Source organism: Mytilus californianus, unplaced genomic scaffold, assembly GCF_021869535.1.
Source record: "Mytilus californianus isolate M0D057914Y unplaced genomic scaffold, xbMytCali1.0.p SCAF_7, whole genome shotgun sequence".
Lineage (NCBI taxonomy): Eukaryota > Metazoa > Mollusca > Bivalvia > Mytilida > Mytilidae > Mytilus > Mytilus californianus.
This window is the reverse complement of record NW_026262723.1, coordinates 34,175,457-34,247,545: the sequence shown is the minus strand read 5'-3', so window position 1 is coordinate 34,247,545 and position 72,089 is coordinate 34,175,457. Positions and strand designations below refer to the sequence as shown.

General features: G+C 33.5%; 1 protein-coding gene and 1 long non-coding RNA gene across 2 annotated transcripts; one reads left to right on the top strand and one right to left on the bottom strand.

Moving 5' to 3' along the window:
- Positions 1 to 29,971: 29,971 nt before the first annotated feature.
- On the bottom strand, positions 29,972 to 36,031 carry LOC127709499 (fibrinogen C domain-containing protein 1-like). The gene is made up of 6 exons (XM_052215102.1): positions 35,866 to 36,031; positions 34,763 to 34,837; positions 32,838 to 32,965; positions 32,124 to 32,220; positions 31,338 to 31,502; positions 29,972 to 30,259 (listed from the first exon to the last, which is right to left on the bottom strand). The coding sequence occupies exons 1-6, from the start codon at positions 35,966 to 35,968 to the stop codon at positions 30,009 to 30,011; spliced, it is 819 nt and encodes a 272-aa protein (XP_052071062.1). The 5' UTR covers positions 35,969 to 36,031; the 3' UTR covers positions 29,972 to 30,008.
- A 20,887-nt stretch (positions 36,032 to 56,918) lies between these two features.
- On the top strand, positions 56,919 to 58,866 carry LOC127709501 (uncharacterized). Its single transcript, XR_007985690.1, has 2 exons — positions 56,919 to 57,616; positions 58,327 to 58,866. It is a non-coding gene; the product is annotated as an uncharacterized LOC127709501 (long non-coding RNA).
- The last annotated feature ends 13,223 nt before the right edge of the window (positions 58,867 to 72,089 follow it).

The window sequence follows — 72,089 nt, the reverse complement described above, 5'->3', positions numbered from 1 at the left end:
CTTCATCATCTTCATAACATGCTGTGTTAGATTGTCTTTCATGAACCGTAACGGATATTTCACACGCATGTGAATCTGCTGGGCAGTATTCCTGAAGCGGTTTCCGAAATTCTGTATTATCTTGACTAACAACCTTTGAGTTGAAAGAACTACCTGAAAGGCTTTCCTTTCGCAATGCATGATTTTCTACTTGATGATCGACGTCTTCTTCCATAGCGAAATAAAGATCAAAATATCCAGCTTCATCATCTTCAATACAATCTGTATTAGATTGCCTTTCACGATGAACAACGAAGTTAATAGTTTCATTGTTAGATAACTGGGGTGTCACAAAAGGTCCCGTCGTGACACATGTTAATGGCTTCTTGTCGACTTCAGTATAGTCGCCCATATATGGAGTTAAAGGTTCAGAGACAGCTTTTTCATTGATGGTTCTCACTTTAAATGATCGTCGCTTTCTGTATGTACGAAACCAATGTCCAAAACCAGTAAGAAAGAAACAACCAGTTATACAAAGTGTATAAATTATCCAGTCAGTTTTTGAAGTTCCTGCAACAATGAGTAGCTATAACTAGAAATTATATGATTATCTAAAAAAAGGAAAATGTACCTTATATCACACGCCAATAAAAAATCAAACACATTTACTTTTCTCTTGTTAACAATTGAACCTCGGGATAATGTTAGAATTGATGCACGATGTTAATCTATACCAAATGATATTACCATTGTAAGATTCCAATGAGAGATTTCAACAGCAAGAACATGGAACCGTGTATTTTTCGTTAGCTATGTCGAACGAATTCGGGAGGGCTTTAGACGAGGGTCAGGAAATTCGGGTTATATTTTGTGATACTTGGAATTTGATTCATTATCTGGTATCTTTCTCCCTAGTTGTAAGTAAAACAAATCTGTTTTGTATTGCCCCTTTTGTCAAGAAACGACACTATACTACTACAAAATTAAAAACTTACTTACTCAATATAATCATTATCAGTTACTGTAATTGAAGAAGAAACCTATTTTACTGAAAAGAGCTAGTCAATTTTAGATTTAATCATGGTGAGCAATCTAACTAGTATTATTTACTGTGATGTCGGTCCACCACTGCTTGATCAAACGCGTTATCATTTGCCAGTTTTAGGTATAATTAATAGTATAAAAGCCAATGATCATCCCATAAAGCGAAACATTTACGTGTACGACCGTGGATGCTATGAATCATATAGAAAACGCCTTTCAGATATAATTTGGGACTCTTTGTTCGTCACAGATGATTTGGAAAAAAACACCAATAACATTACAAAAGTTATTTTCGGAATCGCGGAGCAAGTTATCTCAAAACGATTTATAAATGTAAACAAAGGCGCCCCCTCTTCCACATGGGTAACTTCAAAGTTAAAAACATTAATAGAGAAAATAATAGGTCCCAAAAGAAAGCCAAACGAATGATCACCCCTATCAGTGGAAGAAATTTATAAAAGTAAGAAATGAATATAATACAGATGTCGAATACGCCAAAGCTGATTACTTTAAGAATTATCTGATACAACTATGACTGAACCCGTTAATATAAAAAAACTGGTTTTAAATGATTTTTAACATTACCATTTAAGCGGGAGGTTTGGCTAGCCATACAAACAGGTTCAACCCACCATTTCTTAAAATTTCCTTTACCAAGTCAAGCATATGGCAGTAGTTATCATACAATTTGTTTCTATGTATGTTGGCGTTTGCTTTTGTTGTAGTTCAGTGTTTCTGTTGTTCCGTTGTTTTCCTCTCATAGTTGACGTGTTCCCCCGATTTTAGTTTGTTACCAGGATTTGTTTTTGCTTAATCGAATTATGAATATTGAACAGCAGTATATTACTGTTGCCTTTATTTATACATGTACACCAATTTTAATTCATAAAATAGAAAGCCTTCAAATAGAGGCAGCAAGGATTGTGACTGGAGGATCACGGTTTATGTCAATTTATTTACTATATAAGAAAATGGGATTGGAAAAACTAAAGGATGGACGAATGTGACTGGTGGAACACTGTTTAGTATACATCAATTAATTTTCTATAGAAGGAAACGGGATGGGAAAAACTGAAGGATAGACGAGAGGCCCACAGACTTACACATTGGAACCTATTGCAAAAAGAACAACATTATACACTAACTATTTATAAAAGTAAGAAATAATTGTAATAAAGATTCAATATCCTTATCAAAGACACCTACATATTCTAAGAATTCCTATCACAATTTCCGCTAAGCTTTTACTTTTTGGCTTCGATAGCTTTACAGTAGATCAAAATAAATTCATATTCAAAGCTGTGCAAAACATTATTCACTCCTCCCTTAAAAAGAAATATTGTCCCTTTCTATAATATATAACACTCTCATTTTCAAAACACCTTTAACCCCTCCCTTTGCTATTTTTGTTCATATATAACAACTCATAATGAACTTTCTTTATAGTATTGTATTTATTAACTGTATTTTGTTAAATACACATTTCTTTGCTATGGAGCATGTAAATATAGTTTCGTAAATTTATTTTTGAATTTAAGGAGACGAATTTATAATTTGCTGTTACAAAATGTTAGAAATTATTTTTAATTAAGGAATGTATCTCCCTCATGCAAAGCTCTGATTCCTTGTCCGGCTTTGGCTATACTTTTTGTACCTTTTTAAATTATACCTCTTCATCTTTTTAATAAGCTTAAGATTTTCAAATATTTTGGCCTCGAGCATCACTGAAGATACATTTATTGTCGAAATGCGCATCTGGTGCAGAAAAAAAATCGTACCGTTAATGTTATTATACAAGAGCACTGCTCTTGTTTCCTAATCCCAATTATTGAATTACCTGATATTTCGTATTTATTTACTCTTGTAGCTATATGTAACAACTCCTTTAATAAAATATGTTTACACCATACTACTACATAAGTGTAAAACGACCTGACTTCCCATAATGGTCGCACATGGTGTGTGAATTATCTTACTAAATATTTTAAATCAGAAGCCATATTGTTAACTGTGAATATATCAATAATCTGCTATTGCTAAATCTTTTATACTTTTTTCATATACAGTTAACAAATAAGGGCAGTCACTCTTAAGTCCGGAATTGGTTTGACGTCTGACCTCTTATACGTTCGTTTGTAATACACGATAGTAGTTGGTAAAAACTAGACAAATAGCACTTGATTGATTTCGTGTATCCGAAACGCTTTTCTTGAGAAACCTTCATCCGTATCGCTCAAACCAAAACATGTGAAAGCCAAGAATCTATAAATATGTACATACTAGAGGTGGAAAAGGAATAAGGAAGCGAATGTTTTATGGTTCATCTGCTTCCCAACGGATTTTTTTTAAGGTTTTGAGATAGTAATTTGCCACCTTAAATCTGGGTAGCAACTTCACTATTTTCTTTATGCACTTTGTTTTGTCGTCATACGACTCCAGCAAGACGAAGAGATGTATGTTAGTCTTCTCTGCAGTTTCGGACTATCATTCATTTATTTCATGATGGTTCACTTTAAATGACATTGGTTCATTTAACACTTTGAATGTTTTTCTGTCTTTCAAGAAATCGCTGGGGTATATTTATACAGCGCTGATTACCTATTTATCTATAAATATTATGACCGTGTGCTGTCAACAAATATTAGGCTTGTATTCTATAATATGCAAGTTTGATTGCAGTATTTTACTTACCATTCCTTATAACTGTTGATTCGTTTGCAGTGACTTTTTCAGTTGGAAGTAGAGATTGTTCAGTGGGTCATGATAAAATATTATCTTATGCTTAAGAACATTTTATATTTTGCTTTTAGAGTTCATAATAAAAGGATTCCACATAACTTGCGCTCTCATTTGTCATTTTACTATCATCGGGTTTGTACCACTATAATTGAATAGATGCAAAGAATGGCCGGTATTATCGTTTGTCGTATAAGTCTGGCCACCTGACGTAACATTAACAATATTAAAAGATTTATCAGAAAGATGTAATAATCGGGCTAAATTGAAGTCTTTGGGTGTTCCTTTTTTCCAGAAGCCAGTGTTTCAGTCAAGACGAAAAATATAGACGACAAATCCGAAATCAACCATCAATACACTACAAACTGCTCAGATTCTGAAAAGACCATATTTTGTGCTCCACCAGTAAGGTGGAGCACAGATTTTACTTGATAAGACTCGACAAAATCTCGACAGTACTTAAATGTACTTAAATGTACTCAACTTTGGTCTCGACTTTACTTAATAAGTCTAATTGAGTACTTGATAATCTTGGTAAAGTCTAAAATTGTCTCGATAAATGCTCGACCAGTCTCGACCAGTTTCGACCTGTCTCGACCAGTTTTGACTCAGTCTCGACCAGTCTTGACCTGTCTCGACCAGTCTCGACCTGTCTAGACTCAGTCTTGACCTGTCTCGACCAGACTCGACCTGTCTAGACTCAGTCTTGACCTTTAAATTTAGTCCCGACTGGTCTGAATCAGCCGATCTAACTCAATTTTATATTGATCTTACAAAATTCCAGGTTATTTGCAAGTTTGGTTCATTGCTGTCAAATTAAAAGATTTAATCAATAGGTAAAAAAAATGCTAGAATTTTCAGTTTTGATTAAATTCAGATAGTCAACTTTATTTATTTCTGTAACTTTTTGAAATCATATTGGATTTTCATAAAAGTCTACAGCTATCTCAATTATATATTGATCTTACAGAATGCCCGATTGTTTGTTAGTTTGGTGTCTTGCTGTCAAATTTAAGGATTTAAATAATAGGTAAAAAAAGCTAGAATTTTTAGTTTGGACTGAATTCAGATAGTTACCATTAAATTTTTTTATAACTTTTTCAAATCAACTTGGATTTTCATAAAACTATACAGCTATCTCAATTATATATTGATCTTACAGAATGTCAGGTTGTTTCGAAGTTTTTGATTATTTCTTTAAAATTCTATGATATAGTTTGTAGGTGAAAAAAAGCTAGAATTTTCAGTTTGGACTACATGCAGGTAGTCACCTTTAAACTTTACTATAACCATTCCAAATCACCTTGGATTTTCATAAAACTATACAGCTATCTCAATTATATATTGATCTTACAGAATGCCAGATTGTTTGGAAGTTTGGTCTATTTCTTTCAAAATCTATGATTAAATTTCAAGGTGAAAAAAGCTAGAATTTTCAGTTTGGACTAAATTCAGATAGTCACCTTTAAACATTTCTATAATTTTTCAAACCAACTTGGATTTCATCAAAATCTACAGCTATCTCAATTATATATTGATCTTACAAAATAGCAGGTTATTTGGTAATTTGGATTATTCCTGTAAAATTAAAATATTTATTTTATAGGTATCTATCTAAATTTAGGTATAATATGCAAGTTTGAATGCAGTATTTTACTTACCATTCCTTATAACTGTTGATTCGTTTGCAGTGACTTTTTCATTTGGAAGTAGAGTTTGTTCAGTGGGTCCTGATAAAATATTAGCTTATGCTTAAGAACATTTTATATTTTGCATTTAGAGTTCATAATAAAAGGATTCCGCATAACTTGCACTCTCATTTGTCATTTTACTATCACCGGGTTTGAGCCACTAAAATTGAATAGATGCAGAGAATGTGTGGTATTATCGTTTTTCGTATAAGTCTGTCCACCTGACGTAACATTAACAATATTAAAAGATTTATGAGAAAGACGTAATAATCGTGCTAAATTGAAGTCTTTGGGTGTTTCTTTTTTTCCAGCAGCCAGTGTGTCAGTCAAGACGAAAAAGATAGACGACAAATCCGAAATCATCCATCAATACACTACAAACTGCTCAGATTCTGAAAAGACCATATTTTGTGCTCGAGCACAGATTTTACTTGATAAGACTCGACAAAATCTCGACAGTACTTAAATGTACTTAACTGTACTCAACTTTGGTCTCGACTATACTTAATAAGTCTGATTGAGTACTTGATAATCTTGGTATAGTCTAAAATGGTCTCGATAAATTCTCGACTAGTGTCGACCCGTCTCGACCTGTCTCTACCTGTTTTGACTCAGTCTCGACCAGTCTTGATCTGTCTCGACCAGTCTCTACCTGTCTAGACTCAGTGTTGACCTTTAAATTTAGTCTCGACTGGTATGAATCAGCTCATCTAACTCAATTTTATATGGATCTTACAAAATTCCAGGTTATTTGGAAGTTTGGTTCATTGCTGTCAAATTAAAAGATTTAATCAATAGGTTAACAAAATGCTAGAATATTCAGTTTTGATTAAATTCAGATAGTCACCTTTAAGTATTTCTATAACTTTTTCAAATCAACTTGGATTTTCATAAAACTATACAGCTATCTCAGTTATATTATATTGATCTTACAGAATGCCAGGTTGTTTGGTAGTTTTGTGTATGGCTGTCAAATTTAAGGATTGAATTAATAGGTTAAACAAGCTAGAATTTTCAGTTCAGACTAATTTCAGATAGTCACCTTTAAATATTTTTAAAACATTTTCAAATCAGCTTGGATTTTCATAAAACTATACAGCTATCTCAATTATATATTGATCTTATAGAATGTCTGGTTGTTTGGTAGTTTGGTTTATTGCTGTCAAATATAAGAATTTAATTAATAGGTAAAAAAAGCTAGAATTTTTAGTTTGGACTGAATTCAGATAGTTACCATGAAATTTTTTTATAACTTTTTCAAATCAACTTGGATTTTCATAAAACTATACAGCTATCTCAATTATATATTGATCTTACAGAATGTCAGGTTGTTTCGAAGTTTTTGATTATTTCTTTAAAGTTCTATGATATAGTTTGTAGGTGAAAAAAAAGCTAGAATTTTTAGTTTGGACTACATGTAGGTAGTCACCTTTAAACATTACTATAACTATTCCAAATCACCTTGAATTTTCATAAAACTATACAGCTATCTTAATTATATATTGATCTTACAGAATGTCAGGTTGTTTGGAAGTATGGTTTATTTCTTTCAAATTCTATGATTTAATTTGAAGGTGAAAAAAAGCTAGAATCTTCAGTTTGGACTAAATTCAAATAGTCACCTCTAAACATTTCTATAACTTTTCCAAATCAGCTTGGATTTTCATAAAACTATACAGCTATCTCAATTATATATTGATCTTACAGAATGCCAGATTGTTTGGAAGTTTGGTCTATTTCTTTCAAAATCTATGATTAAATTTCAAGGTGAAAAAAGCTAGAATTTTCAGTTGCGACTAAATTCAGATAGTCACCTTTAAACATTTCTATAATTTTTCAAACCAACTTGGATTTCATCAAAATCTACAGCTATCTCAATTATATATTGATCTTACAAAATAGCAGGTTATTTGGTAATTTGGATTATTCCTGTAAAATTAAAATATTTATTTTATAGGTATCTATCTAAATTTAGGTATAATATGCAAGTTTGAATGCAGTATTTTACTTACCATTCCTTATAACTGTTGATTCGTTTGCAGTGACTTTTTCATTTGGAAGTAGAGTTTGTTCAGTGGGTCCTGATAAAATATTAACTTATGCTTAAGAACATTTTATATTTTGCATTTAGAGTTCATAATAAAAGGATTCCGCATAACTTGCACTCTCATTTGTCATTTTACTATCACCGGGTTTGAGCCACTAAAATTGAATAGATGCAGAGAATGTGTGGTATTATCGTTTTTCGTATAAGTCTGTCCACCTGACGTAACATTAACAATATTAAAAGATTTATGAGAAAGACGTAATAATCGTGCTAAATTGAAGTCTTTGGGTGTTTCTTTTTTTCCAGCAGCCAGTGTGTCAGTCAAGACGAAAAAGATAGACGACAAATCCGAAATCATCCATCAATACACTACAAACTGCTCAGATTCTGAAAAGACCATATTTTGTGCTCGAGCACAGATTTTACTTGATAAGACTCGACAAAATCTCGACAGTACTTAAATGTACTTAACTGTACTCAACTTTGGTCTCGACTATACTTAATAAGTCTGATTGAGTACTTGATAATCTTGGTATAGTCTAAAATGGTCTCGATAAATTCTCGACTAGTGTCGACCCGTCTCGACCTGTCTCTACCTGTTTTGACTCAGTCTCGACCAGTCTTGATCTGTCTCGACCAGTCTCTACCTGTCTAGACTCAGTGTTGACCTTTAAATTTAGTCTCGACTGGTATGAATCAGCTCATCTAACTCAATTTTATATGGATCTTACAAAATTCCAGGTTATTTGGAAGTTTGGTTCATTGCTGTCAAATTAAAAGATTTAATCAATAGGTTAAAAAAATGCTAGAATATTCAGTTTTGATTAAATTCAGATAGTCACCTTTAAGTATTTCTATAACTTTTTCAAATCAACTTGGATTTTCATAAAACTATACAGCTATCTCAGTTATATTACATTGATCTTACAGAATGCCAGGTTGTTTGGTAGTTTTGTGTATGGCTGTCACACCTTTAAATATTTTTAAAACATTTTCAAATCAGCTTGGATTTTCATAAAACTATACAGCTATCTCAATTATATATTGATCTTATAGAATGTCTGGTTGTTTGGTAGTTTGGTTTATTGCTGTCAAATATAAGAATTTAATTAATAGGTAAAAAAAGCTAGAATTTTCAGTTCGGACTAAATTCAGATAGTCACCTTTAAATTTTTGTACTACTATTCCAAATCAACTTGGATTTTTATAAAACTATACAGCTATCTCAATTATATATTGATCTTACAGAATGTCAGGTAGTTTCGAAGTTTGGTTTATTTCTTTCAAATTCTATGATTTAATTTGTAGGTGAAAAAAAGCTAGAATTTTCAGTTAAGTACAGTTAAGTTCTGTCGAGATTATTTCGAGTAAAATCTGTGCTCGACCTTATTGGTCGTGTCCTATTTGTTCGGTATCCTTCCTACAGAATCGACTGCCACCCTTGAGGCTTATGTCGACGAAATTTGCGTTTGGCATACTAAATTCTGAACCTAAATATGTAGTCTATCTGAATCTGATGATTTTTTTAAACGGATACAACTAAGTCGTCTATATTTATAGAAGATAAGCTGACATTCAATGCGGTCTTCTATAAATACCAGCATTCAACACATATTTTTGTTATGTGTTTTGCTTATAGTCCTAACTGTTTAAACTATATAAATAAAGGATTGTATGTAGAGTATACGATGAACATAATTGTGTAAAAAAAATAGATAGCTAAATATTCATTTCAGGACTGTTTGATTTTATTTTGAGTATTTGTTATCAAATCAGCCATTCCCTCTAAAAATCAGAACTTGAAAAACATTGCTATAGACAAAAATAGTGAAATTCGTGAACTTGCAGTGAGGTGAGAGTTCTTATTCCAAGACCTTACTTTGACTTTGAGATGAAGAACAGCAAAACACGCGTTGTCCTTTGCTTTTTGATGTTTTTTCTTTATGTTCGTGATTTACATTTTAATTGAAGCCACCTCTTCAAACGGTTTAGGAACGCTTTTATGCTTTTGTCATGTTTGTTGACCTTTTTGCAATATACTTGTCAAAAGTAACTATAATAGTTTCAAAATGTCCTTATTACCGTCATGTCCTTGTTTATGACATCACCCAATGTGACATCGTCTAAATTGTAGTTGTTTTTCACAATATATGTAAGATGTAGATGAGTGTCCCATGAGCATCAACTGCTAAGCACATGATTACCCAACCGGAATTATGTTCGCAAATTGTTTCGTAATCTATTTTGTTAGCGGAGTAGAATTTAACGACTGTTGTCTGTCTGTTTGTTCTGTTTTTTTTTTTTTTTCGTTATGTTATCTGTCCTTCGTTGACCTGTAATATCCGATTGCTTCCTTGGTGTCATCTTTTATTTTAACAAAGACAGAACAACGTCTTGGCTTGATGAAGGTGTCAAAGACATAACTGAGTTGTAATATGGGATTTTCCAGTAGTAGTTTAACGTATTTTAGGCTTTCATTCGGGTTATCGAGTTTGTTTGTTCCATTTGAATAATGTAACAACATATATTAATCTGTTGCAGTAATTTTGACGTGGAATTCTTACACAATACAATTTGAACTTACATTTTACTTCATGCTCGTTTGTATAATTGTCTACTAGCAAATGTAAAAAATAGTACTGGTAAACTGCTTCAAGACAGTTTAGTATTTGCAGGTTTCGAAGAGAAACATGTGTTTTAGAATGCATTTAAGTTTAAAAGTATACCAAAACATTATTTTATAATCATATCAAGATATTTTATTGCACTAATAGTTGTTACCAATACCCCTAAGTGCTACAACAATGCCAATAAGGTTCCCCATCTGTGGTGTAATTGCTTCTAACAACAGAGTATTAAATAAGCAAACGTCTTATACATTTATAAATCCTGTTTTGTTTACAATTTTATATTATATTAATTTTAAAAACATGTTAATACTAAACACTATTGGTATCACATTAAAGATACAAGACAAAAACAGATCTTTGTCCGCCATTTGTTTTCATTTTAATTTCATGTATCAAAATCGAAAGTAAAATTAATCAAGCCAGCATGGCATCTATTATTTTTTGTTTTTTGTTTTGAAAAGTCGAGTTCAATTTTATTGAATTTATTAAGATTGTCTCTTAAATAATATTTAAGCATTCAATGACTTCAAAAGCAAATGAAAAGTATGAAGTTTGTAAAATTAATATAGTACTCAATTTCTGGTATCAAACAAACTATTATTATAAGCTTTTATTTTCTTGAAATTCTTCAACTATGGTATCCATCCCAAACAAAAGAGAATAAAAATCAAATTTCTAAAATTTTCTTCTGAATTTTTCACAAAATTATTGATATAAAATTTGTGTTTAAATTTCATTTTTTGATGTCTGAAAGCATTTTTAAAAATTTAGTTCTCTTTTCTGATCAATAAAAGCATTTATAAATCTTAAAAAAACCAGTGTTATAGTATGATTAATTAATATATATATATATATATATATATATATATATATATATATCTATTATACATAAAAAGAAACTAGAGAGAAATTTTGAAATATAGAAAACGGATAGCAAATGTATAGACATGCCACTCCAAAATAAAAATTAGCCAATATCAATATAATAACATATACGGATCAGAGTCTCGATAAACTGAATCAGTGTAGTGTTTACCTGAATAAGTAGTATGCATCGTTGAATTGCTTGTCTTTAGAATACAACCCACTTCAGTATCACACCTGTATGTAATTATTAATTGATAACTTGATAGTTCCTTTGCTTATTATACAGTGGTATATAAAAGATACATCATATTAAATTATAAAAAAGTATATAAGTATGCAAACAAATAATCAGAGAAATGAACGAAAAATATGGCTTCCATTTAATAGAAGGACTCCCATGTTATGTTTAAATATTTTAATTTGTTTTCGCAGTTCTCCTCTAAAAAAATTTATCATTTTAACGATAAAGCAATAATCTAACTGTAAGGTGTCTTAATATCAATTTTTCGAATAATTAATCTTTGATATACTGATGAACAGATATAATAGTATATACAAGATAACATATGTAAGTAGAAAACTTATATGGACGTCCAAATTGTAAACAGTTGAAATTTAATACATCAAAAGCTTTGTTTTCGGTAATACATGCTTATTTGAACTTTTTTGGCTTCGTCAGTTCATTTAAAGGCTTCTATAAACTGAAATTTGTAAATGTTCATTGTTTACCACTGAAAAACACTTGCTACATTTAATGGCATCAGTTTATCGTTTATACATTAAAGTTGACACGTTGGATGCAAGACTCAAAGTTCGTTAACATAATAGTTGTGTTTCGTTCTTGATTACCAAACACTGATTATACCGTTCCATATTGAAGGAACGACTCAAAGCATATCAGCCGAATATATATCTTGAACATGTACAACTCGAGAAATTTGTTTAGCATCTACCGTGTACGAATATACAAATATGTACTAAAAGATAACAACCGAAGGACCATTTAACACTTAACAAAGATATGACGATGCATTCCAACCTGAAAGTATGAAACTTTTTTTCAAGAATTATTTTTAAATGACGAGTATCATTAACGTTGTTGTTTTTTGTAGATGAGTCATGATTTGTTCATAAATAGTAAAACGAATGACGAACAGTCGACTGAAAAATGTTCAAATGCCCGTTTTTGTTATGTTTGGTTTGAGTTTTGTTTAGTTTATTTTATCTGGAATTAGTCAAATATGTTAATGCTAATTGAAAAAAGAGGTTGCGATTTTTCACCAAATCATATTATTTTGAGATCTCATTCTTACTATATCAAATTTGCGAAACAATACACTGTATATATAATTATACTTTTAAAGACGACATACTGTTCTATCTATTGTGAACATCTTAATTGTACCTACAATTTATTCCTATGTTTCACTTTGCCGAGATAGGGAAACTGACGAACGCAAGTACATTGTAGATTGTATTAGATATTTCCCCAAATAGAGTAGATCCACGAAGACAAGGGTCTGATTTCAATAGAAAAGACAATAGAATAGATATTATTTCCATTTATGATTTTCAATGCTCTTCAACTTTGCAAAGATTTGGTTTTCCAACAGCTTTGATTCGAGTTCAACTTATGAGTTGATGATGTATGATAAGCTTGGTATCTTTAATGATTTTTTTTTCATAGTTATGGTATGTAAGCTCGATCCGTACAATTTGCGAAGTTCCACAGTTTTCCAATCAATAGTAGTTAACTGAAACGAATATAAAGAAGGCGTCTGACAATAAAAAGCATGAGAGACTCATTGAAAGTGAGGTTTTCATTCAACAAGTTATCAACATTTGATACACGTCTCGACAAATAAGGGCAACAGTAGTATACCGCTGCTCAATAGTCATAAATCTATTAAGCGAAAACAAATCCGGGTTACAAACTAACATTGAGGGAAAAAATTATCTATAAGAGGAAACCAACGGAACAACAGAAACACTGAACTGCAACATACATAGAAACGGACTATTTGATAACATTCATAGAAACGTACTATTTGATAACTATTCGATGTCATTATCTGCATTATCAATATTAAATAGGTAAATACCTCTGTGATTGATTGCATACACACTTCTCAATACACTTGTACCCAAATGTGTTATTTGTACACGACATACATTGACCTCCAGCATTTGTAGTCGTACCAATTTTGCATTCTAATAATGAAAAACAGACAATTTGTCAGCCAACATTTCCACAGTTATTATACCATAAAGAAGTTAACGTAATGTACATGTACAATGTATATTATTTACAAAATTGAACTCGTAAATTAAACCGAAAGAAAATGTCAGAAGTTGTTTATATGCAAATTATGAGATACGATGTCATTTCTAATTAAACAAACATGAAAACAATCGTTAGTTTTCTGTTCAGTATTTTGTGGATTTTTTTGTCGAACAATTGAATGGCTGTCATGTGATTTTGACCCTATCAAAGCACCTTGGTTCGGCCTCGAGCATCCATTCCGTGCATGCAATCTTATTGACGACTGTTTGCTTGTTCGCGTTGTATTTTAGATTAGTCATATATTTAATGTATTTTCTCTGATTTATGTTTTCTATTGCCCCTTTTTCCTTCTCTCCTATTTATGAAATTATATGTACAAAACGTAGATATTTTCTGTTGCGAGCTGCATATTCTGAGATTTATAAGAATATTAGATGGGTTTTTATAAGATTTTATCAATAATTAAAAAAATTGACAAAAAGCCATATCATTTGTTCCCGCTAGTGACAAACGTTACTCCTTTAAATTGTGGGCATAAGGTTTAACCAATGATAAGTCATTTTATATTAAGCGAATTTTCAAATATTTATTGTCTACTACTAAAACATTGCCAAATGTATACTCATTCTACATCGATCTTCATTGGTAAGCACCTGCCCTACGTGCATGACAAACATGTTGTTGTCCTCGCTGATAAAACCCGACACAACATCGTTTTTGTGTGTAAATCACATTACATTAACTGCTTGGCTAATGAATTAGGTACTAACAATTCACTTGGAAACTCAACATATACCCCCACGACACTAACCAAGGACTAAATCCAAACAAAAAATAGGGCTTTTCTATTAGCCTTTGGAATTTCAACCAAACATAAAGAACTGGATCTTCCTGCACTGACTGTAGTGCATACCCTTATTAAATAAGTGTCGTTATAGTCGGGTTTCAAAGTTATTGTAAAACTACCTACTCTAGGGGTGAAGTCAATCAGATGTGGAGACTTAATAATTTTAAAGATCTGTTAGTATATATACAATCTAAGTCTATTCTCCTATTTTATACAGAAACTTCTTAAGAAGAATGAAATGAAGCTAACATTATCCTTTAACTTCACTTTCCGCTATATAGATGATGTTCTCTCACTGAATGATTCAAAGTTTGGTGACTAAGTTGAACGTGTCTATCCCATCGAACTTGAAATAAGGATACAAAAGATACAGTTAAGTTAGCTTATATCTTGACTTACATGTAACTGTGTAAATATTGACAATTAGGGTTAGCTGAGAAGAAAACTTTACGAAAAAAGAGAAATATTTAGCTTCTCAATTGTGAACTTTTTATTTATATGTAGCAACATTCCAGCAGTGCCTTCATATGGAGTATATATCACCCAGATACGATATTCCAGAGATTGCATTTCCTATTACAATTTCCTTGATAGAGGGTTGCTGCTTACAAGAAAGCTATTGAACCAAGAGTTGCAAATTGCAAAGTTGAAATCACCCCTTTATAAACGACCGCCATCATAAGCTGGTTGACCGTTATGGAATATCTGTGTCACAGATCACGACGATATGTTCCAATTGTTGTAACCACAATTCCGTCCTCATTTCATCGAATGTGACCTACCTAATTAGACGTATAACCGAGTTTTTTTACTAATATGAGCAACATAATGGGGTGCCACATGTGGAACAGAATCTGCTTACCTCTCCAGAGCACCTGAGATCCCGTTCTTATTCTGGTTCGTGTTGCTCAGTCTTTAGTTTTCATACTTGTGTTTTGTGTACTGTTGTTTGTCTTTTGCCATTGCATTGTCAGTTTGTTTTCGATTAATGAGTTTGAATATCTTTTGGTATCTTTCGCATCTCTTTTATTTCATTTATAGACACTTAAACAAATCATATTATCAAATAAATAATTAAACTGAAATTTAAATTCTTTTAAAAGGTACAAAAGCTATTATTTTGTTATGATTTATTGATAATTATTGAAACACATGGAGAATATCATTAAAGCATCATACATATAATTATATTTTATTGGCACCATGAAGTTCTTCCGTTCGTATTCAATGTTCACATCAAGTATCCGGAATACAAAGTACTTCATTTTTTTGAATGACTATCATTGCGACTTTCCGGAAGAGAGTGCATTTTTTTTAGATAAAGTCGAAACAATTTCATACACATGAACATAAAACGGAACTGTGAAAATGGTTCTATTAAGGGATTATTCCTTTCATTTTTTTTTTAAACTTTGGAAGCAATCTAATCAAATTTGTAATGTAAAGCCATTAAAACATTAACGATTTAAATAATATTCACAAATCTCGCACGTTGGTGTCAACCTTGAAGTTATACGTTAATTTCGAGATTTTAATGACGTCATAGTGATATCAAAAGGGACCTTTATACACTAAAGTGTCCAGATTATGTTAACCTGTTCATTTATCAATACAATTTACATGGGTATGAAAGGCGTGAATAAGATTTAAGATATTTTGCAATTTCAGGGCCAAATTATGGCTCTTATTATATCTCATTTTTTTACCGCATATTATTAAAAGCATGGACCACAATATTAAAAACTATATGCACATAGGAAGTAATAATATATAAATTGTTAAAAGATGTTTATTGTGAATTGGAGCTAGTATTTAAAATAATATGTCATGAACATATTAAACTGTTGCTTTTGAATTAAATTCTATTACATAATTTATACTTTTGAGCTAATACATTTTGTGTGAATATGGATATACAGAATCATAGTACTAAAGGTAAGTTAACAGGTTGAAAATAAACAATAAGCAATATATATAACATGCTGAGCTGAAGCCCGCCTACGGCTGCGGGTTTTTCTCGCTGTGTTGAAGACCCATTGGTAGCCTTGTGCTGTTTTCTGCTCTTTTGTCGGGTTGTTATCTCTTTGACACATTCCCGAATTCCATTTTCAATGTTATCAACGTAAAACTTGGCTTTGTTTCAAAACAAGTTGAGGAAAATAACCGGTCGAAAACGTGATATAGTCTTAGAATGTCAAAAGGTTAAAAGCAACTATTTCAAAATGATTTACAGGCGAACCTCCCTGCAGATCAAATGATAATTTTAAATATTTATAGTCAGTATATTTTATTATTGATATAACCCGTAACTTTGGCGTTTGCTTATTCTGAACCTCAATATGACTATTTCAGATGGAGAACAAAAATAAAAGCACCGTTGTTATGATGTTGTTTCTATGGAAGTGTAGTTATTTGTGTTATGAATTGATACCCCATTTCATTTGATCAATGGTATAGAAAAAATATATATATATATAGATACGGAGATGTGGCATACTGACAATAAAACAACTATCCATCTATCAAGACATAAGGAAAAAGATTTGAACATTGACAGGTAAACTTAGCCAATTCAACAATTGGCAGAACCCATACCACAACATAAGCTATAATAGTCACCGGTTTGACAATTTTGGCACAATTTATCTTCAAGGGAAAACAAACGGCCTGATCTATACACCAACAATGAATGAAAAACAAAGATAACAGACAGTTTTCAACGAAAACCACTGTACTAACAAATTCTTGTTTATGTTAGACACAACAAGAACGTAGCGTAGTACAACATTTTGGCACAATGTATGTAAAGGGAGAACAAATGGCCTAATATATATATACCAACAATGAACGAATAACAAATACTACAAACAGTTCCCTATGAAAACTACTGGACCAAAGTTTTCTTGTTTAGGACAGGCACAACAAGAACATCACAGAGTTCAACATGTGTGGGAGTGCTAAAATCTTTCACTACTCTTGGACAGTGGTGAACGACACACCATAAGTACAAACTGTGAACATCAATTGGAAAGGGCTATGCTCCTCAGATCGGTGCTTATAGCATATATTTCATTTTGTTTTTTTTTTATATGATATTTTATATATTCAAAAATAATTTAGAACTAAGGGTCCATGTCGAACAAAGATTCTTCATTTGTTAAAATCTAATTTATTTGTGTTGTAAATTTCGTTATTTGTCCTACATGACGTATTTTGAAATAAGATATACAGGTATGTTATAACCATGTAAGTGCGCACGACTCAAAGTGTAATTTTATAACATGTAATAACGTTGTTAAAATGGTGCAACTTTAATTTCATTGAGCATTTTGTGCAAAGTAATTGCAAAAACATTAATTATATGTTAATGTAGTTGACCCAATCTCTGACAAACTAACATCTAGGTTTGAGATACAATGTATTATCATATACTGTAGAATTGCTCTTGATTGACCTTTTCATCATTTAGTGTAAGCACTTTGCTTAAATGTTTCCTGTTTCAGAATTTTTTAACACTAAAGTTGTGAATATCCGGATAAATGTCATTATTTACATTTCATGAACAAAATACAAATTTTTTGGTCAATTCATAATTCAATAGATAAAAACACCCATTGATTACAATCAATGAAAATGCACACCACCTGAGTGTCAAGGGGTTTGCAAGTCTCAATATTATGCTTGAGATTTAGACTGTGAAGAGGATTAAAATGGTAATCAATGATTTGATTATCCTCTATAGTACCAAAAATTTTAAGACATCAGTTGTTGAAATTTCTTAAGATAAACAATGTAAAAAGAAATGAACTGACTTAAAATTAAAAAGTCGAGTATGTGACTATAAAGTGTTCATGAGTTAGGTTAACATGGTTAACAGTTTTATGCTAGAAATACATAATATTTATTTTATCTCATTATTTTCAGAAATTGCTGTTTTAATATAATAATGCTATTTCCATTTTTATTCAGATTGAGAAAATCTACCTGACATATCAGAATATATTTTTGTATGTATTATTGATTGTTTTAGTATAATAAACAATTGGTTTATTGAAATGTAATTGGAATTACACTCTTTTTCCCGAATGAAGTTAAATGAATTACAAAATGGTTCAATTACAATTATACTTAAATAGATGGACTGATTGATAGATAGTTGGTTGCTTACCTCCAGTGGCAAATATTTCATTTATGTTCAGGACGAGTTAAATACATGGGGGATTGTAATTAATTAAGTTCAATTATTTGTGACATTTTTACCTATTATTTTTGTTTGTTTTGTTCACACATCGTTGTCAATATAATGGAATTTGATGTGACTGTCATACAAGTGAGAGGTTTAGCTAGCTTTAAAACCAGGTTCAATCCACCATTTTCTACATAAGAAAATGCCTGTACCAAGTCAGGAATATGACAGTTGTTATCCATTCGTTTGATGTGTTTGAACTTTTGATTTTGCCATTTGATTGGGGACTTTCCTTTTTGAATTTTCCTCGGAGTTCAGTTCTTTTGTGATTTTACTTTTTACCATTACCTTTTTCAAGTACCCAATCCATGTGTGGTAATTGAAAACAATAGCAATTGCAACTGTCTGATTGTACTTTAATTTCCTTTAAAGCTTGGTGTTGCATGATTGTCTTCAAATTCTATTTTTTAATTGCAATCTTGCAAACTTATTCCTTTTAAAAAAAATCCATGAAAGTATTTATTCGCTGATAATATATCCATGACATTGTTTCAAGTTAAGATGATCATACTGATGGGCAGATTGCAAATGCATGATACCAGTGTAGAAATAATTTAAACAAAACATACCTTTGCACACTCCGTCGGTCCATTCGTAGTTATAGCAGCATACGTCACGACGCCTAAAATGTTCAAAAATTTATTAATTGACCAAAGAATGTAATTCCTGAACTGTAATAAGACATAACAAATTCCACATGTATTGCCTTTGTATATATATATCATACCAATCAAAATCCATTGATTAAGGGTTATAATCATTCTCTAAAACTTCCTCTGAAACAATTGGAACTTGATTTGTTTATCATCCTTAAGCTGAAAACAATCCTATCGTCCGTTTATTCGATAGAAAACTAGTACCAGAAAACGTCTCAAACGCAGAGTGCATCACAAATAACGGGAAGTTCTGTTAATTCAGTACATCAAAAAAGGGACAGTATGTGAGATAAAACTATAAGATATTCTATCTCTATTCTCAATTTGTTCAGAAAAAAATGTATTACCAGGCAAGATAGAGAAAACTTTTATTCTGAATAAGTTCTGTTTAAACTATTGAAAACATAATTTGCTTTTTGCGGTATAAATGTCATGACACCATGAAAAAAAAACAACCAAAGTACTCCTTTTATAATCTAATATCATCATAACATACATACCAAGTGACTCGTATTTTTCATATACCGAACAATTGTTTTGTTCTTGCTTCATGTAGTAACAGTAAAATTTTAATTTAACTGGTCAGTGATAAGTAACGATTTTATCTAGAGTAGTGAGTTTATTTCACCTGTTGATTGAGCCATTATTCATTGTTATACCTAAACACACGAGAAAAGAATATCCACTTTAACATGTTTAATGTGATCGATAAAATGAGATACAATTTCCGGCAAATCTTTGCAGAAAATAACATTTTTGTTACGGTTTATAAATCAGATAATGTATATTTTAAGGGTTTCCTTGTCGATTAACACACCTTAGGGTGTTCTGATTGCCACAAAGAACAATCATGACACCCCTTGGTGTGTTTTTCCACAAATAAAAGCTTAAAACATTAAAGCCGTAGACAATATAGCTGATTTTTAAAAAATAAGCTTTAAATAAGAAGCAAAAAGAATTTTGTCCACCTCATGTGTGAATTGATTTTACATATATCAAAGTATGTGTGTTTTGTTGGGATTTAAAAAAAATCCTTTGTTACATATTCTGCATCGACATATAGTGATGTGTATAATTGTTAATTGTGATAGGTACGGTTGAACATCTTGCACATTAACATACAAAAAAATGAACTCGGAAAATATTTTATTGTTCGATAAATCTAAATGATAATTTCTCAACCCTTAACTTGAATGTTGTACATCTTTTCTTGCGTTTTATCACGTTTCAATACGAATGAATATAAAGATTTTAAATCATGCTAAATTTGTATACTTATACAACATCGCCATGTACATGTATCTAATGTCCTTTTGTAATTATCAGTAAATGAAATTTTAAAAATTTCTCGTTAAAACACAGTTGTTTTTGCAAAAGTTATGTCGATTATTTTTTTTTAAAAGGCAACATGAAAAACCTTGTTCGTGTCATTATTCAATTGTAGGTTTACAACAAATGCTTTAAATAAGAATATGAAATTTATTTTCATCCCTTACAGAATAGTGACAAACTTGGTGAACCACGATTTACCAGGTCCCCGTCTTTTTGAGTTCATGCGATTCCTTCAGTGTCTGTTTGTTACCGTGTCTATTTCGTATTGATATACGATAGTTGAATATCGATAATCTATTGTCGCCTTATTTTACTGCTTTAAAGACTGTCCTTGTAAGATTTTTATCGAAATGATTTCGAAGCGCGCACATTATGTATCTTAAATAGTTTTTTTCAAGAATATAAACGCTGTTAGCCAGAAATCAATTTTTATATTTTTTTAATTTGCCTAATACGTTTAACCTTTCACTGCATATATAAATGATTTCCTTTTATAACGAAATTGTTAAAACGGAAAAAAATACCCTCGTTTTAATTTCTTCGTTGGTTATAATGTATACGCCTTCATTATACCCAAATTCACGATGCCTGGTACAAAGATGTTGAGCATGTTGCATTTTACAACAATCTTTCATGAAATGGTAATTATACTTTAATTTTGACATGTTCATGACGTCAAAGTGACATCACAAAACTAATTTCGACACTTCCAAGTTGAATAACACAAATGGTAAACAGAATTTGCCCGCTCCAACCAAATGATTGCAATATAATTATGTTATTGTACGTACGTTTGACCAGCTTGATATAAACCTAAATATTAAATGATGAAGGTGTATGAATTAAAACTTGCACCTGGCGTACTTTTAATTTTAATAATGGGTGATACTATTCAAATACACATGCATATCATTAAATCACAGTTCATTTCGTCCAGGCAATGTTGATTTCTTTTAATAAAGGGACAATGGCAACGACAGAAGATAACCATTTTGATCGTCATTAGTCAATGGAAGAATTACACAAATATAGGCCGACGTTGGTTGTGTATTCGCAAAAAAAAAAACAACGAGGATACATGCTAGGAGAGCCACCATTAGACTCCTTATTAGTTATCATTGTCAAATTATTTCCACACGTGTTCAAATTGTCGACAGTGTTCGCAGATAGTGTTAATTATATGACGAGCATTTGTTGAGGGGTTATTTTATATATCAACAATGTGAAGTTAGATTTTTATTCTCTTGTTTTGATTGATCTATTAATTTGTTGTCCTTGTAATTAAACATAATGTCTGGTAACAACATTTGGATATGTTCTCATTTGCCTGATCATGTTATTTTTATAATTACTTTACATGGTATTGCAAATACCATTGTGAAAGCTTATTTAACTCTACATATAATATCCTTACCCATCGAGTGGTTATTTGTACTATGTTTTATCACTTTTTGAATTGTCAAATATTTACCAAGTACTACGTGATATAATAATTGCATAGCTAAGTATTTGTACTAACACGACTAACTGAATGTCGAATAAAAAAGCCTCTTAAAATTATAAACACTTACCTTGTAATTGTATCAAAACAAGTATTATTATATATATCATATATTTGATAGGAACTTCTTATTCCACAAATAAGTAAAAAGATCACTTGATACTTCATTTTTAAATCGATATGATAAACAATGATTTCCGAGAGTGCACGTAAACAAATGTTTACACAATTGAGGAAGAATTCTTCGAACAATGTTAATCAACAATAATGTACAATTACTCATACAAATCAGCGTAGGAACATTTAGGACTGGACAAAACGGATGCTGCCACTTTCATCTTTTACATATTGCAATATAGTACACGCGTGTTCCTGATATACATTCAGGTGTTAAAAGATGTATGTAAAAAGTAAAATAACAATAATACCGAACTCCAAGGAAAATTCAAAACGGAAAGCCCTTTATCAAACGGCAAAATCAAAAGCTCAAACACATCAAACGAATGGAAAACAACTGTCATATTCCTGACTTGGTACAGGCATTTCCTCATGTAGAAAATTGTGGATTAAACCTTGTTTTATAGCTAGAAGGAAAAAAAACAGATCTATCTTAGATGATCTATAGTTAGAGCTCATGGGCCGATTAAGGAGATAGGATCACCTGATGTGTCTCTTCTTGACATATTCCTAGCATTCTATTCTGGATCTCCGATTTGGTGTATTATATTCACAACTAAATCAGAGAAAGAGACAGATACTGTTTAATATTTCACAAAACCTAAATTTTCCGTTTTTTTCCCAGTATAAATAGTTGCTATGTTGTCGTTTTTACTTAAAGCTTGCTATACAATGTGGACTATATAACGTTCATATCTTTAAAACTCTATTTGACTTGATGTTGACGACCATATCTTTGTTTGCTGGCTGTTGTCTAGTGGACATTTATCTTATATCTAAGTACTAGTATCTAAACCATAGCTCTGTGTGTGTGTGTGTGTGTGTTAATCGGTCGCTTAAAGTGTCACAGGATTTCACATGTTCGCTCGTGTTAACATCTCCTAACTGATCGGTCTACAATTATAAGATGGTTTTTAACCAATTTACGACGTTTAAAAGACTGAGACCAAATCAGTTGTGCAACTATCATTAAGTGTGGAAAACAGACCATTAAATCATTTTGGGAATACTAAGATAAGGACCATTTAACTTACAGAAGGGGTATAGTTTTTTTTTCCGTTTCACATTTATTTCATGCGATTGCTATCGATTTTGTTCACATTTATCCTTTAAATTAACGGAAAAAACTTCATCACAGAATCCTTTTTTTTTTCGTTTCCCAGAATTGTTTTTTCATAATTTTTTCCGTACCATGTTAATTGTTAAAACATTGGCTTGAACAATTACCGCGCATATTTGTGTGTAATCGTGATTGACATAAGCAACATAGCGGACGTTACTGTATTTCAAACTATTCTTCCTAATTTTCAGAAATTAAAGGTGTGTTTGATATGCAATATGTTCAAAATTTTAAATATATATCATATGATTCAGAAAAAAATGCCGTTTTACAGGATAAAACATTGACTCTTAGTTTTATTGTGGGAATGTAATACATGCTCCCTTTATGTTCGATCGTACTTTTTGACAACATGTAAGATAGCTGTATCAAACTTCATGATGAAACATCGTGTGCATACATATGTAGAAGTCAAAACGTATTTTAAGATGGGTCCAAAATGGACCTCCGTTAAAAAAATATATCTTTCTATTATCAGATCGGAACAATACGCACAAATACCAACATTTCTGGGTTCCTTCTTGTACTTCCTTTTATTAAATGAAACAGAATATCATTCAGAAATTAAATTACCATCGTCATAGTGTACAAAGCCGAGTTGACTGTAACATTTGCCACTGGACATAAACAAAGAAGCAGTAAATAGAATAGAATATGTTATGGATTTTTGTCCAAAATAAAATATAAACCACGATATTGTTTTATACCCTTTTTTTCCACGTTATGAAAAAACAATGTTTCCCTCTACGTAATGGACATACAACACTTCCTTTTGCAAAGAGGTGCAATGATACCCTAAACGGTTCTATTAAAAACAGTTCTGAAAATTAGGCATAAATTTGCGCTTAATTTCATTACTAAAAAATGCAATGCGTAAAGAGATGTGTTCAATATTTAAAAAAAATGCAATTGAATGATTACAGTTTGTTTTGTGTAGGTGAACAGAGGAAGAAAGGTACAAAGGGCATAACGTTGTTGGTCTAATGTAAGTTTATGACGATCTCACGTTGTTAAATTCAAACGATCACTGTAGTATTAGAATTGATACCAGACGTAAAAACTACTGCGATATCTCTAAAAAAATGATTTATAAAAATAAGAGGAAGTGGTATGAGTGTCAATGAGACAACTTTCTCTTTGTTATCGATCGCCTCTCTTTTTCAACCAGAGACCAAATGACGTCGAAGTTAGAAACTATAGGTCGCCGTACGGCCTTCAAAATGAGCAAAACTCCATACCGCATAGAAAGCTATAAAAAGCCCCGACATGGCGGATGTTTAACTTTTCAAACAAGAAACCTGACAGCGTGATGTATGTAAGACACATTAAACCAATAATATATATGATATACAACAGCAAACAAAAACCACTGGATTACAGGCTCCTGTCTTGGGACGTGCACTTACTAATTCCGTTTTAAATTTTTCTTGGAGTTCAGTATTTTTGTTATTTTACTTTTTACAGAATGCTACAGGGTATAACATCTTTGCCATTGTCCAACCAACACGAGAACAAACTATTAAGATCAATTGATAACGGCTGAACTCATCCATCGTCACAACAGCACATGTTCTATAATGCATACCTGCTAGCGCTTGTTTTCTATAATGCATACCTTGTAACGCTCAACAGATTAATATATGCTTTATCATTAAAATTGAGAATGGAAATGGGGAATGTGTCAAAGAGACAACAACCCGACCACAGAACAGACAACAGCAGAAGGTCACCAACAGGTCTTCAATGCAGCGAGAAATTCCCGCACCCGTTGTATGTTGTAGTTTTTTTTTCGCTTTTTCTTAATAATAGTTTCGTAGTAAGTTTTTCGTGGACTGTCGCTGTCCTTTAGTATTTGTTGCTATGGTCATGATATGTTCTGTCTTTATCCGTATAATATGATTTTGTATTGCCTCATAGTAACAGAACCTTTCCATAGGGGAAAAAGTGTTAGTGTTCTATCACGTGTTTTGAAAGACATGTCTGTATGAATATCTTTGTTGTACCTGTGTATTGCAAATTCATGCTACAATGCCTTTAAATTGTCCGTTTATAAATTTAAAAGTTATCGTGAAACTAAGGTTTGAACTGCCTCCGGAAAAGTTGTCCTTAGATAGATTTGGCTAATATTTTTATGATACTTTGGGTAATATAGGCCTTCAATTGCTTCGGTTCTTCTACGTCCTTTCAAATATTTGGCTTTGTGCGTTCTTGGTGAAGTTCATCCAGAAAAGACCTTCGGACGCATAAAATATAAAAAGTGTTTCTTCTTTCAATTTTCTTATTCGGTTTATCAATTTCGAGAGTTCCATTGAAAAAAGATAACGCCATTGATAAGCCCGATACAAGTGCTTATATTTATAACACTGGGAAAAAAATACAATATACTGTTACAAGGGTTATCACTTCATATTCTAGAATTAAAATGATTTCATGCAAAAAAAGGTAACTAATATTCCGCATCACAAAATGTTTATCATTTACAGAAAATATTTTTAAATCTGTTACAAAATAACACAAGCCATCTCAGTACGCCTATGACAAAAGAATCAGGTTTCAATAGGATTGCAAATGAGACCAAATGGCAAGGATGTAAACATCTACACAAATTAGACTTATCAACGCGTTTGTACTTACATTAGCAACAAGACGGGTGCCATATGTGGAGCAGGATGTACTTACCCTTCTGGAGCAAATGAGATCACCGACTGTTTTGGTGGGGTTCGTGTTATTCAGTCTTTAGTTTTCTTTTCTGTGTTTTGTGTACTGTTTGTCTTTTGTTCGTTTTTCGTTTTTTGCCATGATATTTTTGAATGTCCCTTTGCAGTCGAATTGAACGTTAGCTCTATTCAAGGCACAATTCGTAGAGTACACGCAAGTAACCATTATTCGTCAATAATACCAATCTACTAGAGGTTGAAACAGACAATAAGAATACAAATCATGTAAAAATTATGATAGAACAGGAAATTTGCATATGCAGGACCCGAACACAAGAATTTTACAGAATAAGCATATTTTTACTGAATAGAAGAAATGGCATAAACAATTACAGAATACAGAAATGATGACCCCCACGGGCTCTCCTTTATAAGCAAAACAAGGCAAACAATACTATTGGAATAGCATATAAAAAATTGCAATCTTAATAATGTCAAACTGGAATGAATTGAAACATTTTTTGAAAGATGGTGCATTGTTTTGTCTCTCCTTTTACCATTCAACTATTAAAAAAAGGTATTGAGAAAAATGTTAAGATTGTTTTTCATGGCCAATAATGTGGTTTTGTCGATATATATTCTGTGTGGTGATAGATTGCTTGTCAATTTTTCATGTTGTACCGAAACATTTCCATTAAAAATTGGTTATTTCAACTATCAAAGTAAGTCTAACAATCTAACAATTTCTACGATTGTTCGTTTTATTTCTCTTTCTAATAAACCCAGCAATAAGTTTTTCCCTCGTACATTGTTTTATATTTGTCACTTTGTTTTTGGTAACAGGAATGTATGATCATATATATTAAATTCTATTCTGTTACCGATGATCACCGATAGCAGTATTGGATCTTTTGTGTTCTAACTTGCGAAGATAAAGACTCTGTAACCTTTAATTAAGTTCAAAAGACCAAACATTTTATTATGTGTAAATAAATTTGTAAGTATATACTTTTTGATGACTTTTCAGTAAAATATTGTTTATTATGTTACTGCAGCCATAGTAACAGGATAGTCATAACAGGGCATCCAAAATGCTTTTTTTATGAATGCTGATGTTCAATAACTTACTCTGTGATAATGTGTTCTTCTGTGATCTTGATTTCAAACACGTAACTACACTTTTTACAAGTATAATATTGTCATTAATAATCTGATTGTAACACGAAGACGGGATAAAAGGGTACGCACTTAGTTTTCTCACTTAAATTTTCTTTTCTCTACACTGTTATGCAAGACGCGTGCCGTGATCAAATTCTAGGATGCTGTGTGCTTTTGAAAATCATCAATTTATAGTTCGATATTCATAGAAAAAACTATTTAACGGTTGGTCTAGTATCTGAAACAGGATAGACATGCATTTCGTGTATACATGCCTATTGAATTTAGTTTGTAGAAAAAATGATACATAAAATAAGAAAAAAACTGTGATTGTTAGTTAGAGTTATCATAAACATTCTAAAATAGTTCATGCTGCAGATTTTAAGGCAATCAGAAAACAGGAAAAAAATCCCCTGAAAGATGTTACCCTGACACTACACACATAAATTACGCAAACGCCTGTCTTATACATATTGTATATATTTTAATCTCTAAATTGTGTTTATCAAGTTAATCATTGATGTTTAAACTCATAAATCCTACACATTTTCATTTAATCACCTACAAATGCATTTTCTGTCAATGATAAATTTCTTATCATAGGTGTACTAAAAATATGACATTTTTGTATTTCTAAATCAAATCTATTTTCTGTTCTGGTATTTTCTACCAAAGCCAATGAAATTCATGCCTACAAATTTTTGAAGGTATGTATAAGCAAAACAAGAGGATTCTGAAAGATACTTAAAACAGAGAGCCTTATGGATCATTCTCGGATCCTTGTAAGCAAAGCGTGGACATATGATCTGTAGTTTATTAGGTTATAAAGGTATCATTCTTGGCTGTTAAACATGGAATTTAAATCTATTGTACTGGTTGTATTGTACAATCTAATTCATTATTAGCATTATTGAAAATCAATGTTTTGGTATTTTTTTAATTTTAAAGATATGTAATTTAAATCATATACTATTTAAGAGAAGGAACTCCTTACAGTGAAAAGGAGTAACAAATCCTGGCGAGCTTGCGTCTATAAATTTCTGTCGAGATGCTCGCGAGAAATGTTTGTATTTTGCGCGACAATGTGTATTCAAAGCACAAAGTCGTATGCACTGAAATCGCTATTAGATATTCACTTTATTTTGTCTTTCAGTTCTATGTTTTTGATTTAAACAGCGACTAGAACACACCATATTGTTTAAGTGGTATGTTCATGTACATTATTGGTGGGAGAGGAAAAGGGGGGGGGGGGATGGTGAAAGTCTGGATCGACTATTAATCTATAATTGATAAAGATTACTCTTAAAATCTAATGAATGCAATACAAACACATTATTAGATCAACTGATTTTTATTTATGTTCTAGACTTTGGTATTTTATTTGTTATTTGCCATGTTTTCTTATATGACGAAATAAAGGATGTCTGTGTTTTTTCTTGTTGCAATGGCCGTGTTGACCCTTAGTGGTTGTCCTTGGTTCAGCTAAAGTTGTTTGTTCAGGTGAAGTTGTTTGTTTTGATTTAGTTATTGGTTCAACTGTTGTTGTTCTTGATTCAGCAGCAGTTGTTATTGGTTTAACTGTTGCGTAATTGGTTTAACTGTTTCGTGATTGGTTCATCTGTTGTCGTTATTGGTTCAGTGGTAGTTGTTATTGGTTCATCTGTTGTCGATTTGGTTTAGCGGTAAATGATATTCGTTCAGCGGTTGTTGTTATTGGTTCATCTGTTATCGTTTTGAGTATACGGCTGTTCTCGTTATCGGTTCAGTCTTTTTATTTTTTTTTATCTGTTGTCGTTTTTGGTTCAGCTGTTGTATTTGTTGTTCGTTTGGATAGATGTCTGATTGACAATCAAACCACATCTCCTTCTGGTGTATTATTATTCAGTTATTTGTTTTATATTCGTGTACATATCTGGTGGATAGTTGCGTCATTAAAGATCATACCACACTCTTTTCCCAAACATATTCAATGTTATTGGGCAGGCACATAAACATAAACTGAGACTGAAATATTTATTTTTCTGAACATTAAGTCCTACCACCAAATCCGCAATCCGATCAATTGAGTCATTCAAGAATTTACAAGGAAACAATTCTGTTCTGACGGACACAGCAACGACTATATTATGCTCCTAAAAAAAATTTCTCGGAGCATGAAAAGAAATCGAGACTACTACTGACATGGTTAGATATCTTTGAATAGACACATTCTAATTTGGTGTCCAACCAGTTTTGTGGATGGATGCACGTTCTACAACACTGATTGTACTCTGCGACATTTTAAAGTAAAGACACTAGTCAGTGTTTGGGATTTGATTTATCAACTGCAACTCTCCGTTAATTTAGTAGGCATAGATATTGACAGTTGTTTACATTTTAGACATTGATGTTAGAATTGCTCGTGCTGATCATAATTAAACAAATCTTTATTTTGGATAACCAGTTCTTTGAGCACTTACACCCTCTCCATGTAATCGGGATCAGTAGGTACCAAATCATACAGAGGGACAAAGGAAATTCTTGTCACTTAAAATCAGACCAAGAAAAGATGAGATATGACATCTATATTGACAATAAAGTTACAGCTACAAGTAGACCATTACATGAACCTCATATATATATATATTAAGAAAAAAGCCCCTCTTCTTAGAAATGAAAATTCGACATTAAGAGACAAAAATCAAGATTCTAGCTCAGGAGTCAATATATTTGTATTTATCAATCATAAACCGAAGTTATTTAGCTCTGTTTTTTTTTCCCCTTTTCACAACAATATTCTATTTTCATTTATTTGTATCAGTTCTTGTCCTTTCCAAATGATACACTAGTTTCAACATTCTTTTACGCATATACAAGTTTGACTCTTTTTCATTTTTAATAATTAGAAACCAAAAAAAAATGACAAGAATTGATCAGTCCACTGCATCAGCCAAACAATGTCCAGGGAGCTCTTTATTTAACAATCGATTCCTTAAATAATAACGAAAAAGCAAATGAACTATAGTTACATTAGATACTTTAATCAAATGCAGTTAATTATAATCTTCGCAGCATCATCACCGAGATTTTCAGTGAGTAGTTTATTCCTTTCCAAGTTCGCCAGTAAACACCGCGGTGTTCCATGGCTGGTGTTCTGATGAAATAAACGCCATTCAGGTTAGCCGTCATGCACCTGTTATACCACCATCCCCCAGGGAACCAAGTCGAACAATTTCCACTCGAAGCATTATCGTTATCGTTGTCTCTGGTAGAAAAACTAATGCCATTATGGTGTTCCAAACTGTTACCTATAAACAGATTATAAAAATACCAATGAAAGAACATACATCTGTACCGCATCTCCTTATTTTTTTATATACACGGAAATTAAGCATCTGTGTTCTAGCGAGAGGTCTTTCATTATATGAATAACACATAGCTGAGGGGGTAATAGGGCAGATTGTAACCCTGACTTTACTATCGCTATTTAAAAAAACGGTCAAAACGTACGCGCGTGACGTCGCACAAGAAAATCCTGATCTTCAGAGGGAAATATGATGAACAGAGGGGAATATGAAGTTTTTGTTCAATGTCACGTGGGATAGTCTCAACCAATCAAATATTGATAAGCTATCAATATGTACATTCAGTGGAATAATCTGTTGTATTGTCTTTTAACTATCAAATTGAAAGTAATAAACTATGACGTCATTGTTTCTGGCGTCCATTATTTCTATTTTGATCGTCGCAACTGATAGAAAAGCAATAGAATGTTATACAAGTATATATGACAACACCTTTTCCATAGACTTGATAACGTATCAATCAACAATTCTTAACTTACTTTTTTTCTTAATACTGTGCTTGGTAAGAAGCGCTTGCGGTAATGTTTTATTGCAGTTTTTAATACACCGTTTTCAATAGACTACATTTGTATTTTGTAACCGATAATAAAAAGGAAAAAAAAAAAACATGGCAACTTTTAATCATTCGCTAAAATAATCTTACACAATAAAAATAATTTACCAAGTTGACATGATTTGCAACTGACAGTTAATGAAGAAAATTATATTAAAGTGAATTATTCATAAGGATTGCTCCTGACAAATTAACCCACAAACATTACATAAAAATCCTTTTTGTATTCGTTTGTTCATTAAATATTTAACCCCTCAAAAATATATTCATAACTGTAGTTTCATTTTTTTCTGGTAGTGTATAATACTTAACAAGTGCTGTGCTACAGGGACGATTATCGGCCCAAAGTCGTACTCCTTACAGTGCCAAAGGGTCATTTATTCAATGGTCAAACCAAATGGTTTGATTATCAGATTGTATGTTTAAATTGATAATAATTTTTTTTATTTTGGAATCCAAAGAAAGTACCTGCAGTGCCGTAGTATCCATTTGCAGTCAGTTTGAACTTTGAACTTTCAGCACCTATTTTGAAATCTTTATATTTTGCAAATGCGTGGTTTCCCTCAAAGTCTGTTAGGTCTATTCTCATTTCGTACTGTCCATGGGATGTGAGAAAATGCATCTTTGTATTTCCTGTAAAAAATAAACTTCATTCAAATGTTATGTGATTATTCTCATATTTAAATTCCTACACTGATAATTTGTGGGGCTTATTATTCCTAAGACTTGAAATGGATTGAAGTGGAAAAAAATTAAACAAGTTGCAAATATCAATAAAATCAGAGAATACTATAACACATCATGTATTATAATAGTAAAATCAATCAAAATATAGGACGATCATCTATATCCAAAAAAATTGCTTTCTTGAAGTATTGTACATTTTATTGAAACGTTTTAATTTGATTTCTTCCAAAAGTGTAGCTCAAAAATACAAAACATTATCGGTACGTTTATTTTGGAAAAGCTTAAGGTTATTGTGATTTTTACAAAAGTATAATAAAAAAAAAATACATGATATGCATAACTGCAAAACAAATTCGAAATATTTATATGTTTTGAAAGCGTACAATTCTTTTCACAGCATTCCGTAGTTATCTATATGTAGCTATCAATTTAAGTAAAATGGGTTTGACTTTAATTTAATCGCGACAACAACCGATTAACTCCATTTCAATCAAAGCGTGTCTTTATTTAAAACTGAAAAAATATAAAATTTTATCAATTTTGGGAATGATATTAAGAAAAGCTTACCGAGCCAGAATTCATGTTTGAGGTATCCAAAACCATGTTTGTAGTCATTCCATCCTCGAAGGAAATCAACATACCCATTTTCTCGTCTTTGGAAAACCTGATATAATTTTTGAGTATTTTTCTTATATATTTGTTTTTATTTTAATAAAATTGGTTGTTAAAACATTTGTTTATTTTTTGATACGATCAAGTATAATAATAATAATCCCATCTATCCGAACGTTTTATCAGACGGCGGGTTTTGCGCCTATTAAAAAGTTTTACCCGGCCACATTCTAAGTGCTAGTACCAAGTCAAAAGCCTATTAATCGTTGGTTGTTGTAATTTGCTGTTTGCACTGGTACTTGTATTTTGATTTTATGCTGTTATAGTACTAATCAGGCCATTGTTTTCCCTTTAAATGGTTCATATCTTATTATCCCGAGTAAGGAAAAAAAACGAAGAAAAAACCCCAAAACAGAACAAAACAAAACAAAACAAAACAAAAGAGCTAATTATTTACAAATAAACGTAAGTTATTCTTTGTGAATAGCTACTGTAGTTATTTTTTTTATATTTTTGCTTCAATCATGTTGCATATAATGTATATTCCTTACGATTCAACTACTAACAAAAAAAATCAAATATGAAAAAATAAAAATCTTAACAAAACAAGAAAAAATTAACTACGTTTATTTCGAACAGTACGGTCTAATTAGATAATCAAAAGCTTACTGTCCAGTGTCCTCCATCTATTTTCATTTCGCAATAGACTTCAAATCCAGTTGAGTGTCTCGGGTAAACTTTATATACACCATTTGGACACCAATCTGGAATATCGTTGCAGTCACGTGGTCGTCCCCCTAGAAAGTATAAAATCAAAACGACTTATACAATACTAATGTGGTCGATATATTAAGGATTACTTAATCCTAGACATAAAATTGAGAATAGAAAAGGGGAATGTGTCAAAGAGACAACAACTCGACCAATCAGCAGAATAAAGCCAAACACACAGCAGTACGCGCAGTGTTAAACTCAGTTTAAAAGAAGTCCGAGTCCGATGTTAGAATAAGTAACAGAAGAAACTAAGCAAAATGACAATGATCATTATAAATTAACAAAGTACTACTAGCAATTACTGACATGTCAGCTCCAGACCTCAATTAAACTGATTGAAAGATTATGTCTTCATCATATGAAAATTAAGCACAATCCCTCCGGTTAGGGGTTAAGTATCATACCATCATAAAATATATGAGAAGAACATAACCCGTTTCATGCCAACGACTGGTTTTAGAATAAATATGTTTATTTTCGATGCAAAGACCCTATGAGTGAATCAATATTAATACCAACATATGCTATCTTTAATGAAATGACAACAGTATCGTAACTATAACCCTTCTGAATAAGTCTGTTTAAAGGATTGGTTAGCTTTTGAGGTGAATGACGACATTTTTGTGCTTTGTATAGAATATTACCATAAAAGATGAGATTTGAAATACCTGAACGTATAAGATGTCTGCATGTTGATTTATATTTACGAATGATGCCCTTGTACCGATGATAAAATTTAGTAAATGTTTTGACATGTTTGTGATATCGAAAACCCTGGTGTAATAATGTTGCTGTAATACAGAGATTTCGTTCGTTGAAAATCAAATATATACGTTGTTACATACACGGGCGATTCGAACAAGTTGAGATATATAAATGCCATAAGGTTGGTGACAAGGGAACGTCACCATTTAAAAATGGATAATTAACAATATGAAATGAAAATTGATCTCTTTTATCGTAAATTTTAGTATTAAGCTTCCCGTTGAAGATATAGATATCAAAATAAAGGAACGGACAGTGTTCATTGTTAGTATTAGCTTGATTTAAAGTCAGTTCAGCTGGATAAATCTCTTTAGTGTACATAATGAAGTCGTCATTATTGAGAGCCAATAAAGCATCCAAATATCTAAAAGTGTTATTAATTTTTTTATATCAGATGTGGTTACGATGGGTCATAAATTGTAACTCGTAACAATACAGAAACAGGTCCGCAATAAGTGATGCACAGTTAGTCAACATTGGAATTCCGATAACTTGACGATATCAGGATACTCTACAGCGAACCAAAATGATATCTAGTAAAAATGCAAGTGTAGTTATCGTATCAAAGCAGGTCCAATTGACATAGTTCTTTTATTTGTAGCTACTGAAAAATGACCTAAAAGTGTTTGAACATATATATTCGTATTCTGATTTTTAAATGCCCATTAAATTAGGTATATTCTTTTTTTTCATAATGAGATTATGATCGAGGCAGAGTGGTTTATACGTAGAAAAATCAAAACTTTGAGCAGGTTCTTTATATGAATTTGATTTAGATATAAAAGAAGATGTGGTATGATTACCAATGATACAACTCTCCGCTAGAGATCAAATGACTCAGAAATTAACAACTATAGATCACGTAGATGCATGTTTTTGATTTTCATTAATGAACCATTTCATAAATAGTAACGGTATACATTATGCAAATGTTCAAAGAAAAGTTGCTCTTAAAATAGCAATTTCTTTTGTTTAATTGTAATATCCCTTTGAATTATATTTCTAAGCAAGCAACTCCGCTTGATTCGTGTTTTATATAGAAATTACTTTCTTACTATGACATTTTGGATCCCAATCAGTCTTTGCCAATACCAGTATTCTCTCAGCAGCCTCTCCATAAAAACACACGCCTGTATGATAAACAAACACAGAAATAAATACTCGCATTTACAGATAAATAAACAAAATAATTGTTAAATTAATAGTATAATTAATCATTGGTATTACTGCCTGCTCTAACTTATCAATCATAATTGATGTAATAGACAGTTTTGAAATTGTGAGAAAATACAGTAACAATAGTGAGAATAATCCAGTCTATTTTTTCGCTAATTTTGATTTGTTTTCAATCTATTAATAGGATAAATAAATTGTGTTATGTCATACAAGGTATATGTAAAAATCAATACGTACTATGTATGTATCATAAACCTATCAATGTGTATTGCATAATGAATTATCGTCGATATTGCTGCAAACGTTGGTCGATATTCAAGTCTCCAATACCTTGATATATTTGCGTATACTTGATTTCGATGTTTTATTTTTAAATATACGTTAAATACATTTAAAAACAAAAAATTTTAGTAAATACAATTTTGAAAAAACAAACGAAAATCCAACAGCCAAGGTATAAGGTTGATCTTAAACGGGTTAAGTCGACTGATTCAATTTACCGATTGTTTCCTACAATGTATTTCCTATTGTGTCATATTATTCAAAAAATTTGAGTGGTTGCATGATTTATGATCTTATTAATAGATTGAAAACGATTCATAGCAGACGTTTTCTCTATCGACATACTAGGCTCGCTTGTTATAGAGTTCCTGCTATTTTCTTGTTTTGCATAATTTCAAATTAATATACTAGAAATAATTTAGAACATCGTCAAAGTTCTGTTGACCATACACATAATCAAAATCATTGACGTACTCAGTGTCAAACTTTCAAATTTCTTTTGCGTCGTCAAATGTTCAAAACCCATTAACCAGCTAGAACATATATACACTAAACAAAGATACAGTTTAATTGTTCAAAAAATGTATGTAGCAAACTACATATCAGTATGCATTGTTTTTGCTTTGAACCAAAAGAATTAAAAACAAAGAACAGTCACATTATTAAAATGATAAACTGATAAATACTGAATAAGCCTCACCTGTATGACACGAAGACTCAACGCAATGGTGGCGACTTGAATTAGTGTGTAGCTTTGCCTTTCCAAAAAGGCAAACCACAGTGAACAGTGCAGCAAAAATCATAATGCTTTCGTATGTGGTGGAGGAAAACTATTGCTCAGAACAATCGCTGCAGAATCATTACTTTTTCATTTCTAAAGTATATGCTTCGTGTGTGGCAGATGTTTGTTAATATCAATATTGCGTGATTGGATATGTTTTGCATGTTATACAGTTGCAACTATATCGTTGAAGAAAACCTAATTTTTTTTAGTTTCTGAATTCACTGATTTAAATACGATAAAGACCCGTATCTTAAAAACGATGAAATATTTGAATCCAACACCAGTTTAAAACAAAATGAATTCCCTGAATGCAACGCGATTATCGTGAATACAATGCATTAACTGAATTAAACACCAGTAGCTTAAGACGAATGGTCGACATAAGAAATATAGCCATGCAGAATCGCGAAATTTATTTAACTTGTGTTGCTTACCCATTTTTAGTTTTTATACCCTCACCGGCTCAGAATAGTGTAAGAGAGTGCAAATATGCTAAATAGATTGATTGATTATTAATGTTTATCACCACTTTCAGCGAATTGAATGCTATATGTAGTAAGGTCAATGTTTGAATTATCTATACCAATCCAACTACACAATGATAGAATACTATAAATACGTCTATGTAACAAGTTAATGAACGCTGACTTATAAAAATTAAAAAAAAAAAATTATAGCAATATACTGTCTCATTGGAATGTATTCCCCCCAAACCCAACCCCCCAAATCCCCCATAATGTTACAAGAGATACAAAAATGTAGCTACTTATACAACACATGTTTAATTATTTTTTGTAAATGGTTATAAAACATTCACTATACATTTTGAACATTCTTTGTCTTTGCATGTGAATACTATAATTCTAAAAAAATCTTTCTGTTTGACTTTAATTACAACATGTAACTGCATTATCAACAAATTTAATTACGCTTAGGAAAGGGGTGTTTTTATTGAATAAACTGTTAATTGTCCGAGCTTGCCTGACGCGACAAATTTCGGCGCGGGACGTTTGCGCATTTTGATAGGACATTTGCACTTTAAAAAAGGACATTTGCGCTTTATCAACATAACATATGAGTTATTATGGTAAAAAAGTTTAAAAAGCCATTTAATATTAAAAACACAAAACATTCAATTATTTATATACAGCTAAAAGAATCAACCTTTCCCCACCATGCTTGTGTCAGATGAAAACGACAACACTTCAAGAGGGTGGATGAAAGTAAAACAACCACGACTCTTTCTAAAGTCAACATGTACAGTAGGTGGTTTAAAAATCAGCACAAATTGAAATTAACAAGCTGATATAAACTATGATGGTACAGTTCCATGCAACAGAATGGACACAAGAGGAATATAGTTTCCCATTTTAAATCCATGAATAATACATCTTCTTGGAGAATTTAGGGCAAAATTGAAAAGTTAAAAGTTCCATCCATAAAAGTTTCGTTTACCCAGAAACATATACTTGATTTTTTTATTATACGTCTGGTTTAACTGAATAATTTTTCTGATTTTTTCGTTTGTTCGGAAGAACTAGAACAAAGGATATGTGAACCTCTTTCCGTGACTTTGGTAAATTTTGTTAAGATTACAGGTAAACTATCATATTAGGTAAAAAGTGCAAATGTCCCTTGACAAGGGTACAGGACGTTTGCGCTTTTTTACCTGTAACACGATAGGACATTTGCGCTCCAAACACTATGGACATTTGCTCTCCAAACAATATGGACATTTGCGCTTTGAATTTTGATACACATATATAAAATTGACCGGACATATGCGCTTTTCACCTATAGTCGTCTACCTAAGAGGGACGACAGATACCAGAGGGACAGTTAAACTCACAGATCGAAAACAAACTAACAACGCCATGGCCAAAAATAAAAGACAAACAGACAAATAATAGTACAGATGACACAACATAGAAAACTAAAGACTAAGCAACACGAACCCCACCAAAAACTGGGGGTGATCTCAAGTGCTCCGGAAGGGTATACTTAGCAGATCCTGCTCCACATGTGGCACCCGTCGTGTTGCTTATGTTATTACAAATCCGGTAAATTGTCTAATTCGGTAGGTCACATTCGTGAAAAGGGAAGGGTATTGTAGTTACTACATATGGAACATATCCGATATCATATGTGAAACGGTTATTCCATAACGGTCAACCAACTCATGATGGCGTCCGTAAAATTTACGAAGGAATGATTTCAACTTTATCATTTGGAACTCTTAGTTTAATAGCTTCCTTGTGAGCAGCAATCCTCTAATACGGAAATCATGATAGGAAATGCAAGCCCGTGAATATCGTATCAATTGGGAGATATATACTCCGTATGCAGGCGCTGCTGGAATGTTGCTACATAGAAATGGAAAGTTCACAATTGGGAAGTTGAAATCATCTCTTTTGTCGTAAAGTTTTGTTTTCAACCGACCCTCATTGTCAATTTCTAGATGTAAGTCAAGATATGAGGCAGACTTAACTGTATCTGTAGTATCATTTATCTCTAGTTCGATGGGATAGATTCGTTCAACATAGTCACCAAATTTTGTATTATTTAGTGAGAGAACATCATCTATATAGCGGAACGTAAAGTTAAAGGATATTGCTAACTTCTTATCTTTCTTCCTAAGAAGTTCCTGTATGAAGTCAGCCTCATAATAATAAAGAAACAAGTCAGCAAGAAGAAGGGGCACAATTGGTTCCCATTGGAATTCCGACAGTCTGTTGAAAAACACGTCCTCCAAACAAATATGTTATCAATCAAGAAGTCAAGCATCTTGATAATGTCAGTTTCAGAGAATTTTTTGTTTGAATCAGAGTGATTCTTTACAAAGTAGGATTTATCCCTCCCCATAACAAGATACTTGTATCTACGTTCGCCATTCTTTTTAATGAAACAAAGTAATACCAACTCTTTCAATTTGTCCTTTAGTTTGGAATGGGGAATACTTGTGTAAAGTGTAGAAAAGTCAAATGTTTTAATACTATTGCAAGATGAGAGAGTCTTAGATTGTATGTACTCTAAAAGATCTGTCTTTGGTAATTTGATGCGCTGTAATCATTATGTATACAAATTCAACTTATATTTGTCATTAGTTAATTCACATTGACACAGTCTTAAACAAATAGTTGAAAGTTATAGAGACTAGTAAGGGGCAAAATTGTATATGACTTTTGTCACGATGGATTTATATCATTGAACAACAGTCGGTTATTTATATTAAAATTCGTTATATTGTTTAACAGGAACCACATGCAAGAATTGAGAAAGATAAACTAGAATATTTATTATAAATGTGGGCGAAATACCAGTCAGGACAGATTGCAAGAGCTAAATTTGTTGAACAGTTCATTATTTAGCCTTCAGCGAAAACTGACCTGGTAAGACTATACATTGTACGTGTATTTTATGTCTTTAGCCTAAATGTTTACTATATAACTATATGTGCTATGGAATGACTTTTAAACACGAATGTGCTATGAAATGACGATTAAATTTTTAACGATAAAGAAAAGTATGACTTTGACTCTGCTAGGTCAAACCTGCCTGTCCTAAGTCCGGATCAAATATGAGGGAAGTCATTAGAAGCAAATATTATAAAAGCTTTTAGTGTTATTTTTATCATATGTCGTCACTATGTTTGCTGCAGAAGTTTTGGGTAAATATATGATTACATATATGGAAGGGGATATTAGGTCACTAGTATTCAATCATCAACCATTTAAGCATTTTACCTCTTTAAAAGGGCCATACTACGTAATGATCATAATGATCCTGTCATTCGTTATTCTTCTGTCTTTGATCTCTTTTCACAGATGATAGTTTATTGTAATAAATTTAGTCGGTGTTTGAATTTGTGTTCACAATACTTCTTGCAGGAAATCCAACCTTGAAATATTGTAGCGTGTAGTAGAGGTAAATTTGCGTCTAGAAATGATACCTCGAATGTTTATTTTTTGCGTAGAAAAGTGTGTAGGCACCTTTTCGCTGTTGATAATCTTGCTATACCTACGGCGATTTTCACAATTATATGAAGGAGTCTCAACTAATAAAATTAGTTTTGTTTCAGATTTTTTGCGTAAGCCAGTTTTCAAAATACAGCTGTGGCTTATCTAAGAATGTTCCTTGTAGTACCGAGCACATTTCGACCCTATTTTTACATTAAGTCCCGTCTTTTCATGATTTCAAGTAAGAGGTTGGATGATCGACTGTGTTGGTTTAATTGTGTATTTATTTTTATGACATTCACAGATACATGGTATAAAAAGATAAAGGGGATGTCAACTGTTTTAACCACACCACATTTTGCTCCAGCACAAATTTATAGGTAAAAAAAAAAGAACGATGGAAAGACAAACAGCAGTTTGCAAAACTCAAAGAAACAAGTTGCCAGGTAATAAACACAAAAATGAATCATGATAATTTAAAATATAGTACAAACCGGTAGATTCGACAGAAAAAATAGGACCGGTATGTAAAAATGTATTTCTTATGGGGAGAAAAAAATACGTTAAGTCTTTTTTTTTATTAAATAAAGTAGGACGTTTAAAAGTGAACATGTCAAAACTAGTCTGGAAATAGTTGGTCTCTCGGGGACCACAAACTTGCTATTGCCAGTATACAAGAGTATAATTTTTCTTGTACAACAAGAATGTGAAATGTATCATTTTAAGAATACTGAGATGAGGTATGCTTACCCATGCGAAACTATCCAACCTAGTCCAAATTACGTGGATTTACGCAATAATAGGTCGACGTTCGGCCTTCAATAATGAGCAAAATCCATACCGTATGATTCGTTCTTAAAGTCATAACATACAGCAACCAATGAAAACCACTGAATTATACAAATTGTAAAGACCATTCGGAATTTAAGAAAGTTCAAATCAAATTAAACTTATAAATTAATCATGTTAGTTCTCATTTTCAGTCTGAGAAAACCATGACCTTGTGAAAGCCAAAAAAAAAAACAGAAAGAAAAATTAAGTATAAATCTTTAACGTATTGACAGGAGGTAGGACCATAAGATTTCAAAACTGTATAGCAATACATAGTAAAATGCAATCCAGTATTTTTAGATGTTGATCCATTTACTGAGTGTTTAAATGCATTCTTATAGAGTTTATAGACTAATGAATTCTTCTTCTACTTCATGAAGTATAATACACTATTCCATCGACATCCGATGATTACATACTGTAATTATGGGAGTTTACAATATGATTTACTTTGTGATAGTCCAAATAATTATGGCGTGTTGTAAGGCTGGTTTCTTTTTGATGTGAGCTCGGACTAGGATGCAGTGGAGATCACTTCTAACCTCTCATCAAAACTGTCAGAATCTGTCAGTAGAACTGTTCTAGGACAGTATGTAGAACTGTCATCCTGACACCTTTTAGACAATTCTAGCTAGAACAGTTCTAACCCAGAACTGATTTGGTAAGTTCTACCTAGAACTGATTTAGACAGTTCTACCTAGAACTGATTAAGACAGTTCTACCTAGAACTGATCCTGACAGTTCTACCCTAGAACAGTTTTAGACAGTTCTACGAAGAACTGACCAAATCTTTGGTCAGTTCTACGACTAGAACATTTCTACGGCTAGAACAGTTCTACGACTAGAACAGTTGTACGATTAGAACTGATTTGGTCAGTTCTACTGCTAGAATTGATTTATTCAGTTCTATCTATGGGACAGTTTTACGGAAAATGTCCAAAACCGTTTCCTCCTTAATTTTATGAAATATTTGTACTTACAGGTAAGGAAAATACCAAAGTTCATTATTTAGAGTTTGTAATGAACGACTGGCGATATTCTGATGGGAAAGGGGTGACACGTTTTTTTGTGGATGGAACTATGCTTTTTGACAATAAGCTTGTTACCGTTTTGATCGAGGTCACAGTTTGTTTACATTCTTCATAATTATCTTATTTGTTTACCCTTTCTTGTGTAAGGTTTGTTATTTTATCAGGTCTGAGATTACTATAACAATAATATACTATGTGTTATACATGTTATAGTAATCTCAGCCCCATCCCACCCAAACTATATGTGAGGGGGGTAATGTAGGGAAGAGGGATGTTTCATCAGAGTTTACAAAATGTTAAATAAGCTGATCACAGTTCACATGAAATACAACAAAACTGTTCACGAAAAACAATAGTTTAACACCACCTTCATCCCTGTTTACGAAAAACGACGATATAAAAACTTCATCACGGAAAACGTTGATAAAATTTAAAGACTTATATCACAACTCCCTCTGTGTCGGATAAAATACTGGAAATCTTCACATACGATTTTCCACTTTGGCGAAGATTAACTATTCGCTGTCTCAAATACATTGAAATTCTGTTAACTTTGACAGGAGGCATTTTGCGTGTGGCTTTATCAACGATAATAATAACACTGAATGGTGACCAGTGAAATGCCCAAACTGCAGTGACGTTATTTAGAACTGTTCTACAATCCTGACAGGTTTGGTCACTTCTACGGTTAGAACTGATTTAGTCAGTTCTGCTGACAGTTCTACGGTTAGAAATGATTTTGACAGTTCTACCCTAGAAGTGATCCTGACAGTTCTACCTAGAACTGATTTGGTCAGTTCTACCTAGACCTGATTCTGACAGTTCTACTTAGAACAGTTCTAGGGTAGAACTGTTCTAGGTAGATCTGTTCTAGGACAGTTTAGAACAGTTCTATGACAGATTATTCTGACAGTTCTAATGAGAGGTTAGAATTGATCTCCACTGTACTTTTCCAAGCTGTGACGCCTTCCATAACAAGACACAAAAAAAAAATCATAAATAGAAAAATAGCAAAAAATTTAAAAAAAAATAGATCAAAATAACATTACAAGACGTCATACATTTGTAAGTTATTTGGAATATCTCATCTCCCTGCATTACATGTCTCTTTTTAAGAACCATAATGAAAATGAGACAAGTTCTTATTTAATACCCCTCAATAGTTGCCTTTTTAAATAAAGATTTTGTATTAGCTATTATTAAGATTTACAAAGTTACCGTATTTTTGTTAATTTGGCATGCGGTACATTTTCATTCAACAAGCGGCAGATAACTCAACATGGCCGAGGGAGGTGGAGGAGGTATTTATTAAGTTTATTAATCCATACGATAATATAAGTCCTGCCCTTTTAGTGTTATTTTTGTTGTGTTATTGTCTATTTGTTGTTTAATTGTTATCCTCAATTGCCGAGATACTATATGTGAACTTGGACGATTTTCATTTATACAAAATTTATATATAGCATGCTGTTTTCACAATAAAAGATGGATATTCATTATAATTTTTATGAAAATATTCCTTGTAAAATTACGTTTTTTGAAACATGTTATTAGTTATGCTTTATTTCAAATACAAATCACACTCTTTACGCATAATTTCAATCCCATTGGCATTTTGATGAAATTGTAAAAATGTCAAATAACGTTTCACAACAGTGCTCACCAACTCTTTCCATTTTTTAACAAACTCATATTCAATTTTTAGATATTACTTATTGCATAATTATTTTGATGTATTGTTTGTTTCCATAATAGTAAAATATGAAATAGAAAAAAAAAATATTCTTTGAAAAGTCAAACATTATTGGGTTTTTGCTTTTGTGTTTTATTTTGCTGTGCATGTACACAAAATGATGTACGGATTTTGTGTCATGGATTGATACCCCATATCCATTGTTTGTCTGTTATATGAAGATCCAAGGCATGCATGTCATGTTCGTTGATATAATTTGTGTATACAGACAGAATCGTATTTTAACATGTTTAAGGGCATCCGATACTGTTTCACGTTGAATTGACGATTTATATATATTTTTTAAAATTTGTTGTAGGCCAAGGCGAGTTGTAAAAAAAACAATAATCATCAAATAAAACATAGGTCAGCGTGCTAGTTTTCAAGATCATTGAGGCTGAAAATTGGGTATTTTTGCACTTTTGTAAAAAGGTTTAGTAAAGTTATAAACATTTTAGAGTAGGTATTCTTCATCATGAAATTATAAGATTGGATTCATTTTGAAGCTGTAATAAATAATTTAAACATAAAAGGAAAATAAATCTATATATTAAGAATAATTAGATTATTATTCAAGCCATGCTCGAAACCACGAATAAGACGCTCAAAGTACGAATGCACGACACTGCTGGATGACAATTGCAACGCCTTCCGCTAATGTTTCCTGCAAGGGTATCGGCGACATTTTCCAGGTGTATACATATATAGAGCTTATAAGGAGATACCTTAAAATGATGCTATTGTTTTCGGAAATAAAAACATGTGTATCATAGATACTTTTCTTTTTTTATTCTGTTCATGTTCCAAGAGAGAAAAATAAGGTAAAGTTATTGCGGACTTTTGAATTTCTTTACGGCTTAATTTAAAGACTCACGGCAATTTAGAGCTAGACATTCCGGTACTGTGTACACACATGTGTATTGTTTAAGAACTCTAAGACTAGATGTTTTTTGTTTTGGTTGGTGGGATGCTGTTTCATTGACATACACCCAAAACATCCTTTTATTCACATTTTAATCTTTTTCAAGAATTTCACATTTATTCATAAAGTCAAACGTTAACTCGGGTAAATGATTACAGTTGCACAAATGATTGAATCTAGAAGACGGGAAATGTTACCTTTACTTCCCCCATAACTTGAAATAAAACAGTTAAATGACAGTAAATTATTGGTCAATAAATAATTGTTTACAACATTTTTTTTGTTTGCTAAATCATACAATGTTTATTTTAGGATTAGAAACGAATGACCTTTTTGAGTGCGAGACATGCAAAATACAAGAAATTCTGAAAAGTGCTACATATTGGTGTACAACGTGCGAAGAAGGGTTGTGTCACAACTGCAACATTCATCATAAAGTAAACAAGAAATGATTGTAACAGGATGCTGTTACGAAGTCTCCCAAACGAAGCTCCCATAATTCGTAATTCCCAGGGTCGCCTGACATTGGGCAAAGTCCAGTGAAAATTGGTTTGGTCCAGTAAAGTTATATGCATTAGTGATGCCTGGGGACTAACCCTGTATATCATTCAAATCATCTTGGCATGACAAACCAGAATATATATGGTTTAGGGGTGGGGATCTCGACCATTTACAAGTTACTAGAACATTGGGGGTAGGGGGAACCCCTGGGGCCTAACCCTATACTTTATTCAAATGTTCGAGACATGACGAACAGGAATATATATGGTTTAGGGGTGGGGATCTCGACCATTTACCAGATATTAGAACATTGGCGGTGGGGGAACCCCTGGGGACTGACCATATACTTCATTCAAATGTTCAAGACATGACGAACAGGAATATATATGGTTAAAGGGTGGGGATCTCGACCATGTAAAAGATATTAGATCATTGGGGGTAGGGGGAACCCCTGGGGCCTAACCCTATACTTCATTCAAATGTTCAAGACATGATAACAGGAATATATATGGTTTAGGGGTGGGGATCTCGACCATTTACAAGATATTAGAACTCTCTCAAATGGCAGGGGGTCGGGATGACCCCTAAGGACTAACCCTGTATATCATTCAAACCATCTTAGCATGACAAACCAGAATATATATGGTTTAGGGGTGGGGATCTTGACCACTTACAAGATATAAGAACTTTCTTCAATGGCAGGGGTTGGGGGTGACCCCTGGGGACTAACCCTGTATTTCATTTGATTTGCTTTATAATGACAAACCAGAATATATATGGTTTAGGGGTGGGGATCTCGACCATTTACAAGATATTAGAACTTTCTCAAATGGCAAAGGGTCGGGATGACCCCTTGGGACTAACCCTGTATATCATTCAAACCATCTTAGCATGACAAACCAGAATATATATGGTTTAGGGGTTTGGGATCTTGACCATTTACAAGGTATTAGAACTTTCTTAAATGCCCTGGTGACTAACCCTGTATTTCATTTAATGTGCTTTATCATTTAGAACATTTTCAATTAAAAAGATTGTGTCTATCACAAACGGTTTTCAATTTATAATCATTTGAAAATTTAAAAAAATAAAATCCCGTAGGGTTCTATAGTAAAACCCTCCTTTTTTTCGCCCCTCAAAGTACCCCTTTATAAACCCTATTGCACAAACAAAACCCTGATTGCACCACTAGACATGTTAGTCTAACATATTGTGAAACCCTAAGTTAATCTGACAAGCGGTTTTGGAGAACGGGTGCGGACAAGTTCAAATTTAAAAGTGACGGAAGAGGAAGAGGAAGAAGAACTAGATTTGCCATTGCAAGCAATAGCGGATGTCACCCTTCCCCCATTGCCACTAGATTGCAGCCAGTTTAAAAATTTTAAACAGTGAATGCACATATATACTGATGGCTATACATCTTTCTGTAATTTTTTAGAACATTTAGCGGATTTATAAATTTTACGCATAATTTTTCCTTTTTTGCCTTGTTACCATGGTAACGGCAGCCATTTTGGAAATTCCAACGCCAATTGCCACTTCCACACATGACAGTCAACATTATTGTGAAGTTTCATTAAGTTTGAAGCATTCTGAAATTTTTGAAATTTTTGCTCCTGTATCCATGGTAACATAGTAGTTCCAATGATTGTCAAAATCATTCAAAACCTGTATATAATGGACAACTGTATTGTATAAAAATTTGATGATTTTAAGTTAAAGCATACCAAAATTATTCACCAAACCCTGAAGTTTTTGGAGCATTTTGACCTTTTTGCATTGTTTCCATGGTAACAGCAGCCATTTTGGAAATTCTAACTCCAAATGCCACATCTTCCAATGTTGCTCATCGTTACTGTGAAGTTTCATTAAGTTTGGAGCATTTTGATATTTTTGAAATTTTTGGTAGTTCCAATGATTGCCAAAATCATCCAACACCAGTATATAGTGGGCATCTACATTGTATTAAAATATAATGATTCTAAGTTTAAGCATATCCAAATAGTTCACCAAAACCAAAAACTGGACTTTTTCATATTTGTTCCGTTTCCATGGTAACGGCAGCCATTTTTTATGTTCCTAAGACCTACTGCAACCCGAAATTTTGTGTTCCTCGTTATAGTGAACTATCATTAAGATTGGTTCCATTGGCTCCAAAAAAACTGCCGGACAAAAATCATTGGAAGAATAATAATAATAACAAAGAAACAGAGGAAAAGCAATATGTCACCCGACATTGTCGATCGGGTGACATAATAACTAGATTTGCCATTGCAAGCAATAGCGGATGGCACCCTTCCCCAATTGCCAGGCGAGCGGCATCCATTTAGAAAATCCCAAAGTCAAAGAGTGCATCTACATATGCAAATTATCATTTTTGTAAAGTTTCATTAAGTTTGGAGCATTTTGAAATTTTGGACATTTTTGCTGTTTCCATGGTTACGGCGGCCATTTTGAAAATTCCAACTTCAAAATGCAACTCTGCCCATGCCAGTTACTATTTCTGTAAAGTTTCATCCAGTTTGCAGCATTTTGATATTTTTGGAAATTTTGGACATTTTTGCTGTTTCCATGGTTACAGTTGATAATTCAAAAATTCTAGAAGCAGACATCTCATTACCACATGTCATGTTATATATCAATACAGTTTTATTGACTTTGGTGAAATACTCTTTAAGAAAATGCTGATTTTATGCATTTTCCCTTGGGTCAATGTAAAACTTGCCCCCAGTTTCCATGACAACGGCGGCCATTTTGGACTATCCAAATATTGTCTTGACATCTTAGCATACTGGGTAACATTTTCATAAAGTTTCATCCAGTTGGGTCTTATAACGAAAGAGTTAGAATTTTTTATGTTTTAGCTGTTTCCATGGTAATGGCAGCCATTTTGAAAATTCCAATGTCAAACTGCAAATCAGCACATGCCAGTTAACATTCCTGTGGAGTTTCTTCCAATTTGGAACGCTTTGATTTTTTTCGCATTTTTGCTGTTTCCATGGAAACGGCGGCCATTTTGAACCATTCCATAGCAAGGTGCACAACTTTACATGGGGGTCCTCATTATAGTAGATTTTCATCAACATTGGTCCATTGGATTCCAAGAACTCGCGCGGACAAAATGTGTGGAAGAAAAATAAGAAAAAAAAAGAAACGTAGAATAACAGTATGTCACCCCAACTCCGTTGAGGGTGCCATAATAACTAGAATTGCCATTGCAAGCAATAGCGGATGTCACCCTGGTCTGCCAATTGCCACTTAACAGCAGCCATTTCGAAATTTTCCATCAGTGAATGCAGATTTATGCATGACAACAGATCTATCTGTTTTAATTCAAATGAATTTGGTTCATTTTGATATTTTTTGTATTTTTGCTGTTTCCATGGTAACGGCCGCCATTTTAAAAATTCCAAAGTCAAACTACTGCTGCATATTGTTTTCCCCATAATAATATACCATCATATTACATTTAATGTCTGTAGAACTATTTTAACACTAATGTTCTGGAATGTTCCATGAAAAATTCACCCCCCCCCCTCAAATTATGCCAAGGAGACCCCCCAGTTTAAATAAAAATGTTCCATGTTGAAGTGTGCATGAGTCTCTTAATATCATAGAAGTTTCATATAAATTGGAACACATTTCTATTTTTCACATTTTTGCTGTTTCCATGGCAATGGCAGCCATTTTTTTTTATTCCAGAGTCAGGTGCACAACTACACATGGTGGTTAACATTATGGTATAGTTCCATCACAATTGGTCCATTCAATTCCGAGAACTAAGCTGGACAAAAAGTGTGGAATAAGAATAATAAAAAAACTAGATTTGCCATTGCAAGCAATAGCGGATGGCTACCTCCCCCATTGCCAGGCGAGCGGCAGCCATTTAAAAATTTTTAAAGTCAAAGAGGGCATCTACACATGCAAATTATCATTTTTGTAAAGTTTCATTAAGTTTGGAGCATTTTGAAAGTTTGGACATTTTTGCTGTTTCCATGGTTACGGCGGCCATTTTGAAAATTCCAACTTCAAAATGCAACTCTGCCTATGCCAGTTACCATTTTTGTAAAGTTTCATCCAGTTTGCAGCATTTTGATTTTTTTTGAAATTTTGGACATTTTTGCTATTTCCATGGTTACAGTGGATAATTCCAAAATTCTAAAAGCAGACATCTCATTGCCATATGTCATGTTGTATATCAATACAGTTTCACTGACTTTGGTGAAATACTCTTTAAGAAAATGCTGATTTTATGCATTTTCCCATAGGGGCAATGTAAAACTTGCCCCATGTTTCCATGACAACAGCGGCCATTTTGGAGTATCCAAATATTGTCTTGACATCTTGGCATACTGGATAACATTTTCATAAAGTTTCATCCAGTTGGGTCTTATAACGAAAGAGTTAGAATTTTTTATATTTTAGCTGTTTCCATGGTAACGGCAGCCATTTTGAAAATTCCAAAGTCAAACTGCAAATCAGCACATGCCAGTTAACATTCCTGTGGAGTTTCTTCCAATTTGGAACACTTTGATTTTTTTCGCATTTTTGCTGTTTCCATGGAAACGGCGGCCATTTTGAACCATTCCATAGCAAGGTGCACAACTTTACATGGGGGTCCTCATTATAGTAGAGTTCCATCAACATTGGTCCATTCGATTCCAAGAACTCGCGCGGACAAAATGTGTGGAAGAAAAATAAGAAAAAAAAGAAACGCAGTATGTCACCCAAACTCCGTTGAGGATGCCATAAGAATCGAACAATAACAATATGTCACCCGACCTCCGTCAGGGTGACATAATAATAATAAGAACTGAGCAAAAACAATAAGACTTAATAAGGCATCCAGATCTCACACTACTATTGATGTTGATAAATTTAAGGCTTTAGATCCTTTTGTATCTTCCTTAAAGACTAAATGCGATGTCCATGACATACCACTCGAGTTGTTTTGTCCAAACCATGAAGCTCCATGTTGCTCAAGTTGTGCTGCTATTAGTCATGCCACATGTTTTGGGATAACATCTTTTCAAAAGGTCACAGAAGAAGCTAATAACTCAAATCAAATCGACGACATCAATGCAAAACTTGACAATCTTTTAAGTCAAGTTGATATTATGATAAAAAACCGTATAGATAATAAAACCAAAATTCTTGATCAAGCTGAAAGCCGTAAATCTAAGATAAGAGAGCTCAGAAAAAGCCTAAATTATCATTTAGACATTCTTGAAAAACAACTGCAGTCTAAAAGTGAAAATTTAATAACATTGGAGACAAGTTCAATTGAAAATGTGGTTAAACGTTTGCAGATGAAGAGACATGATATTGACAATTTGAAAAACAATATTTTAAATCTTCAAGATGTTGGTTCAAATGCACATAAATATATTGGTGGAAAAAAGGCAGAAGGAATTATCGGTCAAGAGAATAAATTATTAGCTTCATTGGCAGATAGTTCAGACATGGCTGAGGTCAGTTTAGAATTTATTGTTGACCCCATGATAGAAGAAACCATTATGAAATTAGTTGATATGTCTGTGAAAAAAAAAACTAAACATTTGAAATCAAAAGAAAAGGTTTCTTCATGTCAAACATTTGACACTTCGGTATTTGACAGACATGTTACAATATCATCTATTGTAGTTTTACCATGCGGAGAAGTAATTGTTTCTGATTTATATTCTAGAAATTCCTTAGTAGTATTCAGTCCATGTGGGACAATGAAACAAATCGTTCCACAGATGGATACACCTTTTGGACTTGCATATATTGGTGATGACGAAATTGCTATATCTTTTCCAAAAACAGAGATAATCCTGATTTTCGGAACACAGCATTACACCAAAAGAAGAGAAATAGAAGTGATCGGTCAATGTTGGGGAATAGACTTTGCGAATAATATGCTTCTTGTGGCAATTAGATACAAAGAAATTTTGTTTTTAGATAGATTTGGAAGTATAATTAAGAGGGTTTCCATGTCACAAAACAATCTTACCTATGTGCATTTGTTTATGGACAGATATTATCGTGCAGAATTTGCAGACAGCTCAGTACATTGTTATTCATCTAATGGGAAGAAAATTTGGTGCTTTTCAAAAGCAGATGCACTCGGTACTAGGAATATGTGTAGCGACTCTGAAGGAAATTTATTTGTAGCCTGCCAAGATTCTTGTTATATTGATTTCAAAAGATGGCATTAGCAGTAAAATAGTAGTAGAAACAAGCAAACCTAAAGCTATTTGCTTTGATTCAAAATCATCTGTGCTTTATGTATGCAGTTTAAACGGTGATAACTTATCGACATATAGACTCCTCTTATAATTATTACATTGAGTGTGCTTATTTCGTTCAGCATACCACAAGAACTTGCTGAATAATTTTGCTTGCTATATATTTGCCTCGATAAAATTTTGTGAAAAGAGAATGTTGTTATTTTATTTACACAGGTATTTTTGTCTATTAAAGCCACATTATCCTTCCACTATATAATCCCGCTGAACCATTATGCCAAGACAAGTGTGTTATTTTATATTATATAGAAAGGAGACGGGGGATACCAAAGGTCAAAATTAATAAGTCGTAGGGAAACACCTTCGGAAAAACGAAAAACGACAATAAGACAAACAAACAGTCTACATTGCACTACATAGAAAACTAAAGACTGAGCAACACGAACCCCGCCAAAAAAAACGGGGTTATCTCAGGTGCTCCGGAAAGGTAATCTAATCCTGCTAACCATGTAAAAAGTTCACAAAGGATCAGTTAGTCATTGGCACTTCCTGAAGAAAACTAAAGTTCAAAATTGGAATTAAGATAAAATATTTACCCACAAAACTCTAATTGTCAAGCTATACACACATATATAATCATTAAATACTTGTACACATACACATGTTGTAAGACAGTTCACTCGACTTCAAACTTATTTCATGCTGTATGATCACTGTGTTATGAATAGGTCAGTTTCTCAAATAATTGTTACCATCTCTACTATTACATGTAGTTATAATTAGATTTCCATGTACCTGTATTTAGTCAAGAATCATTGTAATGTGCACATGACAGCCTTGCAGGGTTTCATGGGAACTTGATCATGTTGATGTCATATTCATGTTTCATTGATCTAGGTTAAAATTTCCTGATTAGGTACGTTTTAAGCTCCTCTGGCCAAAGGGCCAAGTGTGCTTTTTTCATCACTTGGCGTCCGTCGTCCGTCGTCGTCCGTCAACGACAACTTTTACAAAAATCTTCTCCTCTGAAACTATTTGGCCTAATTTAACCAAACGTGGCCACAGTCATCGTTGAAATTGGGGTATCTAGTTTTAAAAAAATGTGTCCGATGAGCCCCGCCTGCCAACCAAGGTGGCCGACAAGACTAAAAAATAGAGCATGGGGTAAAATGCAAGTTTTGTCTATTATTTTGAAAACCGTTATAAATAGAGAAAATCTGCAGGGAGCAAAAATGTTCAGAATGTTGAGCTCTACCAATTGTTCATTTACAACAAAATTGTCAGACGACTTCTTATAGGAGTTATTGCACTTAAATGACAAATTTTACCATTTTTTTTTTTCATTTTTGCCTATTATCTTGAAAATTATAATAGATAGAGAAAAACCTTAAATTGAAAAAATCATCAGCAAGACAAGTTTATACAAATAAGCCTACATGGTTGATATCGTCAGTCGACTCCTTATTAGAGTTAATGCCCTTTGATGACGATTTTTTTGCGTTTTTACCTTATATCTTAAAAATTGCAATAGATAGATAGAAACTTAAATAAGCAAAAATGATCAGCAAGACAAGATCTACAATTCAGACAATAGGATGAAAATCGTCCGACGACTCCTTATTGGAGTTATTGCCCTTTAATGACGATTTTTGCCATTTCTTTTCCGTCTTGCCTTGTATGATAAAAATTATTATAGATAAATAGACACTTTAAATCTCAAAAATGATCAGCCAGATCTACTAACAAGTCAAATTTTGTCGATAAAGTTTATAGGAGTGATTGCCCTTAAATGAGGATTTTTTTTACCCTCTTTTGTGTTTTGAGCAAAAACTAAAGAAGATAGAGAGAAACTAAACAGACTAAATGATCAGCATTACAAGATCAACAAAACAGAGAATTTTATCATGAGTTCTATTCTCATCTTCAATGTTGGAGAGTGTCCTTTGTAGAATATGCACATAGACCAACAAGACTCAAGCTAGCGACCAATTCTAGCGACCAATCAAGCTAGCGACCAATTCTAGCGACCACTAAAGAACACAATGAGAATCAACTTGTCTAAGAATCATTATGTGGTATATGAAAAAACCACAACACCACATTATGAAACAACGTTCTGTTAAAAAGAAAATCTATCTACCAGTACGGTATATATATTGTTTTTTAACGTTTAAATGACCAGAAATGTCCATCAAATTAAGGGAGAAGGGACACTACAATACGAATGACGTCTGTAGCTGAATGAACTAACTAGTTTGGTTGCTAAATGTCTGCATCAATATCAATGAGTAAAATATAACGTGCCAGAAAATCGTAAAAGTCAAAACAATTTAATACAATAGAAAAACAAAGGATATAGGGTATCCCTCCATGACACAAAATCAGTAAATGCACAGCGAAAAACACACAAAAAGCTAAGGAACATTCTTTGTTAACGAACTATTTTTATTCCCCTACATTCGAACACATACTATATGTTATCATATATGTATTTATATAAATAAAAGTGCGCCCCTCTCCGGAGTTTATTCTATTGGGAGAGGGACTAGTTGGGAAATAAAGTAATCCATATTTTGACGTCTTCTTTACGTTTTCTCTGTTTTCCAAACTCTAATCCGAGATCGCAAAGATAAATCAATTATTGTAAACAAAATATTAAAAACGGAGCGTATATCCCCCAAGCACATAATGGTTATACAATAGTACTTTGCGGTTTAGAAATCAGAATAAAAAGCTAAAGAGTTTTTTTAATTTGAATAATAAAAAAAAAAAGAGTGTTTGTTTATGATGATTTGCTCGCACAATCGTTTTCAATATTCAGTGAACCGTAAATAATTTAAAAAGTACATATTTTAATGAACATGTATACCTAGTTTCAAGTTAACCAGACTACAACGTCATCTTAGACTAGATTCAACACTAACGTCATCTTAATGCAGTATGAATGGACGGACAAACGGACAAACGAATTAACGAACGAACACAAAAACCAGATAATATTATGGGCTTTACTGTCGTAGGCGGAGCATAGAATAACTATTTAATGTGAGTTCACTTAAACTTGTTCCTTTGTACAATGTATCAGCTTTCAAATAAACGAAATAAGAAAAATATTATGTGCGAAAGAATAACTATATACTGGCTTTCCATACACTCGGCATCCTCAGATATCCTTTATTTTCTAGAAAAGGAACTTTTAATGTCTATTCCCTATACTGAAAATGAAAACATACAAAATAACAAACTGTAAGAGTACATTTCATGCCCACAAACTATATTTTGAATTGAAAGTATACGTGCACTATTTTGTACGGCATGCATCCTTACTTAAAAGAAATGTAAAGATTTTTTTGTTTAAAAAAAAGACCGTACACTTTGAATGTCAACTTTGAACCCCTTCAATTCCCAGAAAGTCCTAACCCCCAAAAAATCATTTCAGTGGGTCCTGCTCTGATTCATTATCTTTCATTTGAGCTATGTCCGGTGTCGAACTTTGCCGTACGGAGCTGGCGAGACTTGCCGAAAGAATGTACGGTGGACACGTAAAAAAAAAAATAATACAAACTTTGAACCCCTTCAATTCCCAGAAGGTCCTAACCCCCAAAGAATCATTTCAGTGGGTCCTGCTCTGATTCATTACCTTTCATTTGAGCTATGTCCGGTGTCGAATTTTGCCGTACGGAGCTGGCGAGACTTGCCGAAAGAATGTACGGTGGACACGTAAAAAAAAAAATAATACAAACTTTGAACCCCTTCAATTCCCAGAAGGTCCTAACCCCCAAAAAATCATTTCAGTGGGTCCTGCTCTGATTCATTACCTTTCATTTGAGCTATGTCCGATGTCGAACTTTGCCGTACGGAGCTGGCGAGACTTCCCGAAAGAATGTACGGTGGACACGTAAAAAAAAAAAATAATACAAACTTTGAACCCCTTCAATTCCCAGAAGGTCCTAACCCCCAAAAAATCCTTTCAGTGGGTCCTGCTCTGATTCATTACCTTTCATTTGAGCTATGTCCGGTGTCGAACTTTGCCGTACGGAGCTGGCGAGACTTGCCGAAAGAATGTACGGTGGACACGTAAAAAAAAAAATAATACAAACTTTGAACCCCTTCAATTCCCAGAAGGTCCTAACCCCCAAAAAATCATTTCAGTGGGTCCTGCTTCTGATTCATTACCTTTCATTTTAGCTATGTCCGGTGTAGAATTTTGCCGTACGGAGCTGGCGAGACTTGCCGAAAGAATGTACGGTGGACACGTAAAAAAAAAAATAATACAAACTTTGAACCCCTTCAATTCCCAGAAGGTCCTAACCCCCAAAAAATCATTTCAGTGGGTCCTGCTCTGATTCATTACCTTTCATTTGAGGTATGTCCGGTGTCGAACTTTGCCGTACGGAGCTGGCGAGACTTGCCGAAAGAATGTACGGTGGACACGTAAAAAAAAAATAATACAAACTTTGAACCCCTTCAATTCCCAGAAGGTCCTAACCCCCCAAAAATCATTTCAGTGGGTCCTGCTCTGATTCATTACCTTTCATTTGAGCTATGTCCGGTGTCGAATTTTGCCGTACGGAGCTGGCGAGACTTGCCGAAAGAATGTACGGTGGACACGTAAAAAAAAAAATATTACAACATTTGAACCCCTTCAATTCCCAGAAGGTCCTAACCCCCACAAAATCATTTCAGTGGGTCCTGCTCTGATTCATTACCTTTCATTTGAGCTATGTCCGGTGTCGAACTTTGCCGTACGGAGCTGGCAAGACTTGCCGAAAGAATGTACGGTGGACAGTTAAAAAAAAAATAATACAAACTTTGAACCCCTTCAATTCCCAGAAGGTCCTAACCCCCAAAAAATCATTTCAGTGGGTCCTGCTCTGATTCATTACCTTTCATTTGAGCTATGTCCGGTGTCGAACTTTGCCGTACGGAGCTGGCGAGACTTGCCGAAAGAATGTACGGTGGACACGTAAAAAAAAAAATAATACAAACTTTGAACCCCTTCAATTCCCAGAAGGTCCTAACCCCCAAAAAATCATTTCAGTGGGTCCTGCTCTGATTCATTACCTTTCATTTGAGCTATGTCCGGTGTCGAACTTTGCCGTACGGAGCTGGCAAGACTTGCCGAAAGAATGTACGGTGGACAGTTAAAAAAAAAAATAATACAAACTTTGAACCCCTTCAATTCCCAGAAGGTCCTAACCCCCAAAAAATCATTTCAGTGGGTCCTGCTCTGATTCATTACCTTTCATTTGAGCTATGTCCGGTGTCGAATTTTGCCGTACGGAGCTGGCGAGACTTGCGGAAAGAATGTACGGTGAAAACGTAAAAAAAACTCTTTCGGTAAGCCTCGCCAGCTTCGTGCGGCAAAGTTCTTTACCAAACATGGCTCAAATGAAACGTAATAAATCAGAGCAGAGCCCACTGAAATATTTTTTTGGGGGTTAGGCCCATTCGGGAATTGTAGGGGTTCAAAGTTGTTGTTAAAAAAAATACGTGTCCACCCTACACTCTTTCGGTAAGCCTCGCTCGCTTCGTACAGCAAAGTTCTTTTCCGGACATGGCTCAAATGAAAGATAATAAATCAGAGCAGAGCCCTTTGAAATAATTCTTGGGGTGTTAGGCCCATTCGGGAATTGAAGGGGTTCAAAGTTGTTGTTAAAAAAAAATACGTGTCCACCCTACACTCTTTCGGAAAGCCTCACCAGCTTCGTACGGCAAAGTTTTTTTTACCGGAAATGGCTCAAATGAAAGGTAATACATCAGAGCAGGACCCACTGAAATGATTTTTTGGGGGTTAGGACCTTCTGGGAATTGAAGGGGTTCAAAGTTTGTATTATTTTTTTTTTTACGTGTCCACCGTACATTCTTTCGGCAAGTCTCGCCAGCTCCGTACGGCAAAGTTCGACACCGGACATAGCTCAAATGAAAGGTAATGAATCAGAGCAGGACCCACTGAAATGATTTTTTGGGGGTTAGGACCTTCTGGGAATTGAAGGGGTTCAAAGTTTGTATTATTTATTTTTTTACGTGTCCACCGTACATTCTTTCGGCAAGTCTCGCCAGCTCCGTACGGCAAAGTTCGACACCGGACATAGCTCAAATGAAAGGTAATGAATCAGAGCAGGACCCACTGAAATGATTTTTTGGGGGTTAGGACCTTCTGGGAATTGAAGGGGTTCAAAGTTTGTATTATTTTTTCTTTTTACGTGTCCACCGTACATTCTTTCGGCAAGTCTCGCCAGCTCCGTACGGCAAAGTTCGACACCGGACATAGCTCAAATGAAAGGTAATGAATCAGAGTAGGACCCACTGAAATGATTTTTTGGGGGTTAGGACCTTCTGGGAATTGAAGGGGTTCAAAGTTTATATTATTTTTTTTTTTACGTGTCCACCGTACATTCTTTCGGCAAGTCTCGCCAGCTCCGTACGGCAAAGTTCGACACCGGACATAGCTCAAATGAAAGGTAATACATCAGAGCAGGACCCACTGAAATGATTTTTTGGGGGTTAGGACCTTCTGGGAATTGAAGGGGTTCAAAGTTTGTATTATTTTTTTTTACGTGTCCACCGTACATTCTTTCGGCAAGTCTCGCCAGCTCCGTACGGCAAAGTTCGACACCGGACATAGCTCAAATGAAAGGTAATGAATCAGAGCAGGACCCACTGAAATGATTTTTTGGGGGTTAGGACCTTCTGGGAATTGAAGGGGTTCAAAGTTTGTATTATTTTTTTTTTTACGTGTCCACCGTACATTCTTTTGGCAAGTCTCGCCAGCTCCGTACGGCAAAGTTCGACACCGGACATAGCTCAAATGAAAGGTAATGAATCAGAGCAGGACCCACTGAAATGATTTTTTGGGGGTTAGGACCTTCTGGGAATTGAAGGGGTTCAAAGTTTGTATTATTTTTTTTTTTACGTGTCCACCGTACATTCTTTCGGCAAGTCTCGCCAGCTCCGTACGGCAAAGTTCGACACCGGACATAGCTCAAATGAAAGGTAATGAATCAGAGCAGGACCCACTGAAATGATTTTTTGGGGGTTAGGACCTTCTGGGATTTGAAGGGGTTCAAAGTTTTTATTTTTTTTTTTTTTACGTGTCCACCGTACATTCTTTCGGCAAGTCTCGCCAGCTCCGTACGGCAAAGTTCGACACCGGAGATAGCTCAAATGAAAGGTAATGAATCAGAGCAGGACCCACTGAAAGGATTTTTTGGGGGTTAGGACCTTCTGGGAATTGAAGGGGTTCAAATTTGTATTCTTTTTTTTTTACGTGTCCACCGTACATTCTTTCGGCAAGTCTCGCCAGCTCCGTACGGCAAAGTTCGACACCGGACATAGCTCAAATGAAAGGTAATGAATCAGAGCAGGACCCACTGAAATTATTTTTTGGGGGTTAGGACCTTCTGGGAATTGAAGGGGTTCAAAGTTTGTATTATTTTTTTTTTTACGTGTCCACCGTACATTCTTTCGGCAAGTCTCGCCAGCTCCGTACGGCAAAGTTCGACACCGGACATAGCTCAAATGAAAGGTAATGAATCAGAGCAGGACCCACTGAAATGATTTTTTGGGGGTTAGGACCTTCTGGGAATTGAAGGGGTTCAAAGTTTGTATTATTTTTTTTTTTACGTGTCCACCGTACATTCTTTCGGCAAGTCTCGCCAGCTCCGTACGGCAAAGTTCGACACCGGACATAGCTCAAATGAAAGGTAATGAATCAGAGCAGGACCCACTGAAATGATTTTTTGGGGGTTAGGACCTTCTGGGAATTGAAGGGGTTCAAAGTTTGTATTATTTTTTTTTTTACGTGTCCACCGTACATTCTTTCGGCAAGTCTCGCCAGCTCCGTACGGCAAAGTTCGACACCGGACATAGCTCAAATATAAGGTAATGAATCAGAGTAGGACCCACTGAAAGGATTTTTTGGGGGTTAGGACCTTCTGGGAATTGAAGGGGTTCAAATTTGTATTCTTTTTTTTTTTACGTGTCCACCGTACATTCTTTCGGCAAGTCTCGCCAGCTCCGTACGGCAAAGTTCGACACCGGACATAGCTCAAATGAAAGGTAATGAATCAGAGCAGGACCCACTGAAATTATTTTTTGGGGGTTAGGACCTTCTGGGAATTGAAGGGGTTCAAAGTTTGTATTATTTTTTTTTTTACGTGTCCACCGTACATTCTTTCGGCAAGTCTCGCCAGCTCCGTACGGCAAAGTTCGATACCGGACATAGCTCAAATGAAAGGTAATGAATAGAGCAGGACCCACTGAAATGATTTTTTGGGGGTTAGGACCTTCTGGGAATTGAAGGGGTTCAAAGTTTGTATTATTTTTTTTTTTACGTGTCCACCGTACATTCTTTCGGCAAGTCTCGCCAGCTCCGTACGGCAAAGTTCGACACCGGACATAGCTCAAATGAAAGGTAATGAATCAGAGCAGGACCCACTGAAAGGATTTTTTGGGGGTTAGGACCTTCTGGGAATTGAAGGGGTTCAAAGTTTGTATTATTTTTTTTTTTTACGTGTCCACCGTACATTCTTTCGGGAAGTCTCGCCAGCTCCGTACGGCAAAGTTCGACATCGGACATAGCTCAAATGAAAGGTAATGAATCAGAGCAGGACCCACTGAAATGATTTTTTGGGGGTTAGGACCTTCTGGGAATTGAAGGGGTTCAAAGTTTGTATTATTTTTTTTTTTACGTGTCCACCGTACATTCTTTCGGCAAGTCTCGCCAGCTCCGTACGGCAAAATTCGACACCGGACATAGCTCAAATGAAAGGTAATGAATCAGAGCAGGACCCACTGAAATGATTCTTTGGGGGTTAGGACCTTCTGGGAATTGAAGGGGTTCAAAGTTTGTATTATTTTTTTTTTTACGTGTCCACCGTACATTCTTTCGGCAAGTCTCGCCAGCTCCGTACGGCAAAGTTCGACACCGGACATAGCTCAAATGAAAGGTAATGAATCAGAGCAGGACCCACTGAAATGATTTTTTGGGGGTTAGGACTTTCTGGGAATTGAAGGGGTTCAAAGTTGACATTCAAAGTGTACGGTCTTTTTTTTAAACAAAAAAATCTTTACATTTCTTTTAAGTAAGGATGCATGCCGTACAAAATAGTGCACGTATACTTTCAATTCAAAATATAGTTTGTGGGCATGAAATGTTGTTATTTTGTATGTTTTCATTTTCAGTATAGGGAATAGACATTAAAAGTTCCTTTTCTAGAAAATAAAGGATATCTGAGGATGCCGAGTGTATGGAAAGCCAGTATATAGTTATTCTTTCGCACATAATATTTTTCTTATTTCGTTTATTTGAAAGCTGATACATTGTACAAAGGAACAAGTTTAAGTGAACTCACATTAAATAGTTATTCTATGCTCCGCCTACGACAGTAAAGCCCATAATATTATCTGGTTTTTGTGTTCGTTCGTTAATTCGTTTGTCCGTTTGTCCGTCCATTCATACTGCATTAAGATGACGTTAGTGTTGAATCTAGTCTAAGATGACGTTGTAGTCTGGTTAACTTGAAACTAGGTACACATGTTCATTAAAATATGTACTTTTTAAATTATTTACGGTTCACTGAATATTGAAAACGATTGTGCGAGCAAATCATCATAAACAAACACTCTTTTTTTTTTTTATTATTCAAATTAAAAAAAACTCTTTAGCTTTTTATTCTGATTTCTAAACCGCAAAGTACTATTGTATAACCATTATGTGCTTGGGGGATATACGCTCCGTTTTTAATATTTTGTTTACAATAATTGATTTATCTTTGCGATCTCGGATTAGAGTTTGGAAAACAGAGAAAACGTAAAGAAGACGTCAAAATATGGATTACTTTATTTCCCAACTAGTCCCTCTCCCAATAGAATAAACTCCGGAGAGGGGCGCACTTTTATTTATATAAATACATATATGATAACATATAGTATGTGTTCGAATGTAGGGGAATAAAAATAGTTCGTTAACAAAGAATGTTCCTTAGCTTTTTGTGTGTTTTTCGCTGTGCATTTACTGATTTTGTGTCATGGAGGGATACCCTATATCCTTTGTTTTTCTATTGTATTAAATTGTTTTGACTTTTACGATTTTCTGGCACGTTATATTTTACTCATTGATATTGATGCAGACATTTAGCAACCAAACTAGTTAGTTCATTCAGCTACAGACGTCATTCGTATTGTAGTGTCCCTTCTCCCTTAATTTGATGGACATTTCTGGTCATTTAAACGTTAAAAAACAATATATATACCGTACTGGTAGATAGATTTTCTTTTTAACAGAACGTTGTTTCATAATGTGGTGTTGTGGTTTTTTCATATACCACATAATGATTCTTAGACAAGTTGATTCTCATTGTGTTCTTTAGTGGTCGCTAGAATTGGTCGCTAGCTTGATTGGTTGCTAGAATTGGTCGCTAGCTTGAGTCTGGTTAATTTTAGTAAATGTTTTGACAAGTTTATGATATCGAAAACCCTGGTGTAATAATTTTTCAGTAATACATAAATTTCTCTCGCTAAAATCTAATACGTTGTTACATACACGAGCAAATCGTACAAGTTGAGATATATAAACACCATAAGATGGTGACAAGGGAACGTCACCATCTAAAAATGGATAATTAACGATAGGAAATGAAAAATCATCTCTTTTATCATAAATTTGTGTATTAAGCTTCTCGTTAATGATATAGATGTTAAGATCGAGGAAAGGTCATTGTTAGTATTAGCTTTATTTAAAGTAAGTTCAACAGGATAAATTTCTTTAGTATACATACTGAAGTCGTCATTATTGGGAGCTAATATATCATCCAAATATCTTAAAGTATTGTTAAAATTTTGTATCAGATGTTGTTTCGATGGGTCTTTGCTGATTTTAGTCATAAATTGTAACTCATAACAATACAAAAACAGGTCCGCAATAAGTGGTGCACAGTTAGTCCCCATTGGAATTCCGATAACTAGTTCACCGAAATGGACGTCACACTGAACTCCTAAACATACAAATGAACCAAAAAAAAAACAAGACTTACAAAGGATATAGGTTCATGACCAGGGACAGGCGCTATAAAATGCGGCGGGGTTAAATATGTTTTGTGAGATATCAACCCTCCCCTATACATCTAGCCAATGTGAAATACTAAGTAAACAAACACACAGCAATACGTACGGTAACACTCAGTTTAAAAGAAGTGCGAGTCATGTGTTATAATAGGTAGCAAAAAAAACTTAGCAAAATGACAATGATCAACATAAATTAACAAAGGACTACTAGCAGTTACTCACATGCCAGTTCCAGACCTCAATTAAAATGATCGAAACATTATGTTTTTATCATATGAAAATCAACCACAATCCCTTCCGTTAGGGGTTTAGAACAGCATCATGCCATCATAACTTATACGAGAAGAACATAACCCGTATCATGCCAACAACTGGTTTTGGTTTACTTGACGTTGTCTGTCTGTTTTGATCTGTGTATCAATTGTTCAACCAACTATATTAAACCCTGACAGGGTGCATGTATTACTTATCATGTCATTTGTGTCAAGTTTTCCACCTTCATTTGGTGTGTGTGATCTATCCTTAAAGCTGCTTTCCCACCATCATTGGATTTCACTAAAAGTCAAAAAAGGATCAACACCACAGAAAAAAATTATCATATAACCCATGGACAATGACTGTCACTTGACTACAGTTATGAAAATGAGGATATTTTGTATACGTAAATGAGAAAACAACCACACGACAAATTAACAAAAAAACATTGAACATGTCTAAAGGGCATCATATTGTCTTCAACGATAGACAAGTGTTTATGCAGCGATGCTTTCCTTGCCCTAGTTGATACATAAGTAATCCCTTAATCTACGCATGTGGAGTAATTATCCAGTTGGTGGAGCGGTGGCTTACTGTGACAGTTAATTTGCACGAAGACAAACTATGCTCTTTTGTAACATTAACAATACGTCAAGCTCTAAATCGTCTCAGAGTTGTGCAAATATTTAACAGATTCAATCAATGCTCTGACATTTGCAGCCATTTTTCGGGAAGAAAAAACATTAAGATATGAGACACGACAACTTTTGACGATATACACGACTTGACGCAGGCTTTCTAGGCGAGGTGGAATAAAATTAGTGTTTAATATCTCAAACCTCCTAGTTTAAACTAGATTAACAAAACGTACATTAAAAACATACAACTTCCCCTTTTCTAAAAGATATGGGGTGTTTCGCAGTACCATACATTTCTTTCGTCTACATCAGACTCATCAGTGGCATTCGAATCCCAAAATGTGGAAGTCCGAATCATATACGAAGTTGAACTCCATTGAAAATCATAAATTCCAAAAAGTTGTGCGAAATAAGACGCAGGCCATTTATGTTTGAGTTTGAGAATAGATTCGAATAACTCAAAATTGAAACTTTGTAAAGAGAACACTTACGGAAAATGACCGTACCAACGAAAGTTTATATATGGAATCAAAAAGTGTTTACTATTTGACTGGTGGCAACAAATGGCCAACGACCAAGTGGTTGTAAGACTTATCATATACCTTGTTACGCCAGACGATCGTTTCGTCTAAAAATACTCACCAGCGGCGCTCCATCCAATACTTTTGGCATGTTTTGGCAGCCAAATTGATGGAGAGCATTGATAACCAGAACCTCCGAAAAGTTGTGCAATATATTGTTAAGGCTGTATGTGCTTTTGCGTAAAACATTAGTCGTTCGAAGTTGTGAAATATTAGACGCAGAAAATTTGCAGAAAGTTATCGGTTTAACAATATTCCATGTAAACATTGAATTGCTAACTATTAGGCTTGTGACACCATCTGGGATGAAACGTTAAACAGATACAGAATTCCATACCAGGCAATAAAGGGATGCTCACGTTTGTTTTACTTGTTTTTTGATATTTTTGTTCTCCTGCGTACCTGATGGAGCCTTGCAAATATACATGCTTATAGTTTCGAATTTGTATCTAACTTTTTTGTATTACCACTGCTTTTGTGACGTTGCTTGTGGCCAGATAGCTCCATGAATTTATCATCTTCCCGGTAGCAAGTGCGTCATTTTAAGTATTGACATACTAAAAAAGATGAATTTTGACGATATTGACACCAATCAATAATCTTCGTTCGATGAAGACCAAATTTACTAGACGAAATAGAAAAATGTAAAATACGACATCGAAATCAAAACAGACCAGCAAAGACCTTCTTTGGTCATCTCTGACTTGGGGAATTTCTTCCTCGGATTCAGTATTATACCCTAATCATTGACTATGAAATATGATATTTGATAAACACCCGCCGTTTCTTTTTTTATCGCAATCACACGTTTATATGCATCAACAGCATTACATTTTCTTACATAGGGCTGATAAGTTTTAAAAGCTTATCTAAAAGGGTGTGACGGGATTTGTATCCTTGTGTAGTAGTTACTTAGTCCAGCCTAAAGCGGTTGAGCTAGGGACGTAGCTCCTTATATCAGTCAATTAGAGCGCTGACTTAAGGTATCGGGTACGATCCATGTTCTCCGGTTACATTTGGCGCTAAAAAACTATCAGTTGTTACAGATGAAATCTAGAGAGGGTAAGTCTTGTGAGAGTAATAATGAAATGATGACTCTTGAGGTAAGTGTGACGGGATTGCTTTCCTTTCGTAGTAGATACTTAACCAGCTGTAAGCGATTGCGCTAAGAAAGTATCTTTTTAGCTCAGTCGGTTTGAGCACTGACTTCGAACATAGAGGTCCCGGGTTGGAGTCCCGGGTTTGAGTCCCGGAGGAGAGTTTTCAATAATAAATACAATTGGATATAGGCTATGCAAAATAAGAATCACATAAGTTTTGACTATTGTTAGATCAAGCATTAAAGTTTTATAAAGAATTAAACAATATATCCAACATCTACTGCTGTAGGTCTAATAGTCAGTGTCCGGCACGGATTTTATTTATAAGAAAGATATTGTGAGACGTCAGTAATTTTGTGGTACTGTGTTGTACTCTCTCCGTAACTGACCTCGAACGGATTTGCTTAGATTTTGAATCTTTTCTGTTTCACAATGAACATATATAGATGTTTTAGGGCTATAACATTTGTGGAAACAATTGGATAAACTAGAAAAAAAACAAGTAAACGAACAAACAAAAACAATAATATACGCGTATTGTAAATTGTGTATTGCTTTCCTGTTTCAACATATCGGCAAACAGGTATCTTACTTTTTTTTGCCATGGCGTTTTCAGTTTATTTCTTGAAGTTTGAATGTCCCTTTGGTATCTTTCGTCTCTCTTTTTCGTCATTCATGTACATTTTGCCATAAATATTTGATGGCTGAAGAAAGATAGTTGATCAATGTTCTCAATGAATCAAAAAGGTAAACGGGGTTTTTTTTTTATTCAAAAAAAGAATATGAACTTTGTAAAATGTAGGTGAATATATGATCTGAAACGCTTTCAATATATTATGACGAGAAACGTCACCGCATTCGATTTGCATACACGCTCTTTTCACTTAATTTTAGACTTAACAATAAACATCTCTATTCATATTTATAAACTGTTTACTAAACTTTGAATTGTTCGAAATACTTAGGATTTTCTACCACAGGAATAAATTACCTTAGCTGTATTTGGCAAAACTTTTCGGAATTTTTGGTCCTCAATGTTCTTCAACTTTGTACTTTATTTGGCCTTTTAACTTTTAAAAAAAAGTTTAAATCTTTTGTAGACGAAATGCGAGTCTGGCGTACAAAAGTATAAGCCTGGTATCTTTGATGAGTTTTATTTCCTACCTTTTAGTACTGCCTTGACGGAAATATCAACAGATAGAAGAAACCAATGATGAGCAAATTATGTTACGTAAATAGAATCAAAAACTTTAAAAATTACTTGTTATAAAAACAAACTACAAGTATAACTTACTATACTCACTGAACCTCTAACGCCAGTCTATGCATGTTCCGCTCGTGCATGCTCAACTTTGCGAACTCAAATAAGCGCGTTCTTATCGTACGTAAACTGCTCCAACAGAGTTATTAGAAAGAAAATTGACACTATAAGTCGACATCACAAATAGATTGGCCGATACGATATGTCTGTATCATAACTTGGTAGTGACAAATTTTCGCAGTCTCAGATCTTTAGATACTACAAGGTACGAAATAACAAGCTACCGAGTGGTCTCTTATGTAGAACAGGATCTACTAAACCGTCCGTTACACTTGAGATTACCTCAATTGATAGTGGGGTTCGTGTTGATCAGTCTTTAAATTTCTTTGAAGTGTTATGTAGATATTTGTTTGTCTTTAAGTCGTTTTTTCCATGGTGTCGATTTTTCTTCGACATATACATTTGATTGTCCCTTTGATATATTTCGCTTTTCTTTTGTCGTTTTAGTTGGAAAGATCCTACATATTTATTAAACCAGACCAATTTGACATTTGAACAAAAGCAGTATATTAAACGTTTTGTTCTAAACACAGTTTTATTCCAGAAATCAGGAGGTAAACTAACAAGTATTAGGTGAACGATGAAGTTGTCCAATGTAAACCGATCGATTTTCCTACATTTCTTTTTTGATACTTGCAGATTAGAAACACATGTTTTCGCTCTACGTAAGAGAAATACAACAGTCAGATTTTCAAGCATGTTCAGTGGTATTCTAAATTATTACATTTCAAAACATTTCTTAATGCGAGATATGTGTTTGCATTTATTTTCTTGAAAATTGTTTTTTGTTTTTTATAACTATTCCGGTTCTTTAAATTTCTAACCGTTTTTCATTCAATCACACTTAATTATATTGAATTACACTTCTAGTATATAATTATGATAGAGATGCTTAAAATGTCCATGCATGCATATTGTAATGATCATATTGAATAAACGTTGGTAGTTAAAAGATGTGAATATGTGTATGATAGATACAAGTCATGCTAATTAGTTTCGTTGAACAATACAATGCAATATTAGACTGGACGTTTTCTTTTTCTCGTTTTAAGACATCATTGAATGTGAGTTATCATCGCAGATGTACTTGTCATCAACAGGCCATCGGATGTCATTATTGGAGAGATGAAACTGCTCACCATTCCAGAGCTCTTTAGTTAATTCCACTTTTTTCTCAATTTATTTTCTTTATATTGTGGTTTTAATTGTTGTTAGTCGGTCCGTTTTGTATTTTTTTACTATTTTTATGTCTTCACTGACATATGTTTTGTATCCCCTTTAGTATCGTCTTACCTCTTTACCTTTCATAGGATAGATGCTTGATTGTGGGGCTCTGTTTTACCTTACATATTTACCGTTGTCTACTAATTCATTCGGTTTATTTGTGTAAAATACGGTAACAACGTAGAATGTTGATAGCTTTATAGAGAACATTTTGAAAAAAAATATTACATGCTATGTTACGCTATTTCATATACTACATTTTACAAATAAGAAAATAAGAAAGATCATAGTTAATAAATATTAAGGATAGTTTGTTAATTACATTGCAGTTTTAATACATACAAACAGATGTTATTACTTAATGCATTTACAACCTCAAGGTTTACAGAAAACCACAATATTAAATTTGAGTTTCTTCGATGTCATTAAATTGAATATAATAATGAATTCAACAGACATACATCATGTACATTTTAAAGATGGATTTGGTTATCATTTCTTTGTCCCTTTTTAATCATACAGCTTTTCCCAAGTTTCGGGTCTAATACATCCTTGACTTTCGAATTTCGGATTTCAGCATTCCTGATCAAGGTTAAATCCAAAAAAGTACTTTAAACGCATGACAATTAGTAATTGTTATTTTCATATTCATCATCAGTATACACTAGTACTGATATTAATTAGTTTCATCGATGATATGTATTTCTACACAAAAACCAATATATGAATTTGTCAACGGACCCCAATCTCCTTTGTAGCTTCACAACATCAATATTAACACACCGTAGGCGAAAACAAAACTCGATAATGGATATGGTTACCTTTTATTTTTTACATAATGTAATGTTTACCGTTGGAGTGGTTTAGCTGCTCTATAATAAAAAACCCACAGATTTCTGGATTTTATTTGTTTGTTAACATCAAGTGCAATATTAGAATGCATCATCACAAGAAAATTTATTAAATCAGGCCGAATAAGAATATTTAAATGTTATTGAAGAAAAGTTTATTTATTAGATCAAAGTATATTTTGATATTAGGCCGTTATTGCAGTTATATCTAAGCCTTAATATCAATTTCATGTATCTACGTTCAGATCTGTAGGTATGGACATTTTAACACCTTGAAGTATTCCAGTAAACCCTTAGGCGAAGTTCACCTGGATAATGGGGAAATAACACCCGGGTACATGTATATGGATTATCAATGCATTGGTATTGGTTTTATAACGATGTGTCGTTAATCAATCGAAATCCAAAAAAAAAAAAAATACGGAGCCGTGAATAAATCCTGCTTATTAACAATTTTTATGAAGCCCTTTTATTGTTATCTATCATAACAAAAAAAAAGAAACAACCCGTTATAAATTTTATGCGTCCGAAGTGCTTTTCTAGATTTGCCTTCATCAGGAACGCTCAATGCCAAATGTTTAGATGTATAAGAACTGAGCTGATGATACCCTCGGGGACTGATAGTCCACCAGCAACAGTATCGTCCAAGTGCTGTAAAAAATGAAAATATCAGCTTATGAATTACATGCGTCTGAAACGCTTTTCTTGATGTCTTAAAATGTTTTAGTAGCTACTCTTCTTACATTCAAACTATAAAAATTTCGATTTGGATGGCAAGAAAAAGTAAGAGATTAGAATTTTACTTTATTTGTAAATACTAGAATGCTAAGTTGATCTTTGTACACTGTAATTTATAAAATGTCAAAAGCGTAATCCCCCTATTAATCAATCTGTGCGACAGTTTTAACCTCGATTTTACACGATTTACACCCGATTTACAACAAAATCGGTTTAAATTCTTATGAATAATTCAATTATAAACACAATCTAATTGCAAGATAACTATGTCAAAGTGCAAGAGGTAATCGATTCTAATATGGTACTACTGAATACTCCTTGTCAAGAAAGTCTAGAATGTACACACAGTCTGAAATCACTGACATTTAAATTGTTATTTACATTAGTTTTTACATAGAACATGTTTTCTCTTATCTATACTCAAATTCATCACGTGGTGGTTTCTATTAAAGGGGTTTCGACATTTCTTCATCTAACGGTTTGTCTTCGTTTGATTCTATTGTACAAAAATCATCAATTGTTTTCTCCGATTTAACAAACTTCTTTGTGCAATCCTGTAAATTACAAGTTTTGTATACCGATGAATAAGCTGTCTGCAGTGGTGGTTCATGTAATGTCGTTATTTCTGGCGACAGCAGGTTTTCGTTCGCCTGAATATGTATTTGTTTGTCTGTCTGCATTGGTTGGTACACATTGGAATATATATTACTTATAGTTTCTTCTTCAGACCTTGAAGATCTTTCGCTACATTCATGCACCGTAACTGTTACTTCACACGTATTTGAGTCTTCTTGGCAATTGTCTTGAGGTATTGTGTAAGGTTTGGAATACTCTGTATTGTCTTGTCCAACAACGCTTGAGTTGAAAGAATTAGTTGAAAAGCTTTCTATTTGAGGTATTTGATCTACTACTTTTGCATTGTCGTTTTCCATATCGAAATATACGTCAAGGTACCCGGTCGTTTCATCATCTTCGATTTCTGTTGTTATAAATTGTCTTCCCTGTGAAATGAAATTAATAGATTCCACGGAAGATGCTTGTGATGCAACATTTAGTTCCGTTGTGTCAAAAGTTAATGGATTTTCGTCGACTTCACTATAGATGCCATAACATGGGGTCGGTTTAAAGTTTTCCAAAACATCCTCTGCATTGATTTTTAGTTTACGTGAACGTCGCTTTCTCATTTTACGTAATAGATTACCCACACCAGTCAGAATAGTAAACCCACTTATACACAGTGTATACATTATCCATTCATCGTTTGAACTTTCTGGAAACATGATAAGAAATAATAAGAAATAATATTATAATTTAAAACAGATCAAAAGCAACTTTATTATACATTGAAAAACATAGAAATGAACATACTTCTCTATGTGGATAATATACGAAAGGAAATAATCTATAGCTGGTTGCTTTACTATGTCCCTTTATGAATACGGGACTTCTGAAGTCAACCTAATAAAATCACAAGATCTAACAGCAAACACTTTGATATATGTATAAAACTGTACTAGATATAAATATAAGCGCTGCATCAAAACTTGAGTATCTAAACCATATATACATCTATTTACACACAATTCTCAGAAATTATCCTGAATATGTTTAACTGTCATTTGTTCCATGTTTGCCTTGTGTTCTGATTCTTGATTGTAAATATATTAGTGTAAAATACAGTTATAATTTGTTGTGATGTTCTACTTATACTGTATCTTTTCTTTGGTCAGTGTAAGTCTGTTATGTTATAGGAAAAAGGTGTGATAACACCTGTGTAAACATCCAACAAAACTAATACTTCCTAGCAAAATTCTTTGACCTGACAATTAAAACCAGCCTGATGTAAGTTTCTGTCCTATATTCTAACTTTTTGCTTAAAATGTGTCAATGAATAAAAGCCTCAAAGTCACATAATGAGTGCCTAGTAATTTAAATAATGATTTAATTACCCCTGATTTCTTTCATAACTCACCATTTGAACTCATGATGTGTAAAATTAAGGATTTAGTGCTCATATCAACCTTATTTTCAACCTAATTCAAAGTCCTGTTATATCCTATTGTAAATAAACTCCTGGGAAAATATTGTGTAGCAACGCCAGCTGTATCCATGTTTGAATGAAACATAAATCATAAGTGAAATAAAACTTATATTTATATAAATTCCTCACTAATTTGGCGTTTGAGGAATCTGCTCAGCTACTTGCTCCATGCTTCAACCAAGAGCCAAGCTATATGCATACCGAAAAGTAGCAAAGTGTACAGCCATGGCTCCACATCACACCAATCCAATTGGAACGATGGTTCAAAATAAATGCGTGAGGCTGTTAGGAAGACTATGAGGCTATCATGCCATGAGGCTATCAGGAAGCCTATAATGAGGCTATGAGGAAGCCTATAAGGAGGCTATGCGGAAGCCTAGTAGTGTTGATGTTGAATTGATGTTGGGATGAATTTGTATAAATTTGACAGTTTATCCCCAGAAATTCTTGAGGGATGAGTGAAATTTTTGAAACAACCAGTGATAAAATTTCATAAATGTCCAAAACACAGATGGTAACAGCTGAGTGTCCCCAAAGATTTGTGAAGTAAGGGAGGAGCTACCTTCAATAAAGTCATGAGAAAAAAAAATATCATAGAAGCAGACCTAAATGTAATTACATAATAATAACACATTATTGAAATCATCAGTCAAACAATATCATACAGAAACTTTGGGAAAACATGTATAGGTTGCATTTTGTAAATACAGTTGTTTCTCAAACCACGCCTCTTTTGGGAAGATTTATAATATTCATAGATAATTAATTATGTTTACGTACTGGTTCCCAGATATGATCTCTATGTTTCATATCGTAGAGACATAACTTAGGAATGTTATCAGTAAATAAGCATATGCATTGGTCTAATTGAAATCTATGGGAACCCTAAAGTCAAGGTTGGGGTAGTAAAGAATTTTAGTGTAAGTTTAAACTCTTAGAAGTTCGGGGCATATAAATGTTGAAAATATGCCGCACAGCCCAATATTTTGACCTTTGAAAAAAATAGTAGTGCATATAAACTTTCCATTCTAGGATATAGTTTTTTTCAAAACTTCATAGTAAAATTGGTACAGTTTTAGCCGTAAAGGGAGTTCCTATGGGAAATTGCATTGTAGATATTT

Bases quoted from the DNA above. Each gene is read 5' to 3' on its own strand.
- LOC127709499 (XM_052215102.1), bottom strand. From the start codon at position 35,968: ATGATTTTTGCTGCACTGTTCACTGTGGTTTGCCTTTTTGGAAAGGCA. The intron at 34,838-35,865 runs GTGAGGCTTATT...TTTATCATACAG, and splicing joins TGAGTCTTCGTGTCATACAG to GCGTGTGTTTTTATGGAGAG. The intron at 31,503-32,123 runs GTAAGCTTTTCT...TATTTTTTACAG, and splicing joins CAAACATGAATTCTGGCTCG to GAAATACAAAGATGCATTTT.